The sequence below is a fragment of the Mauremys reevesii genome, linkage group 3, assembly GCF_016161935.1.
Source record: "Mauremys reevesii isolate NIE-2019 linkage group 3, ASM1616193v1, whole genome shotgun sequence".
In the NCBI taxonomy this organism is placed as follows: Eukaryota; Metazoa; Chordata; order Testudines; family Geoemydidae; genus Mauremys; species Mauremys reevesii.
In genome coordinates this window covers 37,580,482-37,652,570 of record NC_052625.1, presented here as the reverse complement: position 1 = coordinate 37,652,570, position 72,089 = coordinate 37,580,482, and the positions used below count along the sequence as shown (strand labels likewise).

Below are 72,089 nucleotides of genomic sequence, written 5' to 3'. Positions count from 1 at the left end.
ATCTCACAATGAGAGCTGTGACAGGGTACAGCTCCACAACACAGAGCGTGTGTGAGACATACCAGGATACAATCCAGTCTAATGAGTAGCTGTGTCACCCCTTCCTCATAACTTGGGGTGCCTTTTACAATGCTTGGCTGCTCACAAACGGCCTCCAGCATGTAAGTCACTCCCAGCTATGTCTCTGTGTGCGCTGCAGCCAGATAGTCAAACCAGCCTTAAAGTTTACCACAGGCTGACCCCACCACACTCCCAGTCTCAGATTTTCCCCCAGAAATGCATGTCAAGTACTGCCCAGGACTCTCCTGGACAGTGCAAATATATTGAGTCCGTTATTCCTTTAAGGGAATATTATGCACCAACTTGTTATCCCAAATGGAGTTACTCAGACACTTCAACTTGAACACACACATTAGATAAATCAATAAAGCAAGTTCATTAACTACACAGAGGTAGGGTGATCAGATGTCCTGATTTTATAGGGACAATCCCGATATTTGGGGATTTTTCTTATATAAGTACCTATTACCCACTACGCTCTGTCCCGATTTTTCATATGTGCTGTCTGGCCACCTATACAGAGATAGCTTTTAAGTGAGTACAAGTAATGAGGCATGAAAGTCAGAAACAATTACAACAAAAATAAAGATAAGAGGTTTACTAATGTCTAACTTAAACTACATGAGATTCAAGAGTTTCCCACCACATGCTCCAGCAGATTACTGACCAAACTCTCAGGTCAGGACCTGTCCTCTAGAGTCTAACACCTGCTTTCTTTTGTGTCTTCAAATGCAGTTAATGCAATAGGCAAGATCAGAGAGAGGAGTCTGTTGGGGGTGTTCGCCCCTCCTTTTTATAGTATCACTCCTCTTATTGAAAGACATTTCCAGCTGAGACCCAGGTAACAACGAGTCTATGTGGAAGAATATTCCCTGCTGGTTTTTTCCCACCTGTTTGAACTTCCTTTGTCTTGTCTTCCTGCTTGATTACTCTGCTTAAATGCAAATTAAGCAGAGCACCCATTCCTTTGTTTAGGACAGCCCTGTTTACCAAATTCTGCCTGGGCAGAGCTGTGGGGTTTGGAACATGTGTGGTTAACACCATACAGGGGGATTTTATAATTTCATGTGCAACATTGCCACACATATTTTACCAGGACAAAACTGGCCAACAAATTGAGTTTTCAAATGCCACCTTATAAGACATGCCTTGTACAAAAATTATTACAATAGTGTGTAGGGTGTGAACACCAGCGTACATTCTGTCACTGTGCAGTAGAATCATATCAGAGCTGTTATTGTTAAAGTCTTGAGTGCCTTGGACAAGGGATAGCACTTCACCACAAATTTTGAGTAGGCCTGAATTTCTGACAGTGGCCTGTGAGTACAGGCTGGTTTAAACCTGTTTCATCAGCTGCTTTATCTAACTCCTCCCCTTGACTTTACTGGGAGCTGTGTCAGGTCCCTGTAGAGGTACACTTATATCATCCACCTCTTCCTCCTCTCCTGTTCCTGATAGACTTTTCAAATGTTCTACAATTAACAAAAGAAAATTTTGTTTCTGTTAGCCGTGTGTGGGGATTCTGTTGCTGTTGCTTTAAGCCTTTCTGAATGGCAGCACTTAGGGCCTAATCAACAGCCCCTCATGTCAATGGAAAGATTCCCATTGAATGCAATGGGCTTTGGATCAGTCCTTTGAAAAGTTCCTTCCAGTTTGGGAGATATTCCATTTCTTGCAGTTTTCCCCATTTCAGGTATAGGGAATATAGATGGAACCAATTACATTTATAAAAACTGGAGTGAGCTATTTAAGTGTATCCACAAATGTTGCTGCCTTGTGATAATCTATCGGGTGGACATTACTACTGGTCTCAGTATCCACAGTGACATAAGGAATGCAATGGCTTAAATGTGCCTGAAGCCTTAGCAAACACTAAAATGTCTGTCCCCTGTCCCCATGTCCCAAAGCATAATACATAGCACATATTAGGATACTTTCCTTCAGGGGAGACTGGGAGCTAGTTATTATCACACCACTGTTTCCGCAAGGTGCTAACATATTGGCAACAGGGTTTGTGGTCCTGTAGTTGAAGAATTTAAACCTTGTTTCCACCAACAGCTGCTCTGTCTGCACTACAACCTGTTTTCCCATTATCTGAGAATGGCATTTCAGGACACTATCTCAGGTTTAGGGTTAGATTAGGAAGAGCAGTTTCCCCATTCCACTTTAAGTGAAGACAAGACACTTAAGAGGAAGCAGAAAGTTTGTTTTTCTCTCCGTTTTATCTGTCATCAGTATTTTCCATGTTTGGCCTAATTGGATGACATCTTTAGGCAGTTCATATAGGGCTGGACTGTGCCCTGTCCTTTCATGGGTACTGGAGGAGTGGGGGAAGGGAGCAAGGACTCACTCCAGATGCCTACACAGGTGTCAAGCAGAATTGCCATTGTTGCATTCACCTGGGCACAAGAACTGCAAGTATCACTAGATTATAAACTCTATGGAACAGCTACTGGAATGGCTCTATTGAAGTCAATGGACCTGTGCTGAAGGTCTGGCTCTCCATGTCTTATGGAGTGTCTGCACACTATGGCTCTGTAATAAAGAAAAATAGAGACATATGAATTCTGAGTGCATGGATTCAGGCCTTGGTTTTCAGAAGAGGATTCAATTTTGTGGGTGTGAATTTTAGACTCAAAAGTACTCACAAAAGGTTGCATACTCTTTCCAGATCCTTCCCCGCCCCCAATCTTCTGTACTACGAATGAGGAAGGAATCTTTAGAAGCTGGTATTTCATTTAACAATATCCACATGGAAAGAAATATCCAGTTAACATCTGGACCAGCAATTCTCCTGAGGTTTTTTTCCTTTCTTTCAGACTGTTAATTTTACTGCCAAATACTCAAAGAGGCACCAGCCTGTTTGTTCCTGTGCAGTAATTTCTGGTTACAGACAAGGACACAATACAACACTTTATGCTTGGGAATGGAACATTGTAAAGTCCTGAAGATGCCTAAGGCCATGTATAACTTTAGCATTTTCTAAGGGTCTGTGTGGTTTTGTTTTATAGTTCGCAAGTTTTACTTTCTCCGGTTCCCTGTTTATTGGAGTTAGGAATCCACACATGTCCAATAAACACTCGATTGCAGGTGGACCTCTGTCTATGGTGTGGCACTGCCTCCAGCTTCAAGTAACATTTTCTGTTATGCTCTTTTTATCCTTTCCCACTTTTGCAAATTCAGGAAGATCTGCACTTGAAGAATAGATTATGTTTTTAGACTAAGGAAGACTGTTGGAAAATAAAATCAGGCAGATGAATTTGGATTTTGGATGATTTTGCAAAGTAATGACCACTTGCATTCAGAATCCTTTGCAAAAAACAAAACAAAAGTACTTAAATAACAGTAATAGAAGTCTCAATGACACAGGGTGCTAAGGATGAAGGGCTGAATTATTTTTTTCAGTTACACCAGTCAGCATAAATCGGAGTAATCCCATTGAGTTCAGCGGACTAATAACTCCATTTAAATTGGTGGAGTCACTCCAGATTTACACTAGTATAACTGAGAACAAATTTTGGCCATGAATGTCTAGTGCCTACTTTTTTCTGGCTTTTATTAATCTACATAGCAGCTTTAGGACTTAATCCAGCAACGAGCACTACAAAAGGACCTCTGTGAGCCTCCGTGGGACTTCTACCCACTACTACAAATCTTCCCACATGGAGCTACTTGCAGGATCATGGCCTTAATGACATCAACATATTTTAAATGTATATTTCATGTTTATCATAATTAACTGATTGCACTTGTGTTTTCTTTCTTTTTCTTTCTTTCTAAGGGCCATACATAGAGCGTGAGTGTGTGAGAGAGAGTATGTACATATTGTCTTTCATAGATTTTAAGGCCAGAAAGGACCATTATGATAATCCAGCATGGCCTCCTGTACAATATAAGCCATAGAATTTCATTCCCATAATTTCTGCTTGAGCCATCATTTATCATTTCAGTAAACATCATTCCATAGACATCTTTGAAACAAGACCAAAAAGGCAAAAATTACTTTTTTTTTAAACAGTGGCATAGGCAAGAAAGACCCCTCAGAAAGATGGAGCAGAAACCTGAAAGTAAGGACTAAGTTACAAGACTGTTTTTCTGTTTGTTTACTTGCTTCTGTAAAGAAAATAAACCTCCTTGAGAGAGACTGGGAGTGGTAGCACACACGTTACATCTGGGGAGTAGCCCTGCCCTCTGACAATGATCAGATTGCTCTTTTTCTGGCATTATTTTGTAATTATTCATATTGTAATACCACAGCTAACAAATTCAATGTGAATTATGCTGTTTTACCAATGAGCTTTCTTTTCAAGGTCACTAGGAGAGCTGATCAAAAGTTTTCCATCACAATATCTTTTTGATGGAAAACTTTTGTTTTCTGTGAAATGGAAATTTTCATGGGGAAAAAATAAATAATTTCCTGACCAGCTCTGTCCACTAGCATCCCAACTAATCAAGCGTGTAGCACGAAAACCTTTAGCTTCAGAGAAAGAAACTCCTAACAACAAGGACCTGCTCATAAAGGAATAGTTCTGTTATCCAAGTTTTTCTAAATTATATAGACACCCTACCCCGACAACATCTTCAGAGGGGTAAGGCCCTCCTGCAGAGGCCAGAATTATTTGTGGTAAAAACAAAACAAAAATACTAGTCTGCCCAAATTCATTTTGGGGTAAGGGGATTACATGATCCATGATAGAAGGGTGGACTTTCAATGACTCTGTCTCTGCTCATTGTTCAGCTCTGTCTCTTATTCAATTGCTGATTGAAAATTTTGCTAGTCCCAGCATTCGTTAGGGATGCAGAGGAGAGGAAAATAAAAGCTAAATATAGGGAGGCAATGTTATTGCATAGTACACGCTTCAAAACACCTGTAGCACTTAACTGCAAGGCTTCAGTAGGAGCAAATTGATTCTGCCTGAATCAATCCGCTTCAACACACTAGTGAGGAGTGGAATGTTTTCAAAAGACCATTCATCCTTAATGAAATGCCTTGGCCCATTCAGGCCTTGATCCAGCAAAGCATCTAAACACATGATTAATGTTAAGCACGTAAGTAGAAATGGGACTGATCATGTATTTTAACGTTAAGTACGTACTTAATGGTTTTCTGAGTCAGGGCTATGAGATTAGCAATGGGATCCTGATATCTTACCATTTTACATATTAGATGACATATCATCTTGCTTATAGGTTCTTGTTTGTTGGACTTATATTTTAATATTGAATTCTATGTGAATTAAATGATTTTGAAATTTGCCAGATGAGTGGATAATATTTGAGACTTAAGCCCTCTATCTATCCAAAGAACAGGTAATAAGGGGCAGCAGCAGTTCCTTGCCAATGTGCCTCAGATATGACATATAGGTGCCAACCTCTATGCATGGGAGCAGTTCACTCCCCATGTTTCCAATACTTTGACCTCCCTCCAGAGATGGTCTTCAAGGTAATATCATAGGCCTGGAAGGGACCTTGAGAGGTCATCGAGTCCAGTCCCCTGCACTCATGGCAGGACACATATCTAATGGCATGTGGATTGAGATCACCAACTCTTTTCACCTAGGCCACTAAACAACCATTAGATCATAACAAAACTTCTGGTCAATACCAACCCAGACTGAATTTGAACCAGATATGAAAGTTTCTAGATCTTATCTATACTCATCCAGTCCCTCAGACTGCTGAAACTCTAAGGTGCCAGGTCAGATTAGCATGCATATATATGCAGATACATGTGTACATATATCCATTCAGAATCACACTGATCCCTGAAGAGGGTATTTATGTGGCTATATATAGGCTTTGATTCATGATAGCCTCAGTCTATCCAAGCACTTAAGCATGTGAGTTGTGCTTTCTCATGGGCTAAAGTGAAGCATATGGTTAAGTGCTTTGCTGGATCATAGTCTATCTGAATTCATAATTGTGGCTGAATAGTGAATGGGAGGGCTACCATCGGTTGAGAAGGGCTTGGGTATCCAGATCAAATAGGGTTCATTCATGGATGACATTATCTGCAGATTTATTAATATTCTTCACGTGAATCACCATGCAGAGCCCAGTTTTTATTTTCTTTGATGCCAAGAAGTCCTAACCTGGGACTTGTACAACAGACACTGGACTTATATATACTGTATATTTTTTCAGTTACTTTATTAATTGAATAGAGTGCAGTTGTTACATCAATAGTGGGAGTGAAAATAAATTATTTTGGTAGAAAGTGTATTAATTTATCAGCTCTATTTCCTGGGGGCAATTCTGCTAGATATTAAGTCTTGAGTTTGAATGCTTCTAAGATTCGTACACCCTCTGCAGTCTGATTGACTTCAAATGGAAAGCACTGGGTGTAAGTCAATGCAAAATCTGGTCCTTAAAATAGTAGAAGCGAAAGTTTAACTGGATTTCATTTTTGAACAGTTGCTTATTTAAATAGGCTTTATTACCTTATTATAGATGTATGGTGCATAAGCATGGTTTTTTTTACATGGACTGTAGTATATATTGTGCCATTCTCTCCCTCTCATGAACATATACAGATAGTTATAGCTTATTCAAAAAGATACTGATATGAAAATGATGGCAACAGATTTTAAAAAAACCCAACAACACAGCATGACTGAGGCAAATCAAGAATGCTTCTGAGCCAGTGTGCTGGAGCTCTTGACAAGAGCAGGTGGCTGAAGAGTCAACAATATGACATAAGTGGTTTCAGTGTGATCAGAAAGAGCATAATTGATTCACTAACATATGATATCCATGCACTTAGTAGGGTTTTCATTCCAATGGTTCTGTATTGAGACATAAAGCAGAGAGTGTAGAGGAATGTTTCCTGCAAATGCTGACTGGGCAACATATATCACTCATAGCACCAAACTCCCATTCATTCTTTCATTTTGGGATATTATCCCAGTCAAACCTCTGACGATGATGTTGCCTTTAATAGCAGTTAAATTAAGTTTGTGAAAGGAAAATATTTAAGCAAACAAAATGTGGAGATTCCTTTTGATCTCAGCATGATCTCTCCATGCATGACACTAGGTGCATTATCACAGTTCATGTCCTGTCATGATGTCTTCATGACAGAGCCAAGCAAAGACCTGGGCAGTGATGGCAATGTAAGGCCAGACTCTGCAACCCTTCCTAATACTGAATAGTACCTCACTCTACAAGTAGACCCATTGATTTCAGTGCGACTAATCCTGGAGAAAGGTCCTATTCAGCATGAATAAGGGTTGCAGAATTGGGCTTCTATGGAACAATTATAGTTTGGTGAACTTGTTTTGCCTGGTTTTTACACTTGAACACTGAGCTCAAAAGTCTGACCCAGATATTATTGGGTTTGAATTCTGATTAGAAGAGACTATGGAAAATGAACAGAAAGAAAGGACAGAAGAGAGGGGTGGGAAAATATCATGAAATAATACAGACCATGGTGATAAATAAAATATTAACATTTCCAGATACCTCAGTTATTCCACTATAGGTACAGTTGTCTCTTACAGTTGTTAGGGGAATAACTCTGGTATCATTTACTTTTAGTTGGAATTGGGACTCTTGCCTGCACTGGAGATGGACTTAACAACTGGGGTCAGATAACATGTTTAGTTGAGTAAATAATCTTTAACCAATACCGTATATTCTGGCGTATAAGACGACTTTCTATATTAAAAAACAACCCCCAAAAATCGGGGGTCATCTTATATGCCGGGTATAAACAGCGGGCGGCTGGGATTTAAAAGGCTCTGTGCTCCCCGCCGCAGCGGGCAGCCCAGACCCCTCTGATTCCCGGCCGCGGCTGGGATTTAAAAGGCTCTGGGCTCCCCGCCGCAGCGGGCAGCCCAGAGCCCTCTGACTCCCGGCCGTGGCTGGGATTTAAAAGGCTCTGGGCTCCCCACCGCAGCGGGCAGCCCAGAGCCCTCTGACTCCCCGCCGCGGCTGGGATTTAAAAGGCTCTGGGCTCCCCGCCACAGCGGGCAGCCCAGAGCCCTCTGACTCCCGGCTGCAGCTGGGATTTAAAAGGCTCTGGGCTCCCCGCCGCAGCGGGCAGCCCAGAGCCCTCTGACTCCCGGCCACGGCTGGGATTTAAAAGGCTCTGGGCTCCCCGCCGCAGCGGGCAGCCTAGAGCCCTCTGATTCCCGGCTGCGGCTGGGATTTAAAAGGCTCTGGGCTCCCTCCCTCGGAAGGGGGGGTCGTCTTATAGGGCGAATATAGGCCAAAACCTATATTTTAACTGTAAAATTAGGGGGTCGTCTTATACGCCCCGTCGCCCTATACGCCGGAAAATATGGTAGTTTATTTGATGAATATCACTGCTTTATTTGTTTATGAGCTAGCTGTTATTTTCTTGAATATATTCATTATTCAAAATAATGCAGTGAGTAATTATTGGTAAGTAGAATGTTCGGGTACAGGTTGTTAATATTAGCTATGAACATTCAAAATTTGAGGTATTTTGATTGGACACAAAAGTTATGTGGTGTGTTTCTGTTCCTTGACTGAAGGAACATAGCTCTTGGGAATGTGCTGCCATTGTGAACACTTGTGATTACAACCCCAAAATATCTTTTAATTTTTGTAATGTTATCTGCGTCAGTGACATTCCTGTTATTTGCTAGAACGTTCAAGAGAAACAAATACAAAGAGGTCACCAGCAAAAATGGAAATGAATTTCTTAAAAATTGTGATGGATTATTAGTGGATTTTCTCCCCTCAGCGTTTGCCTAGGTCTAAAGGATAGAAAATAAAACCTAAAAAGCAGGTGCTATTATCACAGTGAATTTAATTATATAGTAGAATTGATCTAAAAGCATAAGGCTAAATTCTGTTCTCTGTTACACTGTGTGAATCTGGAATTACTCTATTGATATCAAGATAGCGACTTCACATTTACACAAGTGTAACAGAGCAGAATTGTAGCCCCCTTAGGTGAGCAAGAAAATGAAGCAATCCACTTTAGAGATAAAGGTTGAGTACTCAATGGTGCCAATTCACACTTGGTGTAGCTGAGGAGGAGAGAGAGGAAGGTGGCTGGCTCCATCTCACTGTTCAGTCTACCCTGTTGACTGCAACAGTTCCAGAAGCACCATTGCCCTATCAGGATAATGGAGAATGCTGCGCACTCTGGCACTGCAGGTCATGCCCATGGCCCTGCCTGTAGCTAAGTTTCCACTACCTTGACCTGCCTCCTGTGTAGATTGGGAGGAGTGAGTGGCATAGGGCCAGGTACACTGATTTTATGCCACTTGAGGATTGGCCTCAGGTGGAATCCACAGCTGTTTCTTTGGGTACGTCTACACTACGGGACTATTCCGAATTTGCATAAACCACTTTTGTAAAACAGATTGTATAAAATCGAGTGCTCGCGGCCACACTAAACACATTAAATCGGTGGTGTGCGTCCACAGTCCGAGGCTAGCATCGACTTCTGGAGCGTTGCACTGTGGGTAGCTATTCCGTAGCTATCCCATAGTTCCCGCAGCCTCCCCCACCCCTTGGAATTTCCGGGTTGAGATCCCAGTGCCTGATGGGGCAAAAATCATTGTCGCGGGTGGTTCTGGGTAAATGTCGTCAGTCACTCCTTCCTCTGGGAAAGCAACAGCAGACAAGCATTTCGCGCCTTTTTTCCCTGGATTGCCCTGGCAGATTCCATAGCATGGCAATCATGGAGCCTGTTTTGCCTTTTGTGACTGTCACCTTATGTGTACTAGATGCCGCTCACAGAGGCGATTCAGCAGCGCTACACAGCAGCATGCTTTTGCTTTTGCATGACAGCAGAGATGGTTACCAGCCATACTGCACCATCTACCAATCCATAAATTGGTAAAAAGATGATCATGGCTACCAGTCCTTTTGCACTGCACCATTTGCTGCTGTCATAAGTGCCCCTGGCTGCTCTTAGCCAGGGGCGCAAAAGCCAAAATTGGGAATGACTCCCAGAGTCAATCCCTCCTTTTTGGTATCTAAAAATAGAATCAGTCCTGCCTAGAATATGGGCAAGTGTACTAGAGAACCACTGTATCAGAGAGCACAGCTGCTCTGTGTCAGATCCTGCAGAAATTATGAGCTGTATGCTATTCACAGGGGGTGCTCCTGTAACAACCCCACCTGTTGATTCCGTTCTTCCCCCAGCCTTTCTTGGCTACCGTAGCATTGTCCCCCCACTTGTGTGATGAATTAATAAAGAATGCAGGAATAAGACACACTGACTTGTTAGTGAGAAATGAGTGGAAGGCAGCCTCCAGCTGCTATGATAGTCCAGCCAGGACAGTAAGGAGTGTGGAGGAGAGGAGCCCAGCATCCCTCTGCTAGTCCAGGGGCAATTGAATCTTTTTTTTACACATGAAGGGTGGGGGCTGACAGAGCTCAACCCCCTGTTGCTATGACGATGATGGTTATCAGCCATACTGCACCATCTACCAGGAAAAATTAGGGCCAGGCACCTTTGATAGACCTCACCGATGCTAGTCTGCATGGTTACCAGTCCTTTTGCACTGCCCCATGTGCCAATAGGCTGATGACGAGGACGGATACCAGTCATATTGCACCATCAGCCACCCATGGCGGGGGGGAGCAAGGATGTTGGTGTTGAGTGCTGCAGTATTGGGTCTATCTGCAGCATTCAGTAAAGATAGGGTGACATGTTAAAGAGTCAAGAGAGGATTGTTTTCCCTTTCACTTCTGGGGGTGGGGGGGTGCGTAAATTGCCGAGCTATGCCCTGACCCACCGCGGACACTGTGTTTGACCCTAGAAGCATTTGGAGCTCAGCCAAGAATGCAAATACTTTTCGGAGACTGCAGGAACTGTGGGATAGCTTGAGTCCTCCAGTCCATGAGCGTCCATTTGATTCTTTGGCTTTCCGTTATGTTTGTCATGCAGTAGTGCGCTGAGCCCCTGCTATGGCGTCTGTCTGGAGATTTTTTAAAAATGATTTTGAATTTCGTCTTCTGTAACGGAGCGCTGATAGAACAGATTTGCCTGCCTTTACAGCGATCACATCCGCATGGTCCATGCGGGAGCTCTTTCTTTATTTTGATTTTTAACTGCATCGCCACACGTGCTGATCTGAGCTCCATGCTAGGCAAACAGGAAATATTCAAAAGTTCGCGGGGCTTTTCCTGTCTACCTGGCCACTGCATCCGAGTTCAGATTGCTGTCCAGAGCAGTCAGTGGTGCACTGTGGGATACCGCCCGGAGGCCAATACCGTCGATTTGCGGCCACACTAACCCTAATCCGATATGGTAATACCGATATTAGCGCTACTCCTCTCGTTAGGGAGGAGTACAGAAACCGGTTTAAAGAGCCCTTTATACTGATATAAAGGGCCTTTCAGTGTGGACGGGTGTGGCGTTAAATCGGTTTTACGCTCCTAAAACCGGTTTAAATGCCTAGTGTAGACCAGGCCTTTGTAGCAACTTTCTGGCCACTTTATGCTGTATCTGGCTGAACCTGTCTGCTCTTATATGGATTTGATGTTCTGAAATGTTGAGTGCTGCTATTAGTCTTTCTTGTGTTCAGTCCTGTGCTGAAACTCTGAGAGGAAGCAATGATTGAGGACTATTTGCCCTATGCAAAAAAAATAAAAATAAAATAAAAGGTTGGTTACTAATATTTTGGGAAGTTTGTGCAAACTCTTAATTCCTCCCTGAGAAATACTCCTTAAAGTCTAGTAAACTCTGTCTTCTGCTTTTATTCTGGTTCCTCCCAGATTTTGCTACCATGTGGTACCAAGTTACTGTAAGAGAGGTTGGGAACTTCTGCTTAGCAGTTCTGCTTTATGGTTGTGCTAAAAATAGCAGAGAAAATACATAACTCATTTTCAAGAATCATGTCTTCACTGGGGTCATAGGATGATCCCAAACTGTGCAAACACTTAGGGTAGAGTGACCAGATAGTTTGGATTTTTTTTTGGTAAGAGGTTTGGAATCAGGACAGTTTGCCCATTGTAAATGATGCATATCCTTATGTCCTGTTTAAAATTGTAAGTGGTCTATGATTGCTACCCGAGAATGTAGGGTCATAGTCAGCAAGCATCTCTGCAATAGTCTCTGGATGTGACAGAACAGAAGTCCTGCATTTGTTACTTTAAATAAATGTTAATCCAGATTGTAGAAAGCTGAAGAGAGTCAGTCTACTGCTAAGGAACAGACAATTATGATAGATTCAAGACCAGGCATTAGGAAGCAGTGTTTACACAATAAAAATACTGAACGCCCTAACAGACACAGCTGTTAAAACCAAAACATCAGAGACCCACCTGAAGTGCTGACAATCTGTCCTGGTGGAGTCCTAAAGTACTTCTTCATATCCCCTCCTCAAAGTTATCTTCTGCAATTTTACTGCTGTCTAGACAAAAAGATATAACTCATTGGCATACCTTTATAGCAAGAATGTAGTGGTAAATCTTTCAGATAAATATAGCTGGATATTTAAATACAAAAATAAATGTCTAAATCTCTTTACGTATTAGCAGCATCTGTCTCGTGCTTGATGTGTACTTCTCAGAAATATTCCAATACCTATCAAAGCTATATATAAGCAACCTTGGTTCTGCTTTGGCGATCACATGTCATGAGCTGTCTAGATTGTTGATTTTGTTGCTAAGCCCCACTGTGATTACTAGTTTCCAGTGTTTCAGATTACATTTTTAAACCATGCCTTCCAACTATTTCACACTATCCTGGATGTCCCCCTCATCCAAAGCTGATGCCTTGCAAACCTTCTCATTCCACATTAATGCCAGTGTGGCCCAAAGACCTAGCTGAGGGATGAGTTAGGGTTACACTATAGTTGCTAACTTTCCTCTCTGGAAATATAATTAGGAAGGAAGCTTCCATCTGGGATATGTGGGTGAACAGATCATACTCCGCCATTTTTCCTGCATTCCTGGAAAATTCCAACAATCTTCACAAGCTCTAAAGAAATAAAACCCAGAAAACAAGAGCCCAGTAGGAGATCTTAGATGAGAAACCCAGGCGAGAGCAAGAATAGCTTTATTTTAAAGGTCCTATCATGAGCCTTTGATCTAGTTTTTCATTGGGGGAAAATAAAAATAATCCAATCATTCTCAGATTTTTTGGGCGTGGAAGATTAGTGAGGCACCTCTGGATTGCTGGAAGAGAGATCCAGAGTCCACCTGTGAGCTTTCAAGTACCTCAGAGCATTAGGTACCTAGACGTAAAAGTGGTCATTAGACTGCCCTTCCCCACATTTTACTTGTCTGGGAAATAGCACGTCCCTCACTGTGATGAATCTTCATTTCTGCATGCTGCAGCCCCTCCCTCATATACTGTGTTATAGAAATTATTTTTTAGTGCCAGCAAGCTTTCTGCCACCCTGTCAGACATCATTTCTTTAACCACATCCCATGGTTATCTGGGGGTAGTTGGTATTTCATTACATGCATATCTCTAGTCTCTGTGTAAATGTAGAACCTAAAAAAGTTTTGATTTGTTGAAGTTTTTTTAAACATTTCATTATGCCAATGATTAGAGCAGTCAGGTTTTTGGTTTTTTTTTTGTTCTTTAGAGCAAAGAAATGCAGATGTCTATACCACAAAGAGTGGGGAACACAGTGGAGGCTGAAAAGAATTCTTTTGAGTCCATATGATGGCTCTACCTGGTGCTGTCTGGGTTCTGAGCAAATCTATGTGTTTGTGTCTCTTTTGCCTACAGCTTGTAGATGCTATTATTTTATTCTGGGGAAAGAGATTAAGGCTGTCTATTCTTTTTCTTGTTTTAAAAAAAGATTTTAATTTGACTTCAAATTTCTGGGGTGAGGAAAGAGGAGAAAATTGAACAAATCCATACCTTTCTGGGTTTCCTGAGGTTGACTTCTTCTTTTCTAAGGCTAAGAAGACGACAACTTGAAACCAATATCTTTTTAACACCCCTTCCCCGCAACACACACAGTTCCGCTGGTTCATCAAGGCAAAGGTCCACATGATACAGGTCTGGCTGGTGTTAATTTACAGATTCTACTTTATTCAGTAGATTAGTCTCTCATGCTATGGCTAGTCAGGGCATGAACCATAGTCACAATGATTGGCAATGTGTTTCTGGATTTCAACATGGCATGCAAGGAAGTGACTTCAAAGCAAAGTTGAAACCTGTGGAGATGGGAGGGAGAGAACAGCAGTACATGAAAATTAGATTGACCTTTGCTTATTAAGAGATATACACTGCTAGATCAGTGAGTCCAGGCTTCTTTTGAAAAGGAGAGTACAGAATGACCTCTTTTACTGGCGTCTATCCCTGGGCGGTGGTGAAGAGCAAAAGTAAGATAGATACTGGGAGAAAAAAATGACTTTAGTTTAAAAGAAAATAGCTTCCCAAAACATGGGTTGCCAAAAGTCCATTGTTTATTATTTGTATTAGAATAGTATCTATACGCTCCAACTGACCTGGGGGTTCCACTGTGCTAGGCACTGGACAGCCATATAGTGAAGAGTTACTCCCTGCCCTGGAAAGCTTACAGTTGTATTAGAAATGACAAAAGTTGGGAAGCATTATCTCATTTTATTGATAGGAAACTGAGGCCAAGGTGCCTAACTCCAACTTGTGCCTTTGAAATCTTTCCCAACTGGCTTGCCGTCTTGTACACCAGCTGGCTGTGGCATGCCTGCTTACTGGGGCTTGAGGGGCTCTGGCTGAGTGGGGCCATTTAACTGCAGTGTAGACATTCAGGCTCAGGCTGCAGCCTGAGCTCTGGGACCCTCCCACCTCACAGGGTCCTAGAGCCCCAGCTCCAGTCCGAACCCAAATGTCGAAAGCACAGTTAAACAGCCATGCAGCCTGAGCCCCACAAGCCTGAGTCAGCTGGCATAAGCCAGCCACAGGTTTTTAATTGCAGTATAGACATACCTTAACTGTAATAGCCACACTTGTCTCTAAAGAAAATCCTATTGCTAAAATAGCTTCCAAGTGGTGAAAGCATTCCTAGACATTTCTGGTTTAACTTGAATGTTTGATTTCTCTTTTTTTTTTCTGAAAAAATTAGACCAAAGTTTTTGTTCTGCAGTTTTAAGTGGCCTCATAAAGATCACCCTTTTATTTGATTAATACTTGCTCTTCCTCAGCTGTTGTTTCTGCCTCACCCCAAGCCACTGCAACACTAACAAATAAGCAACTTGAATCTCTTAACTGGGACTAGAGATGGATGATGAATAATTCATGAAAAAATATTTATTAGATGAATTCTGTTTCTTTTTCAGTTTGCTAATTGTCAATGAGCAGATCATGATTTTCTCAAATTTGTTATTTGAAATGATTTTCCTGTTAATTCCTATGAATAATTCTTGGTCTGTAGCTTGCTCAGGGACAGTTCATTGTGTGTATTTGATCTTCAAAATTTGGGCTGATTAGACTAGACACATAGGTCCTATGGTGTGTTTGTTTTAAGTAGATGAGTGTCATTGTTAGAATCAGGTTTCTGGCACAATTACTCACATTTAGGAATTCGCAAAAGAAAATATTGGCTGGAAGTCCGAAAAAATAATTTTTTTTTTAACACAGTATGTGTCTCATCAAATAAGAATATAGGAATGTCTCTAATACCAGGTGAAGCCCCATCAAATTACAGTTGTTATAAAATTGGAGCGATATGAAGAACAATGTCTAATCTTTCACTTGTTATCTGTCATATAATAATAGCGATACAATGCTGGGGTGCTTCCTTGGATTTTATAGTCCAGTCTATCTATTTGGAAAATGAATCCTCATGAAATATTTGATGCACTGTATGGGATAATTGACACAAATGCTAATTAGAGTTGTAATTGAAAGGGATCTAATAATTTACTAAATACTGATGTATATCTTCCCCCTGATAGTAGTGTTAATGGGACTTAAATATATGTCAGGAAAGGACAATAAACCCCCTAGAGTTCTGAAAATCAATCTTTTCTGTGTAATACCATTTTTATAGTGCGTGTAACTGGGTTCATGCTGTGCCCCTGGGCATTCAGCTCTGGGCCTCCTCTTCAATGAGTCAGGGACACTTCAGTCTGGTACAACACCCGTGCTCTTTATTCTCAAAAGGTTTCCCACCACCAGTTCCCAACTATATACAGGCTTCACAGCTACTTTGCCAGAACAGGCCTAGCCAGCAACAGATTAGGCAGCTCCCACTTCCTTCTATACCTGTCCTTTTCTCTCCCCATCTCTGGCTCCCTCCAGGCTTTATAGCTCCGGGTTAGTAAGACTGGCAGGTGTGGCCAGTTACCAGGCAGGCAGAGGGCATTTCACCCAGCACCAATCCATTCCCTTTGATTGCGGCTGGAGTGGCAGGAGCTGATTAAGGGCTTCTCAACTAGCACCCTGCCACGGTGCTCTATACGATGTTTCCATTTGATTAAGCTGATCATATGTAAAAATGTCCTGGCTGTGGAATAGTTTGACTCAACTGATATTTCTGTTTTTATTTCTGCCAATTTTTTTTTATCTACAGTGAATAATATCTTATACTGAAACTGGGTCTTATACCCAAAGCACTTTCTCAGTGCTCAGTTACACCAGTGTAAATCTGCATAACTATTATCTTCAACAGCATCTTGCACATGTCATAACTTTGCACTGCACCACATTCCCTGCTCAGTGAACACACACATCATCATGCACCATCCATGTAGATGGACTAGTGAATGGAATGAGTAGGACCCAGAATAACTTCTTGGTCTGATTGCTCATTGGAAGGTTTCAAAAATCAGTCAGTATTTTTTCTCATTGTGGTGCATTTGAAACCAGACCGATGCAAATCTCCATATCAGGTGTCTTTCTGGGCATAATAATAAATGGCTAATTGTGACAATGACAAATAACACTCAAGTGGTTCTCTGAGATGATGCCTCAAACATTCCATAAGAGTCCTCTGACTTTGTGAAGATTAGGGTGCTTGCCCACTCATTGCAGTTCTGTACTGATGTTTCATTCAAACAAGCCAGTGTATAAAAGATTCTCTCACTCTCCTGGAAGCTAATTGTCCATTTAAAGTTTTCTTCAGCTGCCACTCTCAAGTTCCACAATGGCAAGTGGAATTGGGAAATGTACAACAACTTTCCCAGGATGCAGCCATGTGGTGGAGCTCCACATTTTTCTACTAATCACCCCCATCCTCTCTAAAATCAGCTTGGTGGAAAACAAAAGGGTCATGATTATATTCTGCACCTATGTGACAAAATCTGAGACACTGACTGTGCTAGGACACAACCTGTGATTAACATTCTTGAGGTCTTTGAGGCGCTGACCTTTGAGATATGATTGGACACACCTGCATGTATTGCCAGCTGCTAGGATTCTGACAATCACTTCAACACAGAACTGGTGCTTCAAGCCATGGGAAAGAAAATTTGATCTTCTATATCTTGGCATTTCAGCAGAACGGAATCTGAAGAAGCTTATTGTGGGTGGCTTGCCCACTGAATCTTTGCTTCAAGCTCTTCCTATTCATCTCTGAATCATACTGAACCAATGACAAAGCTAGCTGAAGAATCCCAGAAAAACCCTTAACAACAATAGCTGCGGCATGAAAATCAGCCTACATACCCACACTCACTAAGTGGCTCCAGAAGATGTGGGAGATTCTGCTGATGGAAAAGGTTACTTATACAATCTCCCCTCCCTCAAAATAAACAATCAACTTATTGGCAAGAGAGAACTTTCAGGCTCAGTTAATACAACTTTACATTCACAGGGGAGATATTGCAATTTAGTACCTAGCTTATTTGGAGGCAAAGTAGCATAGGGCATTTAGTTTTTGAGAGCTGGTACATTATACAAGATGAAATAAATTGCTAACGTTATGGACCGAGTTCTGCTCTCTGTTAGATGGGTTTAACTCCCTATGGTGAGTTTCTTTCAGCACTTGCTTATTAAATATCCTTTAGTAACTAGTCAGTGCTATTACTTTTTAAAGTTCACTGGAAGAGGGTCATTGCCTGCCACCAAACCTGATAGTTTGAGAACTATTTTTGAACACTAAGGAAGGGAGAAACCCCTTCAACAATAGTAAAAATTAAATCAAAATTAAGACATTAAAATGAGGAAAAAGGAGACTAGCTTAATATCATATACAGTTGAGTTTGGATACGACAACTAATAGATTACAAATCTAAATGTAAGAAAAACAGAAGTTTGGACCTAAACATGAGATAGTGTTGGCTTAAAATCGTTCACTATAAACTGACAGGATAGAAGAGGAAGCTGAACAGTAGAAAAGAATCAACCACACCATGTGATCAATACCACACAGCTGAAGAAAGTGAATGGTGGCAGGTCTCATCAATACAGCTTTAGGGACTTCAATAGGTGAAATATAATTGTGTCTATACTACATTTATCTCTGTTTAAGTTGTAAAATTTTTTTTTAAGATTTGTGTTAATCTGTTAATAAGTAAAAAAGAAAAACATGTATATTATATCAACTGAACTTCAGTGATGTCAATGGCATCCTCATTTGGTTTCAAACACTAAGATTGTGTATCTCAGATGAGATTCCCTGAAATGATAGATCTGAGGAGAACAGTGTATGTTTCTAAAAGCAGAGATGTCACCATCTTGAGGTGATACCACATCCTATTGAGAGGCTTCTGGCCAAAATATGGCCCCCACCATGTCACAACTTCCTGTTCAAAGCTTTGTATGTCATTTCAGCTTGGAGTGAGTCTGAAAGGGCCAGCACAGTAGAAGTTACTTTATAGGTTCTGGTGAATAGGCAGCATTGCCATTTTGGGGAAGCTCAGCCCATTTCAGGGGCAAAAAAAAAAAACCACATACAAAAGTTTGGCATTCCAAATACTTAACATTCAGGTCAATATTTGTACCTAGATTTTTCATTTTTGATGGCTAAAATTGTCAGTGAGGATGGGTCCCTTGTCCTAAGGGCCTGGCATGTTCCTTGCAGCTAACTACTGTAAGACCAAGGATGAAAGCTTCCATTGACATTTATCTTGTTAGCCTGACTTTTCCATTCTTCACCACAATCCTCACTAGTAATGGACTTTCCAGAAAGTTACCCAGTACATCTTCTTTCTTCACTGAGTGTCAGTGATGATGTATTCTTAATGCCTGCTTAAACAGAGATACAAAAAGTCTGCCCTGTTGCACAGAAACTCCTACGGCCTTTTCTGTTCAGTCCAATTGTCTCCCAACCTATCTCGTTTTGTTTGCTTTCTCTTTGAAAATTAGATATTCATAATATTTATTATTAAATGGGCACAGCACAAATAAAGGGCCTTATCTTAGCCATCTCTTGTATCAATGCCCAGAGGGGAAGGGTATGGAATATTTATCCCTTCTCCCACTGTACTAGCCAGCCTTAGGGGGACCAGGACCTCCTTCCTCCTCTCCCTCCAGTCACATACTTTGGCTTACAAAGCTAGCTGACATGGAGAGAGATGCTTGCTGCACTCTCTATAAGGATAACAGAGCGACCATTCGCGTGTGTGCTTCCTGGGAGCCCCAAGGAGGAATTCTGGCTAACACAGCAACAATTCACCTTGGGCCTCCATCCACAGTGTAACCACGCCATATCCCCTGAGTTTATCCAGCTGGGGGCCAGAACCTTCCCCTAACCATTCATGTGTTGCCCAATCCAAAATTGGGGTAAAGCAAATAAATCAAAGGGAAATATATGAAAATACCAAAAACTAGAATTTAAGGCCAGAAGATCAGTTAAAGAATACAGAAGGCTCATAGTCCTTCTAGGATAAGCCAGCTGTGTGTGTAGCTAGACTAACGGATACAAATGTGACTGCTTTTTCTAATCAGAATCTAAAGGTTGCCAGCCTTGGGTTGTGTGATTGCTCTTCACTAATAGAGATAGAAGCTGAGCACAGTCACAGGCATTGAAAGATGTGACACCATCCAGAGAGAGTTGTAATACTGGGAACTAGCTTTTGATGAGACTGGGAGCAGATGTGGGTCCTGGCTTTCTAGAAATGATTGCAAACACTGTATTGGAACAACCAAAGCAATTCATTGAGACAAAAAAAAAAAAACCCAAACCAAAAAAAACAACAATGCAGCATTGGATCAGGGCTGTGGAAGGAAAGATAAGGAAATAGAGTTCTGGCTTTAGGATCTGGTGGTCTGTGCAATAGCAAGACGTGGAAGACATCTGCAGGCAGCATTGGTGATAAATTCTTATAACAAGACTAACTCTCCCTCTTTTCTACTTCTCTGGGAATCTAAAGGGAATCAAACAACTTATTCTGTTGCATTTGCATTTAACTGTTAACTTAAATCTCCTGGCTAATTACCTTCTATGTTTATAATGAAAGAAAACCAAAAATAGCCTATTTTAAAAGCTCACACTGCAATATACTTTGAGAGAACACATTCCTCAAAGGCACTACTAAAATACATCGTGGGCATGTGCAACCGTCTACTCAGATGTGACATTCAGGCTCCATGAGATGTCTTGGAAAAGTGAGCCAATGCCTAAATAGACATTTAAATTTTTGCTTATTCTAACACAAAAGATAATCCATTCAAATGGGGAAAATGTGTTTATTTTTACACATCTTGGGTGAGGCCAAGTTCCTCAGAACACAACCCCTTATATTTTAATTACACTATTCCAATAACAGCAAAAGATGATAAAAGCAATAATGACAAGCAACCCAGTAGAGCTTTCACAGAAATCGCATTCCTGTAATAAAAATCTGTAGAATAATGTGCTGCTGGATGTGATGCTTGAAATCTCACAGGCTCAAGCTGTATGGTGAGATCTTGAGTCACACTTTTATTTTGCCTAGCATGTTGATTCTGTAAGAGAATACTTTCTCCAGGTATTTAGACTTTTTCAACCAAAATCAGAAAGTGCAGACTCATCCATCATTTTTAGAAAACACAGTCTAATCACAAGATAATCTTTCTGAACCTGCAAGCTTGTGTGACTGATCTCAAGCATCTCAATAAAGATTGGTTGAAATCTTTTGAACCTCTTTCTGATGAGAGTATAAATCTACTACATGGGGCCATGCTGAGCCAATAACCACACAGAGGCCTTCAATTTCACATCAGTCCGGAAAATTAGGATTGCTGAGCCAGTAACCGTACCAAAACTTGTGTCTTGGTGTTATCCTAGTGGTACTGCACCAGAGACCTGAGCCTTGCAATAGCCCAGAAAGCTAGACGTGCTAAGTCAGGGCATGTCTACACTATGAAATTAGGCCAAGTTTATAGAAGTCAATCTTTAATAACCGATTTTATACAGTCGATCGTGGATGTCCCCACTAAGTGCATTAGATCGGCTGAGTGCATCCTCAATACCATAGCTAGCATCAACTCACGGAGTGGTGCACTAGGGGTAGCTATCCCACATTTCCTGCAGTCTCCGCTGCCCATTGGAATTCTGGGTTAAGCTCCCAATGCGTGATGGGGCAAAAACATTGTTCCGGGTGGTTTGGGGTCAGTCTCCCCTCTCTCCCTCCCTCCCTCCTTGAAAGCAACGGCACACAATCATTTTGCACCTTTTTTCCTGGGTTATCCATGCAGATGCCATAGCACGGCAAGCATGGAGCCCACTCAGCTGCACACTGCTTTTGTGAGCATTGTAAACACCTCGCACATTATCCTGCAGTATGTACAGAGCCTAGCTAGGAGCCGCCACCACGAGGAAGATTGTGAGGAGGACGTGGACACAGATGTTCCTGAAAGCACGGCAACTGGGATATCATGGTGGCATTGGGGCGTGTTGATACAGTGGAACACCAATTCTGGGCCCAGCAAACAAGCACAGACTGATGGGACCGCATAGTGTTGCAGGTATGGGATGATTCCCAGTCAGATGGGAATCAATTCGAAGTGGGCAAATCTAACATGGGGGTGTGTACACGTGCGGACTCACCCCTGCAGCGCCTCCTGCTGGTCACTTCCAGGAATTAGCTCAATTTCCAGCCCAGAGCGCCCTCTGCAGGCTGGTGATCCGCCTGTCCTCTGGCCTTCATGTCCCTCCCAGACCCGGTGCCCCTTTAACTGGGGTGCTGATCCTTAGCAGTAATCCCCTCAGTCTTAGGGTCTCCCCTCCCTGGGGAACCCCCACCCACTAATCCCACCTCACCTCAGTATAAGTCTCCTGCCAGTCATCGTCTAGTCCCATGCCCTGGGGCAGACTGCAGTATCAGCCTACTCATCGCTGGCAAGGAGGGTTTGGACCTGCTGCCTTGGCCTACCCCTGGGCTGCCCTCTGCAACCCCCAGTACCTATTGGCTTTATGCTAGGCCACAGCCTGGAGCTCCCCAGCTCCTCAGCCTGTCCCCAGCCCTGCTCCACTCAGGTACTTTGTCTCTAGCTCCCTGCAGCCAGGCCCTTCTCCCTCTACAGGCAGAGGGAGACTCTTGAGCTCCTGGCTCCCAGCCTCTTTATACAGGCCAGCTGTGGCCTGATTGGGGGGTGGCCCAGCTGCAGCCACTTCCCAATCAGCCCAGCTTAGCAGCTCCCAGCCACAACCTTCCCCCAAGGCTGTTTTAAGCCCTTCAGGGCAAGAGCAGGGTAACCACCCTGCTACAGGGCTGCTGTGACCCAAGTAGCCAGGGCAATCAATACCCTTCTGCTAAGAAGGGTAGTGACTCTGGGAAATGTGCAGGTCACAGTGGATGGCTTTGCTGCAATGGGGTTCCCTCACTATGGTGGGGTGATAGACGGAACGCATATCCCTATATTGGCACCGGACACCTTGCAAAGAGTACATAAACTGCAAGGGGTACTTCTCAATGGTGTTGCAAGCACTGGTGGATCACAAGGGCCGTTTCACCGAAATCAATGTGGGATGGTCGGGAAAGGTACATGACGTTCACATTTTTCTGAACTTTGGGCTGTTTGGAAAGCTGCAAGAAGGGACTTTCTTTCCAGACCAGAAAATTACCACTGGGGATGTTGAAATGCCGATAGGTATCTTGGGGACCCAGCCTACTCCTTGATCCCATGGCTCATGAAGCAGTACACAGGCAGCCTGGACGGCAGTAAGGAGCAGTTCAACTATAGGCTGAGCAAGTGCAGAATGGTGGTAGAATGTGCATTTGGACGTTTAAAAGGGCGCTGGTAGTGTTTGCTGAGTAGGTTAGACTTCAGCGAAAGCAATATTCCCATTGTTATTGCTGCTTGCTGTGTGCTCCATAATATCTGTGAGAGTAAGGGGTAGGCGTGTATGGCGGGGTGGGAGATTGAGGCAGATCTCCTGGCAGCCAGTTTTGAACAGCCAGACACCAGGGCAATTAGAAGAGCACACCGAGGCACGCTATGCACCAGAGAGGCTTTGAAAAACAGTTTCATGACTGACCAGGCTATGGTGTGACAGTTGTGTGTGTTTGTTCTTGATACAAATCTGCCCCCTTTGGTGAATGTACTTCCCTGTAAGCCAATTCCCCTCCCTCCTTTGACCACAGCTGGCACAGGAAATAAAATACCTATTGTTCTGAATCCATTAATTCTTTATTTATTCAAAGTACTTGAGATCACTGACAATGCTGACTAGTAAAATGAAGCTGAGGTGTACAAAGGGTTTGATAACAGGGTGGGGTCGGGGAGGAGGGAAGGACAAGGCCACATTGCTTATTATAGCCACACTACAAATCAAAGCTGTTTGAATGACAGCCTTCTGTTGCTTGGGCCATCCCCTGGAGTTGAATGGCAGGGTGCCTGAAGCCTCTCCCCACGTGTTCTTGGGTATCTGGGTGAGGGGGATATGGAACTTGGTAAGGAGGGCAGGTGGTTACACAATGGCTGCAGCGGTGGTCGGTACTCTAGTTGCCTTTCCTGCAGCTCCACCAGATGTCTCATCATGTCCGTTTGCTCCCCCATTAGCCTCTACATCTCCTCCTGCGTGTTCCGATCATGCTCACTGTGTGCTTTCCTGGTCTCTGCCACTGAATGCCTCCATGCATTCAGCTGTGCCCTATCAGTGTGGGAGGACTGCATGAGCTCTGAAAACATGTCATCGTGAGTAATAGACCATGATTCCTAGTGAGGATTGAGGCTTGTGTTACTCTAAACAAAAAAGAGCGTTCAGCTGTGCTTGTAGCTGTTTCACACTGACTCAACAGACATTCTAGGCTTCAGCGTGACACAGAGGCAGAGTGTTCTGGAATTTTATTGTTTAGACTAGAGATGGAAAAAATTTACTTGAATAATCATCCTGCAACTCTCAGCCACTTTGGATTGAACCCATATGGTCATACTGACTTCAATTTTGCCTAAATAAGTCTTGCAGAATCTAGTCCGTATTTTGAAACTCCTCTCCTCTTACTTACATCTGTATAATGCCATTGAGTTAAATGGATTTATTCCTGACATACATTGAAGTTACATGAGAGGGCAATCAGACTTTGTAATGTTCAAGACTGGATTGATAATAACTGGAGATATACCAATCTCCTAGAGCTGGAAGGGACCTTGAAAGGTCATTGAGTCCAGCCCCCTGCCTTCACTAGCAGGACCAATTTTTTGCCCCAGATCGGCCAATGCTCAAACCACTGAGCTATCCCTCCCCCCCTTGTGTCCTACCATGAGAGTCAGATAATGTTGTGTCCTACCATGAGAGTCAGAATAATTTGCTGTTTTCTTCAGACGTATGTATTTGAGCTAATTACTCATCCGTACAAAGGACTGTTCTAGACAAGCCTTTCCCCCAGAGGAGTTAATTCTTCAAAATAAAAATAATCAGATACTGAGTTAATTTCCGATTTCACATTTGTTGCCAAACATTTTTTGGGGTAAACAAAATATGCTGGCAAAGCTCTGCTCTCATTGTATGCTTTTTATTAACTGGGAAACAGGCAGTTGATTCTTATCCTTTCTATCAGCTCAAATAAATTACACATAGTTCAGAATGGGAGACTTGTGCAAACTAGCTGGCTGCTTCCAATTTGGGAGCCAAAAAGCAAGTCTGTGTAAACCGTAGTGTGATGCTGCACCAGGCCTTGATAATGATAAGTAGAATGATATGAAGTCCCAAGTTTGAAATCTCCACTGCCAAACTGGGATTGATGGAAACTGTTAAGTCAGAATCTTATATTTCTGCATTATGAAAAATACAGTGTATCTTTGGGAAGTATTTCAAATAAAATGGAAAGCTAAAATGTCTGATATATTGTGTTGTTTCTATTTTTAAGCCCTTAAGAGTGTTAGGAAACACCTGAAACACATGAATTTCAAATGGGTGTAGTGTTTTGAAGGCATTTTCCTGAGTGTGGTGACATGAGCCCCCGCTGTAAGCTGTACGCAGTATAGCATATGGCTCTAAAATCTTTTTTTTTAAAAGGCGATCTAGAAAAGCAAAAACATAATGAGGCATGGAAAGAGGTGAAGTGCCAAATTTACCCCTGTATGACTCCATTACTGTCAATGGAGTTACTCTGGATTTACAGAATTGTAAATGAAATTCTTGAGGCCCATGATGTTTCAAAATAAAATCTCTCTCTCTCTCTCTTTCTCTCTCCCTCTCTGTGTTTGTCTGGGCAAGAAGGGTGAAGGAATAGATATTTATGACATGAGCTGTGTCCAAATCTGTCCTTTCCTAATGGAGCAGAATACAGCCTACATTTTTAAAATGGGCCAACCAAAATTAGGGTGCCCCAGTTTTCAGTGACCAACTAAAGACATCCGATTGCAGCACCCAAAACTGATGCCTAGTTTTGAAGTTTGGCCTAAATATCTGGATACAGATTGGCATTTTACTCTTAATGTGCTTACACAAAAACTATTCTTGACATCTTAAAGTATACAACAAATGCTGAAATATTCTGTAAGAGAGCAGTAACTGAGTCAAGACTAGATTTATGACCTCAGACCCAGTAGATCTGAGTTTCTTGGAAACAGTAATCTGGCACTAGATGTTTGTGGTTCAGACAACTGACTATAAGCAGCAAAAGCCCACTAAGGTTTAGATAATACTTTTCTGAAGGTGAACTTAGTGCTCAGGAAAAGGAGCGACATAATAGAACTAGCCAGAGGAAGCATAGGACAGGCAGGCTCTGTGCAAGCTCAAAGCAACTTTGCTGTTCCACTCCTGAGGATTGTAGAAGTGTTCACCGGGGCTCGACCCTCTCCGGGGTGGAGGGGAGCCACACCGGCTCACTACACACCGGGGAGTCGGGGGAAATAGTCTGGCCGGGGTCCCCCTCAGCAGTCCTTGCGGCTGTCGCCTACCCTGTTTGGCGAGGGGCTCAGACCCTTCAGCAGGGCTGAGCTGTGACAAGAGCTATGAGCCTGGCCCTAGGTCAGGGCGGGGCAACAAACACTGAGTCAGGAAGCTCAGGCTCGTTAGTCAGGGCTGAGCTACAGTAACAGTTAGGGCCCGGCCCTAGGTCCGGGCGGGGCAGCAACCACAGAGTCAGAAAGCTCAGGCCTTGGTTCAGGGCTGAGCAACAGTATAGTTAAGGCCCGGCCCGGAGTGGGGTGGCAGGGGGGACATAGGCCCTCCCACTCCACTGCGTCCCAGCCTGGGGCCCTAGCAGTGGCTATTACTCCGCTGGTCAGTCAGTGGGGATCCTGACCGCAACACACTGACATGGGTTCCGGTACGGCCTCAGCCTAACTGGGGTTGGCTGCCCCCGGGCCACTTCTGAATTCCATCTCGGGACCTACCTGGGTCCTAACATCAGCCTCTGGAGGGTCCACGAGCATGGGCTCGTCGCGGCTGGGGCTGGGTGGCAGGTCCGGCAGTTCCTCGGGGTAGTCGGGCCAGGGTAGCTCCGGCGGCTCCTCCGGGTAGCAGCAGGCACGGGGGAGCTCCGGCAACTCCTCCAGGTAGCGGGCGCGGGGAAGCTCAGGCCAGTCTGTGCGGCTGGCCTGGGTTGCAGGGGTCTCCCAGTCTTGAGCTCCCTGCGGGATGTCCGCTCTCTCGGCCGGCTGGCGCCTGACTGAGCTCTGAGGGCCGGCTTTTATAGTTCCGGGTCACCACCTGACCCTTTGAGGGGCGGGCCCAGCGCTCCGTGGCTCCGCCCACCCTGGTCTCCGGCTGGGCTCTCCCTCCTCTGGGCAAGAGAGGAGCCACACCGGCTCACTACAAGGACCAATTAAGCAGAAACTGCCTGGTCTTTTGTGATTGTGTGGCATGGACAGGCACTAGTCTGTTGTCCATGAGATGAAACCACCAAACACATATAGTAAAAACAAGATTTCCACCAAAGCGAATGCATTAATAGCATAAGACAGCAGCAAGGCCCCCTCAACAGAATCTGCTTTGTAAGAATAAACTGCTATCTTGAGAGAGCTACTGCTTTCCATTCCAGTTCTCTACTGTGGGCTTTTAGAGGAGAACCAGGGGCGGCTTTAGACATTTCGCCGCCCCAAGCACGGCGACATGCCGTGGGGGGCGCTCTGCCAGTCGCCGGTCCCACGGGACCAGCGAACCCTCTGCAGACATGCCGCCGAAGGCTGCCTGCCTGCCGCCTTCCCGGCGACCGGCAGAGTGCCCCCCGTGGGGCATGCCACCCCAAGCACGCACTTGGCGTGCTGGGGCCTGGAGCCTCCCCTGAGGAGAACCGCACACCTACTTGACTTTCTGTTCTGTTCTGAGGAATTTCAAGCCACTACTTGGATTTTCTTAACACAATGCTTAACTTTTAGCTGACAGAAACACAACAGCTCACAGAGACTCCATCTTAGCCCATGTGCGTACACTGGGAGGTAAGTAAACCTTTAATTACTGAGTTAAATACCAGGCAAAGCCCATATCAAGCCCCTTAGCCCTGCAAATAAGTACTTACCAAGTTATTAATAAGAAAAATACAGGGATGCATTTTTGTTTTGCTTTTCCGTAAGAGTCTCATTTGGAAAATATTGTCTCGAAGGAGCATCTGCATAATAGCAGGATTACCCTAATGAGTATTGTCCAATGATGGGGAAGGCGGGGACTCTTCAAATAAGAGAAAAGCAAACCGCATCAGGAGGGGTTGCTGTCCTGGAGCAGGGAGTCATGCACAGGAAAAAGTAGTCCTTAGTTCCCCTATCATTGGCCATGGCAGGGGTTTTGCCAGGGAAAGGCAGTTTGAAACTGTGGGTTAGGCTTCATAGAAGATCAACCAGTGGAGATTGTGCAGGGTATATATCCATCAGTGCATCAGTGTTAGGGTTGCCAGGCGTCCAGTTTTCGACCGGAATGCCCGGACAAAATGGGATCCTGGCAACTCTGGTTGACTCTGCAGCTCCCATTGGCCAGGAACCATGACCAATGGGAGCCGCAAGGGCTGCCAGGACCTGGCAGCCGCTTCCTGGGAGCCGCAGTAAGTGCTGACGGGGCCCCGCACCACAAACCCCCAACTGCAGCCCAGAGTCCATTCCTGCACCCCAAACCCCTCATCCCTGGCTCCACCCCAGAGCCTGCACCCCTAGCCAGAGCCTTCACCCCCTTCCACACCCCTGCCCCAGGCTAGAGCCCCCTCCTGCACTCAAACTCCCTCCCGGAGCCTGCACCCCGGATGCCTCCAACACCCCAACTCCCTGCCCCAGTCCTGAGCCCCCTCCTGCACCCCAAACCCCTCATCCACATCCACATCCCCAGCGAGAACCTGCACCCCCTTCAGCATCCCTGCCCAGCCTGGTGCCCCCCTCCTGCACCCCCAAATCTCTCATTCCTGGTCTCCCCAGAGCATGCAGCCCCAGCTGGAGTCCTCATCCTCCCCACTCCCCAACCCCCTGCCGCACCCCAAACCCCTCACCCCCAGCCCCACCCCAGAGCCTGCACCCCCAGCCAGAGCCCTCACTCCCTCCTGCACCCCAACCCCCGCCCCAGCCTGGTGAAAGTGAGTGAGGGTCGGGGAGAGCGAGCAACGGAGAGACGGGAGATGGAGCGAGCAGGGTGGGGCCTCCAAGAAGGAGCAGGGCAGAGGCAGAGCAGGGGTGTTTGGTTTTGTGCCATTAGAAAGCTGGCAACCGTAATCGGTGTGCATAGCCATCACACCCCTCACCAGCATGGAATGTGAACTAGTGGAGCAGTAGTTGTGGGTGCCTTATGCCACTGCAAGACCCCTATCGGGTAGACTTTCAGCTGCCCAGGGATACAGAGGTCAGAAGTAAACCTGGTGTCAGCGTCCAATGGCACTCTCACACAATAAACATGTTTGACAGGAATTTTGCCATTTATAGTTTGAAGATAGGTAACTATTTCCAATACCCTTTTTATTGCTCCTCTATTTTACTTTCTTTTCTCTCCTCCCCTGTAATTTCAGGCCAACACTGTTGTTTAGGAGAGAGGATTTGATCAGCCTTCAGTCTCTCATACTGACAATTCTTCTGCTGCTTTGTCTCATATTTGCTGCAGTTGCTTTGCTTTGTGGAATTTCATGAAGAAAATCTTGTTCTAAGGTGACATTTGAAAAAATAACTCTACCTGGCTTTTCTGCAGTGTTGTTTGAGGGATTGCATGACAAGACACAAAGTGAGGCAGATTTTCTATTGCTCTTTTGAGTTTGCAACAACTCATTTGCCAGTGCATTTGATGAAAGGAAGTAAGCAGCTAATAAGGTATATTTGATACTATTCCTCTTTAAGAGTGCCCAAATTCCTCAGATTTGGAGGCCATTGTATGATATGACTTCTTTTGTCTCCTTATTTGACTCTCATCACTGTAATGAGTGGGTGCTCAGTACCCCATACAGCACATCAGTCCCTCAACACTTCAGTGGGGCAGCTATTCAGTGCTGTAGGTCCTGATTCTGGCCATTGCTATGGCCTCTTGTACATATATAAGCAAATAAAAAATGAACTTCCTCTAAGCTTATAGAAACTGTTTAATTTTAAGAATAATTGAAATGTACTAATATCAAGAAATTGAACGTGCACCAGCATTGGATGGACCAGTGTTAAATAGTGTTACAGTAGGTGACAGCCTTGAAATGTTAACCCCAGTCCTTCAGTTCAAAAGGTCGCTTTTCTTGCCTTTGCCCTTGTGAACTGAAGCAGAATGTCAGAAAGATCCTTCATTTTAAAGTGAAAAAATAGCAAGCCATGTCAGTCTCTCATCGGCCATCATCCATCAAAGATATGTTTTAATGGGCCTGAGCTTTGACCACTTACGCCTGTGACCAGCAGTATGAGCAGAAACCTCAATGCTATCCACACATTAGGAAAAGTGTACTTCTGCTCTGCATCCTGAATGAATTAGAGAACTTGGAGCGGAGAGTGCTTCCTGTGTTGCAAAATGTGATGGATGTTGTCCAATTCTACATAGAGGTCTTTATCATTGATGTCTGAACGTTCCTCATGTGTCAGCCTCCGGTGAAGGTCCATGCAATTGTTCAAGAATGTTTTCCTGTCCTCTGGCAGCTTACTAAGTCAGACAAAAAAAACCATTTTTGTTGTGATGCTTCATTTGTCCAAATCTTTCTTCAATGGACACTCAAGCAGTGAGCAAAAAAAGTCCCTTGAATTTTCTTCCAACCTTCCCATCACCTTATCTCTGCCCTCATAACCAAACTGTCTCTTCTTCTGATGAATACAAGTTTCCTTGAAGACAGGCTCAACTCCTAAGTTTTCCGCCATTTCTTTGGCATTAGTGATGGCATCTTCAAATCCATCGTCTTTGTAAGCCACAACAAAATCAAAGCAGCTTCTCACGAAAGTTGTAGAGGTTGCGATGTCCATTGACTGAGTTTGTAATAGGATATTATGCCAAATCACAACTAAGACAGGAAATGTGAAGTCAATTATCTGGTTTTCCAGGCTTTGTGCCTGATGTCGGATTCCGGCCTGGGCTTTACTTGACTGTGCCAGTTCCATCAGGGCGTTGTAAACCTCAGTCACTTAGTACCTCACTGGCCTTGTGCTGTCAATGCGGCTCTCTCAGTGAGTGTCACTTAGTGGCTTCACAGTCAGATTTGTAACATTGTCTGTGAGGATCTCCCACCTGATAGTGGATGCTGAAAACAGGTGGTATATCCTTTGCAGTACTCCAAAGAGAGAGAGAGAGAATATCATAGAATCATAGAATATCAGGTTTGGAAGGGACCTCAGGAGGTCATTTAGTCCAACCCCCTGCTCAAAGCAGGACCAATCCCCAACTAAATAAGTGTCGTTCTTTAGATACTGAATCTAAAGAACATGACACCACATCTGACACAACCAGGTTGAGGGAATGGCAGCCACAAGCCACAAAGAAAGTTCTTGGAACCTTGCCTGGAAGCCACTGTTTCTTCCCTTTATGTCTGTGCTATTGTCATAGCCTTGGCTGTGACAGTCCTGAAGCTCTATTTTATTCTCATTCATGATGTTCATAGACAGTTCTGTTAGGTCTTTTCCCGTAGAGTTGTCCACAGACTGCAAACAGATAAAGTGCTCCTTTACTTGGATACAGCCATCCTCGTCGTCAACAAATCTTACTGTAAATGACATCTTTTCACTGTGATGAATGTCGGGAGTGCAGTCCATTATTATGGTGTAGTACTTCGCTTTACTGAGCTGCATCAATATGTTTTTCAATACCATAAGGTCAATCAATTCATTTTGAATTGTTTTGCTGCAGTCATGATCCATAGCTTCTTTACAAACTACTCAATGTACGTGCTCACACATGACATCATTGTATTTCCCAAAGAGCTCTGCCAAACCAAGGAAATTACCATTATGTTCAGTGAGTCCTGGAGAGTCATATTATTCTTTGCAAGGAAGACGGTAATTGTGATCAGACACTCCAGCACATTTCTCCAGTGCTGGGTTTCTACATTAATAATGTGCTGTTTTTCTGCGTCTGTGCATTTATTCAGCTTGAGGCTGGACTCGACCTCCATCCATTTAGAGTGGACCATAAAATGGCTGGGTGACATTTCATGTTGCTTCAGAGCACCAGGTAAGTTATGCCAGTAATTCACCCAGAAAGTACAAGAAATGATTGGGCATTCTAATCAAACGTTTTGCAACAAAACCAGAACACTTTGTCAGTTGATTTTGAGTAAACTAGGCAATGCCGATTCAATTTCTCACCACTTTTGAGCACTCTTTCGCAGTGTGACTTTGAGAAGTGTCGCTTCTGCTCGGTTACTGGAAATGTCATATCCTCGATTTTGCCCGGACTGTTCAAAATTGTACGATCAATACTGGCAGAGGTTAGGGTTGCCGGCCATCATGCAGGATCTGATATATCTATTTGTGGTGTTCAATTTTTCTCATTGCTGTTTCTATTATCATGCAAGGCTGATTCTTCTTTTTCGTTTCTCTCCTTTTCATGTAAATCTGATTTTTCTTGGTCCTTACTTTCCTTGTCAGGTGAGCCACATTCTTCTTTATCATCACTCTTTTTATGCCACCAGGAAAACTGGACAATTCTCCATCACTTTCCTCATATTTCCATTCCTATCTTCAGGTAAATCTGCTAATTCTGTAGTAATAGGACTTCCGTCATTTATGCTTCGCTTCTTTATTTCTTCTGCACTGGGATGATCACTACTGCCTAAAGCCTAGTCTGTGTTGTTTTGTTTCTTATATTTTCCCATCAAATTTGCCCTTTGCTGCAAACTAGATTGCAATTAAGCTTTTCGCTTCATATACTGAGCTCCTGAAGGCTTCTTCGGGGGCATCTTTTTATTGTTCTACTGGAGAAAAACTGACTGTTGACCAGTCTCTGGAAGGTTGCACCAGCATTTACCAGACCAAAAGGTAACACTGTAAATTCATAGAGCCCTATATCAGTGATAAAAGCTGATTTTTGTTGTGCCTATCGCTCCAGAGGGATCTGCCAGTAACCTTTGGTCAGATCTAAGGTACTAAGGTACTTGCTGGACCCAGGCTAAAAGAAGATTAGCATGTAAAAGGGAGCATTCTGGAACTGGTGAGGATCTTATCTGTATTTAGTTTAATTAGATATAGATTTGCGTATTTTATTTTATTTGGCTTGGTGACTCACTTTGTTCTGTCTGTTACTACTTGGAATCACTTAAATCCTACTTTCTGTATTTAATAAAATCACTTTTTACTTATTAATTAACTCAAAGTATGTGTTAATACCTGGGGGAGCAAACAACTGTGCATATCTCTCTATCAGTGACTGACTGACTGGTGATGCCCCACCCGTTATATACCTGCAAGGGCATGGCTGACAACATTCTAGGAGGTTCAAGGAAAATGTAGTTCTCAGAAAATCTGGAAGGTTCCAAGAGATTCTACAAGAACATAAGAACATAAGAAAGGCCGTACTGGGTCAGACCAAAGGTCCATCTAGCCCAGTATCTGTCTACCGACAATGGCCAATGCCAGGTGCCCCTGAGGGAGTGAACCTAACAGGCAATGATCAAGTGATCTCTCTCCTGCCATCCATCTCCATCCTCTGACGAACAGAGGCTAGGGACACCATTCTTACCCATTCTGGCTAATAGCCATTTATGGACTTAGCCACCATGAATTTATCCAGTCCCCTTTTAAACATTGTTATAGTCCTAGCCTTCACAACCTCCTCAGGTAAGGAGTTCCACAAGTTGACTGTGCGCTGCGTGAAGAAGAACTTCCTTTTATTTGTTTTAAACCTGCTGCCTATTAATTTCATTTGGTGGCCCCTAGTTCTTGTATTATGGGAATAAGTAAATTACTTTTCCTTATCCACTTTCTCAACAAACTGAAGAGTCCTAGCCTCTTTAATCTTTCCTCGTATGGGACCCTCTCTAAACCCCTAATCATTTTAGTTGCCCTTTTCTGAACCTTTTCTAGTGCTAGAATATCTTTTTTGAGGTGAGGAGACCACATCTGTACACAGTATTCGAGATGTGGGCGTACCATGGATTTATATAAGGGCAATAATATATTCTCAGTCTTATTCTCTATCCCCTTTTTAATGATTCCTAACATCCTGTTTGCTTTTTTGACCACCTCTGCACACTGCGTGGACATCTTCAGAGAACTATCCATGATGACGCCAAGATCGTTTTCCTGACTCGTTGTAGCCAAATTAGCCCCCATCATGTTGTATGTATAGTTGGGGTTATTTTTTCCAATGTGCATTACTTTACATTTATCCACATTAAATTTAATTTGCCATTTTGTTGCCCAATCACTTAGTTTTGTGAGATCTTTTTGAAGTTCTTCACAATCTGCTTTGGTCTTAACTATCTTGAGAAGTTTAGTATAATCTGCAAACTTGGCCACCTCACTGTTTACCCCTTTCTCCAGATCATTTATGACATGGCAAGGATCCAGAACATTCTAGGAGGTTAGTGAAAAACGAATCCACATATGGAATACGTGAAACATTTTACTCCAAACATTATATTTTCCCTTTTGTTGCTCACAACAAAAACAGCACCTCGAGCCTGCCATCCCCCAGGCCCAGCACCCCAGGCAGTCGCCCCTAACCTCTAGCCATATTAAGTATGTGTTGACTGTCACCAGCAATATTAGATTGTCCTTCACTGTAAAAGTCAGTATCAATCCTCCATCACTGGTTCTGAGCCCATTTCCAAGGGATGGCACAATGCAGTGTCAGCCACATTACTGCCCTCTTGGCATGCGTCATGCTGTGTGCTCAACAATTCAATATACTGATCCAAACATGATCACCAAAAATAACTTCAGTGAACAACTTTTATTTTAATTATTCCAGTGTGGCTTTCATGCAGTCCAGCCAAGCATCTGATTAGTAAGGATTTTCATATCAAAGCACAGAAACCACTGTCTACAGTAACTCTCTACTGTCTTTTCCTGGCTAAATCCCAGGGTCTGTTCTCCATCCTCATCCTCCTTCACCTCTCTTCTTCTTTTAACACTGTTGATCACATTAATTGAAAACTCATCCTTTCGTGGCTTTCATGACTGTCTTCTCCTGGTTTTTCTTCTGCTTCTTGGTTTGCTCAAGCTTCTGTTTTGATGGTTCCCCTTCTTCTCCCACTCTCCGTGGGAGTCTCTCAAGGTCCATCCTTAGGACCATCCTCTTCTTTCATTACACCCTCTCTCTGGGTGACCTCATCTGCTCATATAATATAGTAGTTAGAAATCTACAACTTTTATGCCACTGACATGGCAATCTACCTCTTCCCTTCTGATCTCTGTCCCTTCATCCAATCCTGCATCTTAGCCTGTTACTCTGACATCCTCTCTTGGCTGTCTCACTGACAGCTTAAATTTACCATGGCCAAATCTTTCCTCCTAATCCCTCTCCATTGTCCCCATTCTCTGTTCTGGCTGACATTGTCACCATTTCTCTCACTCAGGCCCATAACCTGGGGGTAATTTTTTATTTCTCTCTCTCTCTCTCTCTTTCTCTCTCCCTGTACAGTCAGACTGTCTCCAAATCCATAATACGTCTATTATCTGTCTTTTTCTTTCTATCCAAATAGCCTAACTCTCCCCTAGGCACTCATTATCTTCCCTCTTAATGACTGTCACCTCTTCCTTTGCAGACTTCCTACTTATACCCCACATGACCTATTCTGGTCCATACAATACACAAGTATTAAGACGAGCTCCCTTGCCCATACTCTGATTATATCAACTCTCCTTTGCATGCCTCTATTGTTTAATGGCATTGAGCTCAAAGCTTTTGTCCTCAGTGCTCTTCACAACTCTGCCCCCTTTACTAGACTGTTCCTGCCTCATATCCTGTCCTCCCACTCCCAAAATGCCTTGCTTTCTTCCACACTGTCCCTAACCCATATAACAACTCTGTAACGTGATCCATCAGGCTATCCCCCTCCCTTCAGATCTCTCAGAAAGGCTCACACTGGCTGTGATGCCCATAAGAAATCCCCTTATTATAATGTCTTGTAGTGGGGTAAGATGAAATAGTGGGAATTTACTTTATAATTGTACAGAAAAAATTATAAAATGTGTACCAAAACAGTATGTATTTGCGTATATTCCTTCCCCCCACAATTTTTATGTCACTTGTCATCTTAGGCTGGGATTTCAAAGGAGCTTCAGGGTGGTAGGCACCCAATTCCATTGACTTACAATGGCATTTAGGTGCCTAACTCTTTTTGAAAATTTCAGTGTGACAGAGTGCTGGCCAACAGAAGCTGAGCCAGCCCTCTGGTCACTTCAGCTCCAATTAATTACCCTAGAGTGCAGGGGCAGCTCCAGGCCCCAGCACGCCAAGCGCGTGCTTGGGGCTGCAAGCCGTGGGGGGGCGCTCTGCCGGTGCCACGGGACCAGCCAAAGGCAGCCTTGCCAGCTGTGCTTGGGGCGGCAAAATGTCTAGAGCCGCCCTTGCTAGAGCAGACCTCATTGAGAAGAGCTGTGCCTAACTGAGGAGAAATAAGAGGCTAATTAAGCAGATAATACAAAAGGCACAGGAAGGAAGTAGGATGGTGGAAACAGACAGAGAGAGGGAAAAAGAGATTGCTTTTCCCTGCTTTTCTCAGGAGCTGAGGGTTCCCTAGGACTTTAGGGATGAGGCGATATAGTGTATAAGGATCGTGGAAACCAATATTGTAAATCAGCCGCATGAGGTGTTTTACCAGCAAAAAGGTCTCTGAGTTATTTGTGGACTTGTGCGGAAGCAGGAGTGGGTGGGCCCTGCTACACCTAGTCTTAGGCCATGTCTACACTACTGCTTACATCGGCAGAACGTATGTCACTCAGGGGTGTGAAAAAAACACCCCCCAAGCAGCATAAGTGATAGTGTGCACAGAGCTATGTCAGCAGGAGAGCTTCTCCTGCAGACATAGCTACCGCCGCTCATTGAGGATGGTTTAATTATATCGATGGGAGAGCTCTCTCCCATCTGCATAGAGCGGCTACATGGGAGATCTTACAGTGACACAGCTGCATCGGTACAGCTGTGCCGCTGTAAGGTCTCTAGTATAGACATAGCCTTAAACTGTTAACTCTTCAGGGCATGGATCATGTCCCCCTGTGTATCTGAACAATGCCTAGCAGAGTAGGGCACTTATCCTGATTGGGGTCTCTCACTGCTATGATCGTATAAAATATTAAATAATGACAATGATAATATGACTCTTATAGTTCATCATTCACACAGTCTTCACAGACGATCTGTTTATGGTTTCTTTAATAAAATGCTTAAGTTTTATTAAGCAAAAATGGAAGCTCTCTCAGGACTTAGAGAACAAGAGCAGTCTAATCAGTTTCCAGAAAGCTTTATCTGTAGACTGAACAGATGCAAAAGCTGGAACAGTAACTGCCACAGTATTTCCCATCTTTGGGCTGCTCTCAGGCCCTTCCAGCTTAGCCCATGTGTGTACACCGTGTGAGATGTTCTAGTTTAGCCCATGTGCATATGCTGTGTAAGGTATTTGGTGTGGGGGATTTTCAAAGGTTCCTGAAGGAGGTAGATGCCCAACTCCTTTTGACAATCCCACCCTTGACTTTTCAAGGATTTTTATAATATCCGAATGTTTAATTTGTACTTTACAAAAAAACCAGGAAAACATGCCCCTAAACATTGAAAATCTAATTTTGCTATAAGAGATTAGTAAGGCCTGGTCTACACTAGGACTTTAATTCGAATTTATCAGCGTTAATTCGAACTAACCGCTCAACCGTCCACACCAGGAAGCCATTTAATTCGAACTAGAGGGTTAGGCTTGGTGTGGATGCTAATCGAACTTAGTAGCTCCAGGAGCTATCCCACAGTGCACCACTCTGTTGGCGCTCTGGACAGCAGTCCGAGCTTGGATTCTCTGGCCAGCCACACAGGAAATGACCAATTTGAATTCATTTTCCTGTCTGGGCGGTTTGAATCTGACGTTCTGGTTGCACAGATGCAGAGCTCTCCAGCAGAGGAGTCCGGGCAATCCCAGAATAGAAAGAGGTCCCCAGCATGGACTGACAGGGAAGTCATGGATCTGATCGCTGTGGAGAAGGTCTCTAAAGCCATGAAAGAGAAAGGATACAGCCGGGATGCGATGCAGTGCGCGTGAAAGTGAAGGACCTAAGACAAGGGTATCAAAAGTCAGAGCGGCAAACAAGGCACTGCATGCCATTCTAGGTGGGTCTGCCACCACTGCCCCACCAGGGACGGTGGACTCCGAGGACGGAATAGTGTACCAGGACAGTTCCTCCTCCATGTTCGCCGATGGGGAAGATGAGGAAGGGTCTTTTGAGGACGGCGCAGGCGATCGAAACCCACTCCGCTTTCCCTGACAGCCAGGATCTCTTCATCACCCTCACAGAGATCCGTGAACCCGGACTCGGAATCAGGGGAAGGATCAGGCGGTAAGTGCTACAAACAGGGAAACATTTATTTTTTAAGAAACAGGTATATATATAAAAAATAGAAATACTATATAAAAATTTTTAAATATCAAACTATACAAACAGTAGGTCTACACATATAGGGATCGAGCAATAATCCTCTGGGGACAGTTCAAAAAGCTCTCAGAGAGCAGCTGGAAAAGCCTTAGCAGGAGGTTTCTAGGCCATCCGAAGGTAAAGGGGAAGCATCGCCTCTACAAGCATGGCAGCGTATGGTCCTGGTCTGTGCAGGGCTTCTGTTAGCATCCGCTCTCTCTGAGTCCGCCTGACACGCCTCAGGGTAATGTCGTTCTGGAAGTGCTGCATCTAATTAGGGGAATTAGTGTACTGTTACTATTGTGAATGGTAGACTTTTCCTTTGCATAAGAATGACAACAGACTTTTCCTTTGCATAAGAATGACAACAGCCATGTGTTGGATGCCACAGAGGAAAAGCATACAGTGATCTTTCCGTGCACTGGCGGTAGGGGCTGCAAAAGGGTCATCTTTTCTGCTTTGCACATTGCCTTTAGCAGGAGAGCACAGCTAAGCACTAACTGATAAGCACTCTGTACTGTAAGGCTTACCAGGACTTTGTGCAAGAGGGCTGCAGCTGTCTCGCGCTATCCAGTGCAATGGCAAATCTCGGACTAGTTCTGAGATCTCCTGAGACTTGGTTCCCTCTTTGGTCTTGTTAACTGAAACTGACTAGACTGTGTTTACTGTTGGCAAACATGTATGTGTTCAAGGAAATCACCTATTTTTTCGCATCACACAGCAAAGAAAAAGACTAGGGACGACATGTTCCAGGAACTGATGGCCTGCTCCAGAGCGGAGGCGGCAGAGCAGAGACAGTGGAGGGAGACCCTGTGTCAGCAGCATCGCACACACCTGGAACGGGAGGATAGGTGGCGGCAGGAAGACCAGCAGGCGACTCAAACGCTGCTTGGTCTAATGAGGGAGCAAACGGACACACTCCGGTGCCTTGTAGATGTTCTGCAAGACCGCAGGCAGGAGGTGCAGTGCATCTGCAACCACCCTCCAACGCCAAGAAATCCTGTCCCCCCCTCACCCAAAGTTACAAGAAGGAGGGGCGGTAGGGGCCGTGAGAACTGTCCCTGCACCGCAGCAGACCGATAATGTTCGAGACAACTGTCGCGCTGTAAATTTGTACAAGCTCTTTCCTTACAGCATCAACCAGTCCCAACTCCAAGTTTAAACCCCCCACTGTGTACTACATTATTAAAAGCGGTTTGGTGATACTCACTGTTTCCGTCACGTTTCTGGTGTCAGAAGACTTTCTGTGGGTGTGTGTGTGTGGGGGGGTAATTCTAATTTCAGTGCATAGCCCACAGTGCCATGGTACATACTTGGGTGCAGGGTCAACTGCAGGGCACACACAGACTGCAGTCACTAGGCACCAGGGACAGTCTGTGTGGTGTATGCTGCCCCAGGTCTTTCCTTGATGTGTATGCTTGTCCAGGGTCCTGGTGCCTGCCATCCCCGAATGTAAAGGCAGGCTTCCCTTCACATGCACTTGGACCGTAGCCACGATCCTCCCCGGTGCCCTGAGCCCCAAAAAGAGCCCTCATCCAGTGGCAGATACTCACCCTTCCCCACCCTCACCCTTCCAACGCCCAAACCCACAGCCGTCATGTTAACCCCTATCCAATTCCTGCAAACCCACCCATCAGTGCACACCTTACCCAGCACAGAATGCTTCCATGTTTCAACCAAGAAACAGAAATGCAAAGTCAACGAAAGATTTATTATTAATTACTGAAACATGTCCTTAGTTTTAAAACGTCCTTTGGAAGTGGGGGAAACTTGGTTTGTGATCAGGCTCTCTTAAAATCAAGTGGACAGTCACAGGTTACCCTGCTCTGCAGGAAACAAAGCCTCCCTGATGCACGCTGGGATATTCTCTCAGCACGGGTGTCTGGCTGATCGTAAACAGCAGCCAGGCGATTTGCCTCAACCTCCCAAGCGGGGGTCTCGCCCTTGCTCTCACAGAGATTGTGGAGCACACAGCAAGCAGCAATAACTACGGGATATTCTTTTCGCTGATGTCCAGTCAGTAAGCTCTGCCATCTCCCTTGAAGCACACTCCACCACCATTCTGCACTTGCTCAGCCAGTAGTTGAAGAGTTCCTTCTCATTGTCCAAGGCGCCTGTATAGGGCTTCATGAGCCAGGGCATTAGCGGGTAGGCCGAGTCCCGAGGATCACTGTAGGCATCTGCACATCCCCAACCATTATTTTGTGGTCCGGGAAGAAAGTACCTGCCTGGGCGTCTAAACAGACCAGAGTTCCTGAACACACGGCGCCATGAACCTTGCCCGCCCACCCGACGTTGATGTTGGTATATGGTCCACCACAGCTTGCAGCACCATTGAAAAGTAGCCCTTTCGGTTAATGTACTCGCTGGCCCGGTGGGCTGGTGCCAGGATAGGGATGTGAGTCCCATCTATAGCCCCACCGCAGTTTGGGAATCCGCCATCTATGATGACCTGGACATTTCCGAAAGTCACTACCTTTGAGAGCAGTTGCTCAACGATTGCGTGGGCTACTTGAATGACAGCAATCCCACGTAGATTTTGCCCACGCCAAAGTGGTTCGCTCTGACCGGTAGCTGTCTGGCGTGGCAAGTTTCCAGAGGGCTATGGCCACTCACTTCTGCACACTCAGGGCTGCTCGCATCCTTGTGTCCTGGCGCTTCAGGGCAGGGGACAGCAAGTCACACAGTTCAAGGAAAGTGCCACGCATCCTGAAGTTTCGCAGCCACTCTGTGTCATCCCAGACCTGCAGCACTATACGGTCCCACCAGTCTGTGCTTGTTTCCGGGCCCAGAATCCCACACCATGAGCGTGACACCATGATCTCCTGCTTTCTGAGAGGTCTGTGCCACTCCAGCAGCTGACTGTGGAAGAGGTGGACGATAAGATGCGAGGAGTTGACAACGCCATAAGTGCAGCGATGATGGGGCGCAGCGGCTCCATGCTCGCAGTGCTGTGGCCGCTGTAACCGACCAGACAAGGGCGCGAACAGATTTCCAAGGAAGAGGGCGTGATTGACGGTTCAATGACGACACTAACCCAAAATCACCGTCGGCACATTTTCCCCAGCATGCATTGGAAATCCCAAATTCAATGGGCAGCGGGAACTGTGGGTGAATGTGGACTCAGAAGTTCGAATTTGTGTATTTAGTATGGATACATCGAATCCACAAATTCGACTTAAGTAGATTCGAAATAGTCCTGTAGTGTAGACAAGGCCTAAGAGTGAAAAACAGAAGGGAAAGGAGGGGATGAGGTGAGGAAAGACAAGAGTAATTGGATCCCATTATTATTCAGTTTAGGCCTATGTGCATTTTGAGGGTTCAGTTAAAAGTAGGGGGCAGGTTGTTCTATTTTTTTAAAACCTTTATTATTGACTCACATTTTGTGGCCATCATGCAAGAAGTATGTTTAGAGGTGGGATCTGAACACTGTGCGAAGCACTTACCTTAATACTTAATGCTTGATTTTTTTAAAAGGAAAAAACTACAGAAATTAGACATTATTTATTGAGCATGAACGCTGGAAACATAGAAAGATCATTTGATCTATTGTGGCCAACCTCCAGTTGTATTTGTCTATTATGAGTGACATTTAAAAAAATAAAAAGAACAGAATATTACCCCTGACGAGTTAACATTGCTTTGTGGGTTATGTCTGTAAGCTGAGAGTGTGATGCTGCAATATTTGGGGAAACATCTATTAGCAGCTATTCTTTTGCAAATAATCCAAAATAGCTAAAGAACAACCCCTTAAAAACATTAAACATGAAGGCCCCCTCCCCACTCCCCAAATCCCTGACATTGTGTAGATTTGGTGCCTCCCCATTGGAAAGTTACCAAGTCTCATTTGTTTTGCTTGGGCCTCACTCAAACATAACTTGCCTCAAGCAAGTAAGCAAGCCAGCAATGTCCTGGCTTGTAAAGTAATTTGATCTACCTCAGCAAACTGAACTCAGCCTAACAGCAATGGAAAATTAATGACAGATAATAGAATGGTGGTTATATCTTAAAAAAAACCCCACCCCATTATTATAAAGTTTATCCTAGGATTAAAGTCAATAGTCTTTTGAATCTGCTAATCAAGGAATTGCAGAGAGTACTAGAGTATTGTTTTTGAGTCTGCTGAAACCCAAGCTGTAGAAATGTCTCCTTGTTTGCTATTGTGTCTCTGAAGCCTGAAGTATAGCCTGTCCTTAATAGTTACCTGTAGAAGAATTGCCTAATTTGCTAGTTCAGCTGCAATAGTAATCCAGGAAGTGCAGGAACCCGGACCCACCTGTCTGAAATAAAGGGGAGCCTCAGGAAAAGGAGTGGATTGGAATTTGTTTGGATACAAATTGGGCCCAGCAACAAAACCCTGGTAGTGAGCTACAAGCATAGCCAAACACTGGCTATGGACCTCAAGGCATTTTACCAAGGTAGGTAAGGAACAGTATCATTATCCCTATGTTAGAGATGAGGAAACAATCACAGAAGCCCAGATACTCAAAGATATTTTGGCACCTTATTCCCATTGATTTATATGAGAGTTAGGCACCTAGATATCTCTGAGGATCTGGGCCAGAGAGCCAATGACCACATAGCAAATCACTGACAGAATGAGAACTTCTCAATGGACTGGAAAAGGACAGGGGAGAATGAGGAGAAAGAGCTGCTAAGGAAGAAACTGATTTCTTGTTTTGTTTTTGTTTTGAATCCCAAAATGTGGTGGTGATGGCTGGGAAGCTCATCTAGGAAAGTGTTGGAAAATGGATGCCATCTGGAAGCATTTTTATGCCAAAAGAAAAATGCCTCTTTCTTTTACTTCCTCCCCTGTATCTTGTCTTTCATGTTGGCCTAGTTGTCTAAACCTCTCACATTTCTCCTGCAGTGCCTGGTGCCAGAAAATGCTCTCCTCAAGCAGCACCTTCTCTCTGTGCATTAATGTCAAGCTTACGTCTCTTGTCCCATATTTGGGTCTTCATTTCATATCACCATGCCCAGTCTCCTGGCTTCTGTTCTTCATCTCTGTGATCCAGAGTAGGGAGGGCTCAAGTAATGTGACTCAGTTTGCAGATTGCCTACAACCCTAGGGCAGGCAATAGGTTCAGGGAAAGTACATCTAGAGACATGGAAAGGAATAGACAGAGAGAAGATGGCGCAGCATGGTTGAAAATCCTGAGTTGCTAAAAGCCAGACTGTTGCTGCTTAATGACCTTGGAATCAGGGGGGATAAAATAAGCGAATGGGGAAAAGTCCATGGTCTTATCATTGCAGTCACACTACGGGGGGAAAACTTGTTTCCATTAATCGCCCGTACATGCATGTGGGCACAGTGTACATTTTGCTTAACATGTTTTACAATCTGAAGCGAAACTTGTACAAAAAACCTTTCCCTCCTTGTTTTGGATCCCTACATAGCATTAGCTTAGGATTTACAGTATTCCCTATACTGCTTACACTCACTATAGGGAATGCTGCCTATACTGTTTGTCAAGTGCAACTGAAAAGCTTTTTTACATGCGATCATTCTAAGACTTTTACTTTGCAAATGATTTATTATATTATCAGTTATTATATTATGGACAGTCTGTCTCTCAGTTTCGCCATATGTGACATGGGGTTAATGACTTACCTAACTATTCTGTCAAAGGGAATGGTGGATTCTCTGTCTTCAGAAGACTGAATGCTTTTCTGGGTGATATGCTTTAATCAAACAGAAGTTACTGCGCTCACTACAGGAGTACCTGAGTGACATTCAATGGCCTGTTTTATAAAGGAGGTCAGATTAGATGATCATAACAGTCCCTTCTGGCCTTAAAATCTATGAGTCTATGAACTTTTAAAAATGCTGAGATCTACAGGTAAAAAAAGTGGTAAAAGTAAACTATTTTTCTTATTCATTACTGATTGAAAGCCTAAGTTAAAATTTGTTTCACGGTGTATAAAAAACGGGAGATTTTTCCTAGAAAAGTAATTTCTAAGTCACTCCACAAACTTTTAAGAACCATATCAGTGTGGAAGGAAAGAAAGAAAGGAAAAAAAACAATGTTTAGGAACACCACTGTTTCCAAACATAAATATTTCTCTTTCTGGTTCAATAAATCTGTTTAAATCTCTATTTCAGGTTCCCAGGAAAGTAAAAACAGCCTAAAGGTAGGATATGTGATATAACATTTTTTCATGATCTCTTTGACCCTGTGAATTGATCAAGGAAGATAATGGCTCCAAAGTGTGCATTGAATGTTTTGCTTTTCCAGTATCTAGAAGATTCAGTACATCTGAGGTATCACTCCCCACCCCCCAATCAGGGCTAGTGGAGATGTCCTACTGACAAGAGAAGGAGCTGTATTTTTTTCTCATCACCTCATAAATAGTCGGATTCTGACTGAGGATGTTAGGTAATGCTTGCCACATCCAGAACTCAAAGGGGGTATGACTTTTATTGTATAACTCTTTAAGATCTGAGGCAGTACTGTTTAACGTAGCATATTGTTTTCCCTTCCTGCTTTTACTGGGCTTTGATGCTGATTTTAGAACTTGACAGTTGTATTTAGACTTGACTTACATCTCTCAGTTGGGGAGGAAAAAAAAGTTATAGATGTTCAGAACACCAGGAAAAATAAACCATATATGTAGAATGCAAGATTTGTCCTCAGGAACGGCATACACTGATAGCATACACTATCCATTTAGGAAAACAGAAAAGGACTTGAAAAGAATCTCATGATTGTTTGACTTTCAATATACATTTCTCAGTAATGACAATACTTATGTGTGGGTCTTGTATTTGATCGAATGATGAGGATGAAGTATTAGGAATCATTATATAGATGGCAGAATTTCAAGAGCTGGAACGTGTTACAAATAGTGCAACCATAGATAGCAGGATGAACTACTTATCTTTAAAATCAAAGTGAAGTCATCCCTGAAACAGTCCAGCAGGACAGTGTTTTACAAATTCAAGCCATGCCATTCTTTGGGGGTAGGAATTCACACTGCCCATTAATAACTAATTTTTTCAGTTAGTCCGTGTCAGAAAAAATATAAGTAATCAATGGGGGATTCAATATAAACCAGTGAGGAATCATTGAGCAGGTATGTTTCTAGTGGGGTTCCATAGGGATCAGTTCTTGGCCCCATGCTATTTAATATTTTTATCAATGACCTGAAAGAAAACACAACTTATCACTGATAAAGTTTGCAGATGACACAAAAATTGGAGGAGTGGTAAATAATGAAGAGAACAGGTCATTGATGCAGCGAGATCTATATCATTTGGTAAGCTGGGTGCAAGCAATATGAGTTTTAACATTGCTAAATGTACATGTGTACATCGAGGCTCAAAGAATATAGGCCATGCTGTCCACAATTCAAGAAGGATGTTGATATATATGGAGAGGGTTCAGGAAGAGCCAGCAGAATGATTAAAGGGCTAGAAAATATGCCGTGGAGTGATAGACTTATAGAACACAATTTATTTAGCTTAACAAAGAGAAAGTTAAGGGGCAACTAGGTAACAGTCTATAAATACCTGCATGGGGAACAAATATTTGATAATGGGCTCTTTAATCTATCAGAGAATGGTATAAATTCAGCCTGGTAACAAGGCACAATTTTTTAACAGTGAGAGTAATTAACCATTGGAACAATTTATAAAGGATGGTTGTGGATTCTTCATCTCCATCACTCCATCTTTAAATCAAAATTGAATGTTTTTCTAAAAGATCTGCTCTGGGAATTATTGTGGAGAAGTTGTATGGCTTGTGTTATACAGGAAATCAGACTAGATGTTCACAATGGTCCCTTCAGGCCTTGGAATCTGAGAGTCTGGATTCAGGTCCAAACTCTAGTTTGGGCCTATTTCTAAAAATATCTGGGGAAAATCTAATGCATGCTACTGATGTCCCTTGTTTATTGAAGTCAATGGGACTATACATGTGCTTTGCTGGAATGGGGCCAAAATCAGGACATGAAAAACATTCAAAATGCTAATAGCATGAAGTCAAAAATGCAATCTTCAGGGTCTGAGTGGCCTTCTTTCTCCATCCTGTCCTAGACAATGGTAAAGGGCCTAAAATTAACAGATTATTGCTGTGGATGAGGGAAATTTCCTTGGGGCTAGATTGTGGCTTTTTAAGTCATAATCATGAGCAGAGGGCAATGAAGCTCTGCTAAACCCCAGGAGAATTACCAGAGAGATTTGTCTGAGGCCATATCTACACTACAAAATTAAGTTGACGTAATTTACGTCAGCATACAGCTGCTGCAGTAATTACATCGCCTTTGCGTGTCTATGCTTTGCTCATTGTGTTGGCAGTGCGCATCCTCACCAGAAGTGCTTCTTATCAATTGTTCTGTCAGTGTGAGGCATTGTGGGATGGCTTCTGAAACCCAGTAACAGTCGACGCAAGCAACACATTGTCTATGCTGATACTGCGTCGACCTAACTACATCAACCTTGACACTACGCCACTTAGGATGGTGGAGTTATTAAGTTGTCATAGTGAGCAGTTATGGTAGCGGGAGTGAAATTTAAGTGTAGACACTTCTGTAATTAGGATAATGCAAACTGCCTTGCGTCAACCTAACTCTGTAGTGTAGACTAGACCTGAGGAAGGCAAAATCCCTCCTGGTGCTGCTTCTTGTGCACAAAGATGAAATTCATCCCTGTGTAGAGGCCCAGCACAGAGCCCTCATTTATATCCCATTTCAGCTCTGTTTGGAGGCGAGAAGTGGGACTTAAGTGATGCATAGTCTTTGTGCTGGGCACCTGGTTAGGGACATAATCTGGCAGATCTATTAGAGTAGATTACCATATCTCAGTGCACCACCCCACTCAGCCATGACCCCACTTCCTCCATTTTGGGATTCTGCTCCCTTTGGCTATCCCGTGGGCAGGGGACAGTGAGCAGTCCCTGCACTCCTCATTATGAGTTTTGAATTCATTTCAATGGGGTGGTAAAACTCTGGATAATTCAATTTTTAACCATTTCCCTACTGATAATTTTAGCAGAAACATTAAGCTAAAGCACTTCTATGTTGTGTCCATGAAGTGGTAGTCTGTACTCTGTCAACAGGTCAGCATATTTAAACCCCACTTAACCTGTATTTTGAGTGCTTAGGGGACTTAGTGGTGCATAAGACTTGAGTAGGCTCTCTGCACAGGAGTCAGTTTCACATTTACACAGAGCACTGTGTTGTGTTCCAAGACTCTGTCACTTCTGAACAAACCCCCGGGTCCAAACATCCACAATCACTTAGCTCCCATGGTTGTGGCTGGCTTCCATTTCTATAATAGTCCAAAAATGATGAACCAAACCCCTGGATATCAAACCTTTCCTTAAAACTTTGGGAAAATTTGGATACAGACCCAAACTTTGTAGTTTGAGGCTGTCTTCAGTTCCAAACCACTCTGCTTAGTAGAAATACATGGAATTTATGGCACTGTAGATTTTTTCTTTTCTTTTTTTTTAAGTGATAACCTGCTCCAGCGTTTAGCCGAACAACCCCCCAACCTGAATCATTTTGCGGAGAAAGAAATGAAGCAAGTAAGTGCACACTGTAATCAAAATAAGCACTTTGAGGTTTGGAGCAGATATGTAAATATAAATGAAGCAGAGCTACTTTTCTCCCATAAAATGTTTTAAAAGCCAATAATGCAATTCAAAGGTCCAGCATTTAACTCAAAATAAAATTATATGAAACCCCCAGGAATTCATTGCTTTCTTGTAATATCTAAACTAGATATTGGAGGGCAAAGATATATCGTTTCCAAATATAAGGTTAAAATTTTTATTAAGAAATTCAGAAAATTGATATAAAGATCATTTCCCACTAGGATAGCTATGGAGGATGGAGTTGGGTATAACAAGTATTATGCTGCTCTAGTGGAAAATTTACCACTAGTGTACTGTAGAGCAAAATACTGCATCTGTCTCATTTAACTCTTAGTTTTTAAAGACCAAGAAATAGAGGAACAGATTTTTTATTGCACAGGGATTATTTTTCCCTCTCATAAACCTTCCATATGTCTGTACAGCCATGTCTTGTTTTCAATTTTAGTGAAGGTTTTTGTTTGGAGTCTCATAACATTCTAATTTATTGCAGCTTCTCTTTATAAAAAGGAGTGGTGGGGAACTGGGGGGGGGCAGAGGAGTGAGATAGCATGTGCAAGGCAGACTCAAGGAATGCTTTTTTAAATTTAAAGCACCAGTCCTCTTAACTACCCCAAGCTGAGGCTGTACTATGTTTATCCACAAATAGTTTTCATAGTCTGGGATCGCTTTTCCCCCCAGCCATGTGTGTGTGCACTCTACATGTAGAAATTTTAAATTACTTTGCAGGGATGATAATCATATACATTTAATCCTTTGTTTACAGAATACAAATACTAGGTTTTCAGAACATGCTAACGAGCACTGTAGGAAGCTGTGTAGAGTAGGTATGATGGGAAATGATGAATAGGGACCCTCCTCTGACCTCCCACAATACCAGGGCAAGATTCTCTTCTAACACTTTCTTGTTTGTTATGGGCCAGATCCTTCATCCCTCTGCAGGCCCTTTGTGCGGCTTTGGTGGGGCAAAGGAACCAGAAAGTTGGCTTACTTGGTCACTTGTGGATTCCACCAGTATGGGGAAACCATAGATGGCATAGGATGAGCATAGCCAACCCCACACAGCCTCCCTTGGTGGAAGGGATGTGGCAGGAACAGTATGGAATGCTACTGATTCCTAGCTGCCACAAAGTCCTTGGCAATGCCCCGGTTCCATGTTGTTATTGCACTCTTTATTTTAAATCAGCAGACTGCTTGCATCCATGGCTGTATGAGGGAAAAATCAGGTAGAGCTGCATTGTTGCTATACTGTGTACTTTTAGAAAAGTCCTGTGGAGTATGCCCATCAGATGGCGGTCTCCCTTTCATTCACAACATTTGGTGGGCCAAGGTTGTAACGGCTGATAAGCTAGAAAAGCATGTCCACAAAGAGGGTAATATGACATTCACTTGCACTCAGTGATGGGAGTGTGCATTTGGCATGAGTAAGGAGTTCAGGATTTGGCCCCCGGGGAGAAATGTGTGACACTTTTAGGCCCCATTCCTGCAATAAGCTCCACATGTGCTGATATGTCTGCTCCTGCATGGAGCTCATTGTAAGATTGGTACCTTCCGTCTTTGGACTAAAACATTGAGTTTTAGAGCAAGATTTAATGCAAATGGTTGTGTTGCTCAGTTGTATGCACCGCTGCTTTTTTGTCACCAGTGCCCCGGTATGTTAATTATGAAATTTATATTGGAACCTCTTGTTTAAAAATACCAAAGGAGCTGGAAGCTAGTGTGGATACAGAAGGCTACTGTGAAATTTTGAAGATCCACTGGTTTCAGAAGGGTCAAATCCCAGCTCCTTTGTCAAGGGAGTATATCACAGTTGTGGAGTCTCCTGGAATGCAGTCTTCCAGAGTTAACTGCATCTTGCACAGAACATTCAAACCCACAATGTGTAATATAACATTTCTTATGCAACCTTATGTACATTCTATTGGCTAATTTTTTCCTCTTCCTTTGTAGGTGCACAGGCAAGAAGGCTGTAAGTACCCTTTCTTTTTCTTCAAGGGCTAGGTTCAGTTGTAGTCCCATCAGTCTGCTTCCCTCCTATCATCCCTGGGGGTCACAAAGGGGGAAGGAGTGGAAATAGAGAAAGGGATCCCCTCCCCTCCCACTGGCAACAGACCTGTCCAAGGACATAGGAGGGGAGCACGTGACACAATCTTAAGGGTATATAATCATTTCCAAACCTCCCACTGGACAATGCAGCCCCATGTTGCCCCCAAGGTGGAAGTACAAAACCTGCATATGTACAGTGCTGTATTCTCAGTTAAGCTTGTCATTATGTATTGCGAGTATATAGCTTGAAACTGAGATGTTTTTGTCTTCTGTGTACTATAATTTTATGTTTTCTAAGAGCTTTACCTGTTTGCAGAGATAAGCATCCATATAGTTTTCCGAGTTCTTAGAGCCAGTTCTAAAGGAGATGCACACACAGTGCTCTCTTATGGACTTCATTTTTGTTCTTTCTTGTTGATTCCTTCATATAAAATAAGTCATTTTGGACCAAAAATATACTTTAAAAAAGTATCAAGATAACATAATAGTTACGGCATATTAAATTCCCTTTAAATTATCAGAAACACATACAGTTTGCTGGTTGTGGTGGGTGAGCACCACTCAGAACCACCTGAACTGATTTTGCTCAAAATTCACAAAAATATAAGCAGCTAGTCTGACAAAGTTGAAAGCAACTGGAATGGGGTGAGTGGTGAGGTGGGGGCTATTAGAATGGAAATTGGAAACCAACTTCAACATGTGCTAACTACCACTGTTATATAATAATAATAATATATACCATTACTCTTAATTGGTGGTTCTCAAGCTTTTGTACTGGTGACCCCTTTCACATAGGAAGCCTCTGAGTGCGACCCCCTGATAAATTAAAAACACTTTTTTATATATTTAACACCATTATAAATGCTGGATGCAAAGTGGGGTTTGGGGTGGAGGCTGACAGCTCGTGACCCCCCAGGTAATAACCTTGCAACCCCCTGAGGGGTCCCGAGCCCCAGTTTAAGAACCCCTGCTCTTAGTGTATTCGCTGTGAACCGCCTACCACACAGGTGCTACATATAACATAGTCTGTATATGTACATTTATATCTATTACTATATATTGTAAGCACACTAATTCTAAGACATGTAAGTAAGGAAGCTTGTGTTGCTTAGTGTTTTGGGCTAAAGGTACTGTGGTGTGTTGGTAAAAGATCACAGGGAGGGGTCCGTTTGGTGATGGAAAGAGAAATAATTCTAATTTCTGTCACATATTTGAAATCTACTCGTGCAGAATCTGTAATGAAACACAAGAGAAGCCCAGCTGGAGGGAAACTACTGGCCACTGGATTTACCTCCAAACAATACTCATTGTAGGTTTATAACACCCTTTTCTCCTGTAATAGCTAACTTAACTCAGTTCACTAATGTTAAAAAAAATGAGCAAAACACCTATTCAAACTAAAATATAAATTAGCACATGCACCCCCTTTTTGTTTCCTTCCTGTTTTGTTTGGTGTTTTCTAGCTCTGCTTCTTGGACAGCTGAATGGGGGCTGGGAAAGTGTTTACAATATTTTCACATGATTGAGATGGCAGAGTTCTTGCACTCTGTGAAAGGCCTTCTGTTTTCAGATGGCATTGAAAGTTTACCGTCTTTCCAGACAAAAGGAAGAGAGCCCATTGCCAGTGGATGAGTAATGGGCATGGCCTCTGCACAATACCTTCTATCCAGTCCTAAATCTACATGGTGTTCTAAGGCTTCCCTCCTTCTCCAAAGCAACCATTGTCTCTGCTCTGGGAGACCAAAACTGCTCATTGGGTGAATGGGGAAGCAGCCAAGAGGGGAAGGCTCTGTGACAACAGTTGCTCAGTGCTCACTGCCCAGTATCTGCCTTCTTACTATTCTACTATAATAGTTGGAAAACTGTCAACAATTGGGCATGTTCTATACAAATATGTTGCAGACCATCTGTATAGTTTCTAGTTCCAGAAGATTCCAGTAACTCACTAAGTTTTAATACATTGGTCTTTATCCAATAATCAGATAGGCTGCCCTGAGATAAATGATTAAAGCCAACGGTTGCTATAATTAGTAGATGGAAATTAAGACTGTAGGGAAAGCAAAGTAGCAGATTCCTGTATTTATTTTCTCACATGCAGCTATGACAATACGCTTTGAATTGATCATTTATTTATTTATCTTAAGATTCAGTTAAATGATTGATTTTTGGCACAAAAATATTTTGGTGGCAAAGATTATTAATACATTTATTTAAAATATTTATAAAGTATGCCAAGTTTCTCACAGAGAGGCTGTGCACTTGTTCAAGGTGAAGAGACCATTAGGTAAAGTTTCTTGTTTCTATCAAATTAATATATTTCCAGTTTACAGCTATTGAGAAAATATATAGAATAGAGATCTCCTATTTGACTTCAACATGCATTAGCTACATTAAGAAGAGATGTCTAAGACTTAACTAAGCAGTCACTGAATACAATCAAATTAATACTGCGTCTGTTTGCTTAACTATTAAATGTCATCATTAAGTTCTTAGTCTTTTCTGTTAATGTGATATTGCATGAACACTGTTTTATTGTTCTGGACAGAGTAGGAGCTAGGACACAGGATATGTTGTATATATATGTTAAAGGCTGGTGGTAGTTGGTATCAGTGGCTTAATTAACTTGTGGGGCTGACAGAGCATTAAAGTTATTATCCAAACTGGTTTCCAAATGACTTCTGTGGAGCTTCCAAGATATTCAATTCTAGTCTCAGGATTTTTTTTTAAAGAGTTAAACGCTTAAAACTCCACTAAAACGGTCTGGCATCGTTCCCTCTTTTGAAACAGCAAGTCAGCTGAAAGTTGGACTTTTTGCTGGGGGTGGGGAATCAAAAGGGCTAGTTTTTCTTTTACAGAGCATGACCATACAAATTCTCCTCTGGCTGCTCTTAAAGGGGACCTGCACATTTTTAAATGTCTTCAAACACAAATTCCTTTCCTTCACATAAATATTTATGCCCTTTCATTCTTTAACATTTTGCATTTGGAACCATATACAGAAGTACTTCTGTACTCGTTCTGGGTGCTTGATCTTGCACCCACTGAATTAATGGCAAATGCCCATTGAATTTAGTGGTGCAGGTTCGGGCCCCTAGTGCTATGACAATGAATAGCCTGTGTGTCTGGGGGAGGGGAATCTAGGGAAGTAAGGAAGTTCTGTCTGAGCTTCAGTGCTCGTGGGTGTGGGATACACAGGCATCTATGTTTCATGTTCATACAGAAACTTTTAAAGCAGTGGTGGACAACCTGTGGCCCATGGGCCACACGCAGCCCATCAGGCCACACGTTTGTTTACACTGTCTGCAGGCACGGCCACCGGCAGCTCCCAGTGTCCGTGGTTCGCCGTTCCCAGCCAATGGGAGCTGCGAGAAGCAGCGCAGGTTCAAATTCAGCTGTGGCCAGGCAGACAGGCGCTAACACAGTTTGCCTTGCCAGTTTTCCTGGCCAGTGCTTAGTTAATTTAGTTTTAATCTTGTTGAGCCAATGTAAATGGGGCCTTATGCCCTGATCCTACAAATATATGCATTGATGCAAACTATGCAGAGTCCTGTTGATTTCAGAGGGACTCCGGATGTGCACAAGAATCTGTGTTCACAGGATTTCAGCCTTAGTCAGCCCCCTCAGGCGAGTCACACCTTTTAAGTCAACAAGTTTGCATCATGATACTTGCAAACCATGCAGTGCATTCAGGGAGCCAATGTGCCTCTTTATTTGAGGTATGGTATTTGTATATATGGATCTGTGGTGATTTGAACTGAACGTGCAATGATTCAGATGTGTGCGCTTGCTTATAATTGGATCATCATGCAATCAAAAGTGTGCACCGATGTTCAGCTGGAAACACTTGTCACAAATACTTCGCTCCGCCCACCAATTCTTACCATAGAATAATGGAGGTCAGTGCAAACTATGTAAGAAATTGTGGGTTACTGCCTTACCTTCACTTGTGATTCCATGTAGTGTACCATAAATTAGACATACTTTCCAGAAAACAGGATCTAGATGCCCTGGCATGATGTGATAGTGTACATAGTGCACAATTAAACCATTGTGCCGGAGTGGAAAAGTGGACCCATCAGTGTTTACAACTTCACACATGTGCTTGCTAGCTGCGGTCCCTGAAGACTCTTTGAACCCAGCTCTCCCATGTGACAGTGCAATGATCTGTCTGCTGAACCACTAGACCAATATTGTTCTTTCAATCTCTCAAACATGTGCTATAAAAGAGTCTGATTCACATGAGAAATTAAGTATAAGATCTCTCCTCATAAAGACATTATACCATGAATGCTCTCTTTCTGCTAGCTATAAGAATAGGTGGCTCAGAGGTGAAAGGGTAACATTTACATTTAAATACACCTATTGGAGACACACAAACAGAAGGCTAAAACTACTGCACCCTCTTTGAATTCTTTTAGAGTTTGCTGATTCTTTGGTTCTTTATAGAACAGCAACTCCTTAAAAAAAAAAAACCTCAGCAAAAATGAGAAAGAAAATCCTTAAAACCCCTCAAACTAAAACTGCAAAAGTCTTTGTGTGTCGGGATGAAGTAGATAATTGATTTGAAAAGGATCATTTTAATTTCTGTCTGTATGTGCAGCTTCTGTGGTAGGATCCAGATATGAACTGAAATGTCTGCTCCTGTTCTAAGTGGTGTTGGCTGTGCATGATAGCATTTAAGTTTCCCAGAGACAGTGGAGAGCATCTTCTTTGTGTGTGCCAACTAAGATTTATCAGTGATAAAACAGAAAGTTTCTTACCATCTAGAGAAAATAGAAACTGAAACATTGTGGAATTAGAATTTGGTGCCAATGTGCCCTGGCAGCCTGTGTGAAAGCTCCGCAAAAACCTTGAAATGTACCAATTTAATCCAGTCCAGGGCTTTTTCCTTTTTCCCTCTGGAGTCTTCCTCCACTCCCCCACATGACAGAGGCCATACAGATAAATCGGAAAAAGAGGAGTTTCTTTTTGGACATACAGTTGCAAATATGCAAACGGTATCTTTTCCTTCTGTCTTTTTCAAATCCCCCTTTCCAGAAGGCTATTTTATCATGCTTCTACAATCTAACATGGGACCAAACCTAACACTTACATGGAGATGCCTGTGAACTGTGGTGGGTTTTGCCAGTCACCCCTATTGTTTTAATGTACTATGCTAAAACCCCAAATCCAAGCAACTCTGAACTTTGGAGTGCTTGAAATCCAGATCCTAATGTGGCTTCTGCCTATCTCTACTGATAATTATTTCCCTTGACTATATATTTAAAACTACTTCTGTAATACAGACCCTTTCACCCCAAGGCATTTTACAAACTAAATACAAACATGAATACTCCTCAAGGGAGGGAGGGTGTTGGTCAAGTTGTCAACTGGTGGACATAATAGAAACAAAGGGAAATATAAACAAAGGACAGTGGTGCATACCCTCTGCATATGGAAACCTATTATGGGCTCTTGAAAGGCCATGCAATTATTTTATGATTCTGTGTGACTCCACTTGAACCCAGGGCCGGTGCAAGAATGTTTCGCGCCCTAGGTGAATCTTCCACCTTGCACCCTGCCCCGTCCCCGAGCCCCCCGCCATGGCAGCTCCTCCCTCCTCCTGAGGCACCCCCCCCGCAGCAGCTCCCCACCCCACACACTGAGGCATCCCCCCCAGCTCACCCCTGCCCCGCCTCCTCCCCGAGCACACCGAGAAGTGAAGCAGCCACAGCGTTCTCGGGGAAGAGGCAGGGCAGGGGTGAGCTGGTGCGGGGAGATCCCCTGCGTGCCGCTCCCCTGTGTGCCGCCCCTCCCCTTACTTGCTGCAGGCGGCCCCCCTGCCCCAGCTTCCTCCGCCTAAATGCCAGTGGCGACCGGGGCGGCCGAAGATCCGGCCGCCTCGGTCGCTGCCAAAGAAAATGCCGCCCCCCCCCCCAAATCCTAGTGCCCTAGGTGACCACCTAGGTCGCCTAAATGGTTGCACTGGCCCTGCTTGAGCCACAGTAAATTGCAGATGTTAGAGATACACCAAGATGGAGTTATATCAGGAAACAACCGGACCCAATATTACCTCTCTTTTACTACCCCAAGTCCTGGTTCCTGGGATGAAATGTCAAGAGTTTCTCATTCTCCAGGTTGATTGGAAGGACTGAGAGGAATTCCAATAGTTGCAATCTGTTTGCTCAGCACTTGCTGCATTGCCCGTCTAGGTGTGACAGAAAGCATGGAGTGCAATCCAAAACCCAATGAAGTTAATGGAAAGAATCCCATTGACTTCAGTGGGCTTTGGATCAGATCCATGAAGAGAACTACTGTGTTCAGCGCTCTTCTTGCTCTGCCTAAAAGCAGACACACCTCAGAAATAGACAATGTGATAGCTGCCTATGGTACTCTGATGCCATATGCTGATGAGCGCGGCTTTGATCTGGAGCTCCTGTAACAGACAGTGTAAGAGCTTACCCTCCTTGGAAATTGATTGTCTGGGATTTAAAATATCAGTTATTATTATTGTTAATACCTGGCGTTTATATGGTGCTAAGCTTTATATGTATAAAAATGATATATTGTATGGAGATTATATTTATGCACATAGAGGTTGTGTTATCAAACTGCACATGACTATTCCCTAATTAATTGAAACATATTGATCTGTTTAGTCTTAAATAGCTTGCATCATTTCATATTACTTCCAGATTTGCTTCAATCCACTCCTGAAATAATAGTGCTTTCCTCTTAAAATATAATTAACTGCTTTGCATTTATATTGCTTACATGGCCAAGCCATGCTAGATGCTGTCACCCTATAAAACAGCTCTTTACAATGGCAGTGACTACACTAAAAATAGAATTGCTGGATTAAATAGGAGTGTGGGGGTGAGAGGGTTGGTGGGGGGCGGAATCATGTCCTTTCTACTGGATACACTTGTTGATTCAGAGAGCATAATACTAATTAATAATAATTAATAATTCAAAATGAAATGGAACCAAAGAACCCTGTCAGAATGAGGGTTCAATCCTGTTATCTCTGTAGTGAATGGAAAAACATCATTGGTTTCAATAGGAGCAGGCCCAGGGTTTTTACCCACCATGTTGCAAATCAAATAGAAAAGTAAAAGCTGTTTGACTGGATCAGTTACTGTATCTTTGGGCTGTCCCCCCCCCCCGTCCGCCCCCATGAAATATATTCTGAAATGAAATATTTTAATACTAAAGCATAATATTAACGCACAGTGGCTTATGATCTGCCCTCAGCTAGGGATGGGGTGCTGACCTGAGACTGCAGTTTGATTCCCTGCTTTCTGCCACAGACTTGCTGATATTCAGGTGCCAAACTCCCACTGATTTCATTAGAAGTTAGGCATCTGATCACCTTTAAGGATCTGGGCCATAGTCTCTCTGTGCTTCAGTTTCCCATTTGGGTAAATACATTAATAGACTATGAGGTACTCAGATACTGTGGGGACGGAGGCCATATAAAAAATACCTTAGACCAATATTAACATAATACTCCCATTGATTATAGTGAAGGCTTTGCACATACATCTGAGAGAAGAATTAGGGCTGAAATGAAGTGCTATAACCAATTTAAAATCAATAGATCAGCCACAAATATCTTTTTACATACTGTCAGCTTGATTCTTGGCATACATCATGCTGGTGGGGGAGTGACACTATATATGAAAGAAAGCATGGAGTCAAATAGAGTAAAAAACTTAAATGAATCAAACTGTACCATAGACTCTCTCAGGATAGAAATTCCATGCTTCAATAATAATATAGTAGCTGACCACCTGACCAGGATGGTGATGGTGATTGTGATTGTGAAATGCTCTGGGAGATTACAGAGGTTATAAAAATAGAAAACTCAATAATAATGGGAGATTTCAACTATTCTCATACTTACTGGGGGGAGGGATAGCTCAGTGGTTTGAGCATTGGCCTGCTAAACCCAGGATTGTGAGTTCAATCCTTGAGAGGGCCATTTAGGGATGGGGGCAAAAATCTATCTGGGGATTGGTCCTGCTTTGAGCAGAGGGTTAGACTAGATGACTTCCTGAGGTCCCTTCCAACCCTGATATTCTATGTCTCCTGAGAACAGGATGCACAGATATGACACCATAAATGACTGCTTCTTGGAGCAGCTAGTCTTGGAATCCACAAGGGGAGAGGCAATTCTTGATTTAGTTCTAAGTGGCTCACAGGATCTGGTCCAAGAGGTAACTATAGCTGAACCAGAATTCTAATAAATTCTAATAACCATCATATATTTAAATTCAACATCCTTATGGGGGGAAGACACCGAAGAAGCCCATCACAGTAGCATTTAACCTCAGTAAGGGGAACTAAACAAAAATGAGGAATCTAGTTAATTAAAAGTTACGGTCACAAAAGTGAAATGCCTGCAAGCTGCATGGAAACTTTTAAAAAACACCATACTTGCGGCTCAAATTAAATATATACCCCAAACTAAAACATATAGTAAAAGGACCAAAATAGCAGCACCATCACTAAACAACAAAGTAAAATAAGTGGTTAGAGGCAAAACAAAAATTGGAAGTAAAATCCTATGGAGGAAAATAGAAAGGAGTATCAATTATGGCAAGTCAAGTATAAAAGTATAATTAGGCAGGCCAAAAAAAGAATTTGAAGAGCAACTAGCTAAAGACTCAAAAACTAACAGCAAATAAAGTTTTAAGTATATTAGAAGCAGGAAGTCTGCCAAACAATCAGTGGGGCCACTCGACTATTGAGTTGCTAAAGGAGCACTCAAAGAAGAGAAAGCCATTTGAGAGAAGTTAAATAAATTCTTTGCATCAGTCTTCACGGTGGAGGATGTGAGGGAGATTCCCACACTGAAGACATTCTTTTTAGGTGACAAATATGAGGATTAGGTGACACCAGTGTAAGGTGTCAATAGAGGAGATTTTGGAACATATTGATAAATTAAATAGTTATAAGTCACCAGAACCAGATGGTATCCACCCAACCATTCTGAAGGAACTCAACTATGAAATTGCAGAACTATTAATTGTGGTATGTAACCTATCATTTAAAACAGTTTCTGTACCAGATGGCTGGAGGATAGCTAATGTGACACCAATTGTTTTAAAAAAAACCCAGAGGTGATCCCAGCAAATAAAGGCTGGTTAGCTTAATTTCAGTACCAGGCAAATTGGTTGATACTATAGTAAAGAACAGAATTAACTAGACATATAGATGAAAACAATTTGTTGGGGAAGAGTCAACATGGCTTTTGTAAAAGGAAATCATGCCTCACCAGTCTATTAGAATTCTTGAGGTTGTCAACAAACATGTGGACAAGGGTGATCCAGTGGATATAGTGTACTTGGATGTTCAGAAAGCCTTTAACAAGGTCTCCCTCAGCAAAGGCTCTTAAGCAAGTAAGCAATCATTAGATAAGAAACAAAGCCCTCTCGTAGATCAGTAATTGATTAAAAGACAGGAAACAAAGGTTAGGAACAAATGGTGAGTTTTCAGAATGGAGAGAGGTAAATAGAGATGTCCCACAGGGATCTCTATTGGGAGGGCCAGTGCTGTTCAATATACTCATAAATGATCTGGGAAAAAAAGGGGTAAACAGTGAGGTGGCAAAATTTGCAGATGATACAAAATTACTCACGATATTTAAGGCCAAAGCAGATTGCGAAGCTGTACAAAGGGATTTCACAAAATGAAGTGAGAAGGCAACAAAATGCCAGATAAAATTCAGTGTTGATAAATGCAAAGTTATGCACATTGGAAAACATAATCCCAACTATACATACAAAATGATGGGATCTAAATTAGCTGTTATCAGTCCAGAAAGAGATCTTGGAGTTATCATGGATAGTTCTCCGAAAACATCTGTTCAATGTGCAGCAGCAGTCAAAATGTTAGGAACCATTAGGAAAGAGGTAGATAATAAGACAGAAAATATTATAATGCCACTATATGAAGACATGGTACGTCCAAATCTTGAATACCGTGTGTAGTTCAGGTCACCCCATCTCAAAAAGATATATTAGAATTGGAAAAGATAAAGAGTAGGGCAACAAAAATGATTAAGGGTATGTAACAACTTCCATATGAGGAGAGATTAAAAAGACTGTGACTTTTCAGCTTGGAAAAGAGACAATTAAGAGGGGATATGATAGAGATCTATAAAATCATGACTGGTGTGAAGAAAGTGAACAAGGAGCTATTATTTACCCCTTCACATAACATAAGAACCAAGGGTCACCCAAATTAATTAATAGGCCTCGGGTTTAAAACAAACAAAAGGAAGTACTTCACACAAGGCATAGTCAGGCTATGGGACTCATTGCCAGGGGATGTTGTGAAGGCCAGAACTATGACAGGGTTCAAAAAAAGAATTAGATCACTTCATGGAGGATAGGTTAATCAATGGCTATTAGCCCATGTTCTGGATGTCCCTAACCTCTGATTGCCAGAAGCTGGAAGTGGATGACAGGGGATGGATCACTCAATGATTTCCTGTTCTGTCCATTCCTTCTGAAGCTCTTGGCATAGGTCACTGTCGAAAGGCAGGATACTGGGCTAGATGGACCACTGGTGTGATCCAGAGGTAGTCAATTATTTTTTGTCAAGGTCCAGATTTCTTGGTCAAGGTATAGTCAAGGTCCAGACACCAGAGAAACATTTTTCACACTGCAATAAAAATAATTATGATAATAAATAAATAAAAGGATTTCGGGGTCCGTTTAAATGTCGGTCTGGATTTGGCCCGCAGTCCGACTATTGACTACATATGATCCAATATGGCTGCTCTTATGGTGTTGTATTCTTATTTATACTAAGCCCCCTTTACTCAGTGTAAAGATACATTAACATGGGTGTGAATTGCACTTAAGTTCCTTATCAGGCCTATTAACGTGGGTTCAAATGTTAAGGTCACTTTATGTGGCCAGAGCATTGTGAAGGATCCTTCGTGTAAATGAGAATGAGGCCATTATATTGTAAATGCACAACTAACATTTTATTCTTTATTCTTAAACAAACAAACACAAACAAACAAACAAACAAACAAAACTATTAAAGATTAAATTACTGGTATATTTTTAAAAAAACAGACTAAATCAGCTGATATTTACTAGGACATACTGGACTTCTGGGCTTCTGGAAAATGATCCTGCATGTACTGAATTAAATCAAGTTTTGCCATTGATCTCAATGGGAGCAGAACTGAGTGCACTGTAACTAATGTGTTAACAGTGTAATAGGTAAATGGCCAATCTAGTCAAGTGCTGCTCCAAATGAAAAACAGTGCTGTTTCATTGAGAAGGTTTCAGGTTTTTATCATTAACCTTTACCTTTTTTACTATACTTTTGAGAAAAAAAACCAACGCCTTTTGTTTCTTGATTGCTCTAGCCATGAATCACCCACTTAAAATAGACTACAAGGTCTGACCTATCAATTATAATACCTGGACCAAGCTGTCTGGTGACCTTTATTTAATTGTGATGTTAAATTACAATAGCGGTAGAATGGAAATTCATTTAAAATAGGCCGAAATGCTAAATTCACTCTTCACTAGGGTTACTCTTTAAAAGCAATTTCATATGAATTTGGTAGGATGGAAAGCGGTCCATACAAATGAATCTTTTTCTGAATGGGACTTGGGACAGTAGAAAGGAGGAGAATGGTAAAGCAGAGGCAGAACATTGGATCTGATCTACCTCTGTCCTTTCTCCATTCCCTTTTTCCTGCCTTCTTTCATGCTGCCCCTTAAGCTTACAGTGGTCTCTCTGCTTTTGTGTGTCAAGGGCATGATCCCATGGACCCTTGCACATGAAATCAGCCACATTTGAAATCAGCAAAGGTATGCAGGATTGTGCTGATGATCTGCTGTTCTTTGTGTGTCTGCGTGTGTCTCTATTTAATTTTAGGGTCTGATCCTGAGAGGGGCTGAGTCCTGGTGTCATTCACTGATGTCAATGGAAGTTGAAGGTACCGAGCACCTTTCAGGGTCAGGCCTTATAGTTACTAGTCAAGAACAAGAGATATTTAAGGCCTTCTCCTGCTCCCATTGAAGTCAATCGTGACCCTCCCACTGCCTTAACTGGGAGTAAGGCTGGGCCTGTATAGCTCCCTACAAAAAAAAAGAAAACTACTACTTAGAAATGGGTCCAAACCAAGAACCTCAGTCAAAACATTCTGAGTTTTGGAAGCACACTAGAGTCCCCAGCTTGACCCAATCTCCAGTTCAGGCTGAACTCAAGCCCTAGATCTGACCTCCCATCACCCCAAACAAAGTTGGAAAAATTAGGTTCTGCAAACCAAGAAACGTTCTGTACTGTCATGGAGATGTGCAAGCTAAGTGTTTTCAGTATTGCTGCTTACAGCTGTGACTCTTTCTCTAATAAATATCCATCCACCCATCGCTCTCTCTCTCTCTGTCAACCACATATGTTTGCATTTTCTTACTCCCAAAGAAAGTTGTGATGACCTGCCTGGACAGAGCTCCTTTATCGCAGCAACAAACATGATGTTCCTCTCACATAGTGTTTCTATCATGTGTGACCTTTCATCTTGAACTGCCATGACCTTTTTATTAATGCTGCACTGTGCTGCTTGCAGAAGCCAGGAAAGAAAATCTTTTGTTTCTATATAGAATACCGCTAAAGGACATGATACGGTCTTGTTTTTAATCCAGCTAATTAAAATCTGCATGTGTAGTGTAACTGAGAATGCAGCCTTCGCCCACCACTTTCCCACAGGCAGGGAATAAAGGCCTTCAGTGCAGCAGCAGCTAGCCACCCTTGGATAACAGAGAACAGAGCCCACAATTCATCCCAGCTTTCCTTATCATCTCTTTGGCGGGTTCCCCACCCCACCCCCCTTCTCTCCATAGAATCACTTACTGTCAGGAGCAGTGTTCCTGGAGACATCCTATCAGAATGTAATCAAGTTAAAATCACGGTGGTTCTTATTTGTCTGTGCAGTAGCATGTTCCAAACATCCCTGATCACTGTTAAAGAAAAAAAAATTCTGATTGGATGTAAAATCTATTTACTTACAGCCATTTAGTCAAGAAATAACTGAACAACTTTGTTTAACAGTTCACACTGTGTGGGGCTTTTAGGATTTACTGAATTGTAGTAGCTTATTAATAAAGCTTTTTGTTAGGGTTACAGGATTGGAATTTGGGGGGAGGGAAATGATATTGGTTAGTATTTAACCTTTTGCCTTCTGGTGGGTAGTTGGGGGAGGGGCATGGGGAATGAGCAGAAAGAGAAGGACTAATATTTAGCCTCCACCTGTTTTTTTTCTTTCTACAAACCACATTTTATAAGATGATGAGGTCAGCAGGGAATAAACAACTATGCCAAAGTTGCCTGCAAAGATTCAAAACTTGGAAAGTGACTGTGCAACATTAAATGTAAATACAGTGTATGTAAAGAGTCCTTCATAATTCCCACTGGTAAAACACACAGACAGTTTTTCTGTGGGAATTTCAGAGAGCATTTCCTAGTGATGCCCACAATGAAGGGTTCAAACAGCTGTTTGCTCAGCTAAACATCATCTACATACTGCTGTAGAATATACAGATTTTCCTGTGTGAATTGAGCCCAACTTGATTAGCTCAAATCCAATGAAAAATACTTAAAACTACAAATAAAAGCAAAGAATTTTTACTAATCATATGAGCATTGAATTAGGCTTTAAGGTCCTGGGGGCAGAGAGAGAGAATGTGTTTTTTATAGAATAATTCATACACATGCATTACACTCAGTGAAGAAAAAAAAATGTTTAAAAAAATCTAGTAAAATTTGCTGGGCAATGACCAAGCAAGCTACCAAACACCTAGCACATCATTAGCAACATCCAAGTACTTAAAAAGCATGGGAGAAGAATAGTTAAAGGCATCTAAAATATTACACTGCCTATATATACTGACCAAAGAGATTATTCTGATCAAGTAGAAAAAAAAAACATACTTCATCATAATACAACAACTTTAAGTGTGACCCAAAGATTTTGGAGTACAGGGGGTTTGTATGTATTTGGTTGCTTTGATTTTAATATGTGTGTGTGTGTGTGTCCTTGATTTGTTTTTGTGTGTGAGTATACTTTGTTTGTGTGTGAGCATCTTCAATAGAGCTGGGAGAAATAACAGATTTTTTATAAAATTGCTGGCAATTCCAAAAAAAATAATACTTTTTTTTGGTGTGGAACTGAAAATGACATTTTATGAAATTTTGGCAAATTGAAAAGTTGAAAAATAATTCATTTTAGATCTAATGAAACATTTTGTTAAGACACAATCAAAATGCGTTGTTTCAGTGTTGCCCATTTTAAAATAAAATTAAAGGAAATTTTGAAAGGAAAAGTCATTTCAAATTTAAAAATTGAAATATTTTGACTTTTTCAAAAAAAATCAGGTTTTTTTCCCTTGACTGTATCAATTTGACAAAACTGACATAAATTTGCATAACATTTTGGTGTCACTGTCAAAAATGTTTCATGTGAAACATTTCATCCAACTCTAGTCTTGAGAAAAATATTGCATTACATACTTAAACAGGGAAAGTGTATTATGGTAAAATTATGTATACATGTGGCTAGAATAAGAGTGCTCAACAGCGAAGTGGTATATCTGAGATCATTTTTATGTATTTTTTTCAAAAGTTTTTTTGCAGGTTGATATTTTAAGATTACTGAATAAAGAATGATATTTATTTCCCCTTAGCGTTAAGGTTGTTTTGTGATAAAACATATTTCTTTTGTTCTTGATCAAATTAATCTGTTGATTGCGTGGGCAGTAGAAAATTTATGTTGCTGTTAATTATTTGTTTCCTTGCTTTTAAGTGCTTGAGTTTTGTAAATGATATAATGGGTACAAGAAGTACACTGTTGTGACTTAGCAACCTTCATTGAGTTTTGAAATGTAGTTTGTGTTTTTGAAACTGCTCAATTTTTTTAAAACATCTTTTATTTTTTTTCTTTTGTGTAGGTAAATGAAGATACAGATTATTATACTGAAGGAGTGAACAGCACTGTTCAAGCTAAAAATGGTTGCTGCAGAGCCCTGTCTCATTCAATGTACACATGACAAATTCAGCTAGCTACATTAGCCACACATTCATGAGCAGTACAGCATACCTTGACTCGGAATGCTGGTAAAGCGTCATGGCTATCTTAGTACATTAAGTATCAGACCTAGTACTAGAATACAAGTCTTTCAGATGCACAGCCAATCTCTGATCCATTAGAAAACAAGACCTGCCTTGCCTGCCAAGTCACTGAATTGCTTTGTACATAAGTTACTACAGCTGAAACATTTGCCTATTAATGTTGTTTTGCATCTTCTCTAAGAACTTTATAAAAAGTTGTGTCTAACTCTCAAAGAACTTTATAAAAAGGTGTATTTGTGTTAGCACCCATTTTACACTTGGCTTAACTAATAACACACATTTGAAACTGCTTCTGTGAGAAATGTTGTGGTCTAGGGATGAGCTATGGGTGTACAACCTCAGAGATCTTGGGTCTGTTTCCCGCTCTGTCACAAGTAATATTTAACAAGTATATGCATACTTGTGATACCATAGCTTGGGACCTTATGTTGCACAGCGACACTGTAGTAAAGGGTCTAACTGTGTTCAAGTATTAAATCCATATTTCCAGAGGTTTGTAACTCAGCCTTAAATATTTCTTGACAGTCGATGTTAATTTTCTTTTTACCCAACATATATTCAATTTGTTTGCCAAATTGTCTAGACGAAAAGATGGATGCGAGAACTGTGGAGTTTTACAAGTAGAACATGGGACTATTTAAACTGTTTAGCCACAGACTGATTGTAGCCATTTGAGACTGACCATCCTGGTGCGCTAGTACCCTCTTTCAGACACTAATCTCTGCTACTAAAACATGCGCTGCTAGACGTGTTAAGAGAAGCTGAAAGCACAGTTATGATTTGACACTATACATTTCTCTCATGAACGCAGTGCTGGCTTTTCCTTTCTGAAGAAAAGCAATCTGGCCTCATTGTGCAAGGGAACTGGATGTTTAGATTGTTTTATAAGACTATGAAATGAAAGGATGAGTGAATTCTGCCCTCTGTGCAAATAGTGAAGATCACGATAATGCTGATTCAAAGGTACAGTAGGAGGCAGCTGCCTGAGTGATCTGAAACTGAAGTATGAGTCACTATCCCTTCTAACTTTCAAGTCAAAAAACAATAATGCGATTACAAGCTACTCCCGCCACCCCTCATTCTGAATACAAATGGATACAGCTCGACTTTTCTTTCAAAATAAATCAACATGTTTGTCGCTGGTGGGAAAGGTAAATAGAACATATTCAGGGGCAAAGTGAAATCACATCACATTGAGAATGAAAAGAATGGCATCAGGCTAAATCCTAATGTTCTAATTGAGCTTTTACATTAGTGGGAGCTTTCCCTGAGCAAGGTCTGTGTAAAACTGAGCTCAGGATCTGACTCGTTGCTAATTTATTGATGTGTACAGCATACGCCTGTTTATCTGAATAGCGTGGGAGGTATGAATTTCATTTGGATAATCAGGAATTTGGATAATTGAGAGGGCGGCTTCTTGCCTCAGTCCCCCCAGTGCTCTCCCTTGCAGTCAGAAACAGCTGGACAGGGTACAGGCTTTGCTGTTGTCACTATGCATGTGCAGTAACAGCCAGGTAGCAGACTCCCTAGCTTCTAGGCTCCTCCTATGGCTGCTTCGCTTGGTGTGCACACACCCCAGTATGGGCTTTTGCAGGCCGCCCTGGGAACAGTATGAAGGACACACTGAAGAGGGAGCTGGGCACATTGGTACTGCATCAGCCAGGGCCAGCGCTATGACATCAACCAGGTGAACAGCAACTCCACAGCAGAAGTGTGGGGAGGTGTGGGAAGAGGCAAAGGGTAGCTGGAGGGGATGCGCGTGCAGGCAGCTGGGCATCGGTGGCAGAGGGTTTCACTGAGGGGGTTGCATGCTGACAGCTGTGCAGGGGGTTTCTCTGGAGGGTTGCATGCAGGCAGTTGTTTTGGAGGTAGGGACAGAAAGAGATTCGGATAATGCAGAAGTTCAGATAACAGGGTTTCAGATAATCGGGATTATGCTGTATTGTGATAGAGTCTGAGTGCCTCCAGCCAACAGACCAGGGCTTCATTGTGCTACGTGCCAAACAAACATAGAACTTAAAGGATCGTACAATCTAAGTAATACTAATATCGCCAATAATATCACTTCTTTCATCAAAGTACTGTGTGTCTGAATGCTGAACATCTCTGGTAAACTATAGCAATGATATGGTGACGCCTACCTGTCTATTATATTTGTCAGCTATCTTTCTAGGTATATTTTACAGTGTCCATCACATTGGTATCTCAGGGTACATCTGCACTGTGATAAAAGATCTGTGGCATCAGGACCGGCTCCAGGCACCAGCACAGGAAGCTGGTGCTTGGGGCGGCCAATGGGAAGGGTGTGGCATGTCCGGGTCTTCGGCGGCAATTTGGTGGTGGTCCCTCAGTCCCTCTCAGAGTGAAGGACCAGCTGCTGAATTGCCGCTGAAGAATGAAGTGGTGTGGTAGAGCTGCCATCGAAGTGCTTGGGGCGGCAAAAAAGCTGGAGCCAGCCCAGTGTGGCATGACTGCAGCTGGCCTGGGTCAGCTGACTTGGGCTCACACGGTTGCAGATGAGGGGCTATAAAACTGCAGTGTAGATGTTCAGGCTCACCCCGAAGTCTGGGATCTGAGGCCCTGCAAGAATGGAAGATCTCAGAGCCTGGGCACCAGTCTAAGCCCAATGTCTATGCTGCAATTTTTTAGCCCCGCAGCCTGAGCCCCATAAACCTGAGCCAGCTGACCTGGGCTGTGAGACTCGGTGCCACAAGTTTGTATTGCAGTGTAGGCATACCCTAAAGTATTATTACTCATGGCACAGAGCGGCCAGAAAGAGGCTGGAGACTGTCCAGGTGTGTGGAAGACCCCAGTTGAGTATAGCCAGTTCTTATGCCAAGTCCTACGTAGTGGCTGTACTTGGGGCATTCCTGGGGATTAAGAATAGAGGGGAAGGGGACATAGTCATTACTTTATGGCAATCCCTTGCTTGTGGATATCTCCCTGTGAGCCGCCTAAACTGCACTGGTGGCCAAACCAGGACTGAGGAGCCACAAATGGGCCCCCACATGCACCTACTGAATTTTAGATGTAGCTGAAGATTGAAGCCAAAATACGTAAAATCAACATGCTTAATTCCTGTTTTTGGCTGCTCTCCGAATAACTAGGAGAGTACAATTTGTCAATATCTTTCTTCTTATTAACACATATTCCCAACATGCGGATCTATCAACTGGTGAGTTTTGCAGATCCATAATGGGTTGTCCTGTAAAATGTTTACCAGAGAAGTCATATTGCTGTGACACCTGTGTTTGACCCCTTGACAAGTCAAATTTACTGTCACCACGTTCCAAATGAAAGCTTTTGGGTTTGCAGCATTGTTTTCTGTATGTCATGATAAAGAATGGGATCTAAGTCATGCACAAAGGACAAGCAGGTGTGTGGCATACTTAATTGACGGGCACAGCACAGAAAGTTTCAAACCTCTTCTGCATATTGGATAAGCTCATTTGAACCTGTTGTGCTCTTACATGTGATGTTATCCAAGTAATTATTAATCAAAGTAAAATAATCCAGGATTTATCCCAAACTCCTGATGGTTTATGTCCTACAGTTTGCATTGTTTCTTTTAGAAAGGAGGGTAGTATACACATGCATAACTCAATGTTGCTAGCCAATTCTCTATTGGCTGCACATCAGAGAAAACTACATAGAGTGAGTTATTGTACGGAAGGTTTGGAATAATTCGTGCTTTTGCTATCAACTTCAGCTAAGATTGTACTAGTAAGAATGTCCCGCTTTGGCTAAACTGCATCACTTTTTGGATCACCACCATCTGAAATATTATAGCCACATGGATCAGGTGTTCAGATCATTTGGACGACTGGAAAAATCCCAAGGAGCATCAGTTCAATATTTCAGCCCACACCAGACTGTACATCATTTGCTTTTCAGAGATAAGCATGTGTAGAGCTTATGTGCCGAAGGAAAAAAATAGTTGATCAGTGCAACAAAGGAAGATAAAATTCCAGTACACATGTATTTGTTGAGGTTCCACTCCAGGAGGTGCTTGGGAAATGCATGCCCCCCCTCATCCACATGACAAATTGTACGTAACACAAGCATATAGCCTACAAGCGCTGCATTGTGTGTAAGGTGATTCCATGGCAGAAAAAGACAAAGCAAACCAGAAAGAAAATGAATCCAACCGAGTTCAAGATGCAAATTATGTATATGTTGGTTGAAGGCAACTAACAGAAAAAGAATAATCCTGCGTGATCAATAACAGAGTGCTGTAGTATTTTCACGTGGAGCAAAAGAATGCAATAAAGTCCATTTTTTCCTACTATAGGCCTGATTTTTAGCTGGGACTCAAATCAGCTTCTGTTTTTGCAGATACAAGATAGCACCTGTAGTTTTGCACCTGCACTTAGATGAATTTAACTGCTTAACATTTAATCTAGCAGTTCATTATGAGATAAAAATGATATCTGAATAATTCTGGGCTATCTCTGACACTCAAGACCTAGATGCTATAAAGTAGTTTGAAATCTATTGCATTCAAAAGGGTGTGTATTAGGGCAATGCCCAAATGTTACAATCTCCTTGGCTTGGTGGATCCTTTCGCATTCTCTCTCTTTTTTCATATCTCCCTCTTTCTGCTCCCAAGTCTTTTGTCTCAATTCTCAAGCCAGGTCTCTGCTTGTAGAATCTCTTTGGATTAGTAGACACCCCCTGTCTCTGATTTTTTTTCTTTCCACTCTAGGCCTATCGCATCTAGAGGAGTTTTTCTTTGCGTTGGGCTTCCCTCTTTTCTTCAGAGTGCTCTGCACCACCCCTGGGACACAAATGCCTATATTTCCTGCAGTCTCCTCTCTGTGCACCAGAAACTTTCTTTCCCTTGGCAGGATGTAGGCCCCTCTCTTCCTGATCCCATTCACTTCTTTGAGTCTCTTTCTCTGCTTCAGCATCCTTCATTTCCCATCTCCGTTCTCCAGGCCTCTGCTTTCTCATTGTAGCTTTCTACTTTCCTCCCAGTTTGTCTTTTTGCTCCAAACACTACGCCTTTTACTCTCTGCCCGAGGTCCCTTTTGTGTCTGAGGGCACTCTGAGCACATTTTTGAATGTCTTTTCTTTTTTTCCAGGAAATCCTCTCTCATAAAATCAAATTAAAAAAGAGAGATGGAAAAAGCCAACTAATCCAACAACCTCTTTGTCTGTGCAGGATTCCTTTCTACAGTATATTTTCTAGAGCTTTGTTCAATCCAATTATAAATATCCCAATCTAATCAAATGTAGGAAATATGTCCTTGTCTCTTTGTATTCCAGAGTTTTATCCCTTTCTCTACTTTGTCAACAACTGAGAGCACAAATGGCTTGTATGGTACAAGTAAAAAATGCGACAGTCTTTCAAAACGAATCTGCTAGGTCTTGGAGGGTCCAAAGTCTTACTAGTGATGGATTTGGGAGGGAGCACAACCTATCCTTAGAGTTCTGCAGTTCTTAGTGAGCTGCCTGTACTTTTAGAAATTAAATGTGTTGTGTTTTTAATTGTGCTTAAAGTGCAGCATATTTTAGAGCAGATTTCAGCACTGATCTCTACTTAGATGATAAAAATACACCATTATTTAAAATAGTCTTTTTTAGATAAAAAAATAAATTCTTATACTTTTCTCTGATGTAGAGCATATACTGTAATGGAACTGTCACAAGGTCAGACTGTGAAATGCTTCTCTCCACTGGTAAGCACTTCATGGGACTAGCCCTGCTGAAATAACTGGGAAAAAGGGGTTTGCAATCTGGCCCATAGATGTAGCGGAATTGCTATACTGGTTCACACCACAATTCTGTCTAGCTCAGTGTCCTGCTTTTGGCACTCTGCTAGTACTTGATGCTTCACATTAGGTGAAGAAATTACCTTTTACCCATAACTTTAATGATAGGGTCAAAGAATTCTAGGAGATCAGAGAGACATGATTTTCCATTGCAGAAATCACGCTGCTAGACCCCGTCAGCCCACAATCTTCCAGGTATTCTGTTTTATGTATCCTTTCAACCAATTTAGCAGGTATAGATGTAAGGCTTTACTGGTTTGTAATTCCCTGGATCACCTGTAGGGACTTTTTGTAAATAAAAGTACAAACATTTGCTACCCTCCAGTCCTCTGGCATAGTGTCTGTTTTTAATGACAGATTATATGTTTTTGTTAGCAGATGAGCCCCTTCATACTTAAAAATCTTTCAGAACTCTTGGATGTACCATGTAACTGGTAACTTATTGCTTTGTACATTAACAATTTGCTCTAGAATCTCTTCTTCTGACATCTCACTCTATGATAATAGCTTATCACCGTTACCAGAAAGAAGCAGGTCCTGGATTGGTATCTCCCCAACATTCTTGGCAGTGAAGGCTGATGCAAAGAGATCCTTTAGATTCTCAGCAAAGTACTTACCTTCCTGAATTGCTGCCTTTAGCCTCTGGCGATACAGTAGATGCAATGATTATTTCTCAGGCTTCCTGGTTCTAATATAAAGAACATACAATAGAACCTCAGAGTTATGAACACCTCGGGAATGGAGGTTGTTCGTAACTCTGAAATGTTCGTAACGCTAAACAAAACATTATGGTTGTTTTTTCAAAAGCTTACAACTGAACATTGACTTAATATAGCTTTGAATCTTTACTGTACAGAAGAAAAATGCTGCTTTCCCTTTATTATTTCTAGTAGTTTATATTTAACACACTAGAGTTTTTTTGTTTTTGTCTCTGCTGCTGCCTAATTGTGTGCTTCCGGTTCCAAATGAGGTGTGTGGTTGACTGGTCAGTTTGTAACTCTGGTGTTTGTAACTCTGAGGTTCTACTGCATGTCAAAACAACGGATCTAACTAGTGTTGTTTAAAAAACAACCCGCCAAACAACAACGGGAAAAAACATAGGGAAAAGGCACGTGCAAACATAATTGTAAGGCAGCAAGGACTTCAGAATACTGCTGGTGGGGCTCTAAAGGTGTATTCATCATTTAAATTAAACTGATCCCCCACATTAATGTGAAATACTTTTGGTTGTAAAAGACTTGGTGAAGCACATGGCTGCTTCTCATTAGTGGTGGTTGTCACTAAAATGAATATGTTGCTGAGTGTTCAGTT

General features: G+C 42.6%; 1 long non-coding RNA gene across 1 annotated transcript; it reads left to right on the top strand.

The window, feature by feature from the left end:
- Positions 1-29,393: 29,393 nt before the first annotated feature.
- On the top strand, positions 29,394-65,272 carry LOC120400191. Its single transcript, XR_005595586.1, has 5 exons — positions 29,394-29,502; positions 44,331-44,359; positions 47,682-47,754; positions 49,771-49,789; positions 64,824-65,272. It is a non-coding gene; the product is annotated as an uncharacterized LOC120400191 (long non-coding RNA).
- Positions 65,273-72,089: the final 6,817 nt, after the last annotated feature.